This window comes from Lolium rigidum, chromosome 5, assembly GCF_022539505.1.
Source record: "Lolium rigidum isolate FL_2022 chromosome 5, APGP_CSIRO_Lrig_0.1, whole genome shotgun sequence".
NCBI lineage: Eukaryota > Viridiplantae > Streptophyta > Magnoliopsida > Poales > Poaceae > Lolium > Lolium rigidum.
The window spans coordinates 168,943,517-169,015,433 of NC_061512.1; the positions used below are offsets into that span (position 1 = coordinate 168,943,517).

The following is a 71,917-nucleotide window of genomic DNA, read 5'->3' on the forward strand; positions in this document are numbered from 1 at the left end:
GAAGGCCCTCTTGCGGAGGTTGATCATGAGTTGCCTGCAGATTTTGCTGATTTTCTCGCCATGCACGCAGAGATCCGTGACAACAATGTGCATGAGCAACTTTAAGCTGATCTCGTATAGCATTTGTGGAGGATCAAAGGAAATACCGTGGCACCTTGATGTAGCATCTACCCCTATTTATTATATTTGTTTACTTGTTTTATTGTTTGTTGTAATTTAATTTGAAAACAATCCTCGCAAACATTTTTATTCATATGCTATATTTGATAAATGGTTCTGTGTTAAAAAGAAGTATTTTAAATGTTTGGGGGCGGCGTTTGGGGGACGCGGCTGGGGAGCGACGTCCCCCAAAGGCGGCACGACAAAACACGTCCCCCAAACGCTCAATCCGGCGCGGTTTGGGAATGCTTTGGGGGACGCGTCTAGAGATGCTCTAATCCCTCCGCGCGGTGCCGAATTCAGCCTTGCGCATTTCCACCTATCCATTGTTCGACATGAGCTGTCCACGATGAGAAGCTGAGGTCCAGGCTCCTTTTTTTAAATAGAACAAAGGGTACTCAGGGATGAGAAGGTCTACTTAAGATTGACTTGAACAAAAAATTAGCTGAGTGTGAGTATGGGTGCCCTATATTGCTCGAGTGGAAAACTACAGTATTTTTTTTTTTTTGAGAGCGTGGATTTAGCTCGATAGCTTGGAAAAACATAATTATGCTATATCTTAAAAAAATAGAATATTTTTAAATTTATATGTTTTTATGAGGTTTATTCCTTCTATATTATGCATGTGATTTAATTACGAAAAATATTGAAGGTTTTAGTTTATTCCATTGCTGTGCCGTAGATGGGATTTTTCTTCCTTTTACATGCAAAAAATATTTATTTTTTTGTATATATCTTAGCTCAAAATTTGCTCGAAATGGTTTCGAGCTGAGCATGAACTATATTTTTACAGCTCAACCTTTAACTCGACTTGGTGTAAGTTTACTCGAATTTGAGTATGAGTTGAGCTAAGACTAGTCTAACTTGCTTGAACTCGGCTCGTTTGCAAGACATCCCCGATTTATTAATAAAATCACATGCTACAAAGTTCAACCAACCCCGCAAAAAAAAGTTGAACCAAGACACCGCATCCACCACAGGCATAAAAAAATAGTATTGCATTTCAAGCAGGCAATAGCAACCAAAATCAAACAAAATAAAGAAACATAAGTGCAGAAACCGCAACGTTTCGACCTAGGGCTCTGGCGACAGGGAGACTAGGGTTTCCGACTCAGCCGCCGTACTTCCCCAGAGGGAAGGCCTGAAACCAATCAAAGACATCGCGTCTGCTCGGGTATCCTGATCCGGTAAAGGGCGAGGGTTCTCTGGTTCCTCTTGCGTTTGCGCCATGGCGAGCCCTGCGAACTCATCGAACCAGGCCAGTGGGTCTGGATGCAAAAAAATATGAGACGATCGGAGAGATGATGCATCGCCTGGGAATTGAAGAAGATGAACTTGATGATTTAGTGTTTGAGGAAGAGCAATCAGCTCCAACACAAGGATTGAAGTGGATGGCTTTGGTCAAGGTACATACAACAAATCATTTTAGCCCTCTTACTTTTGAGAAACATATGAGGAAACACTTGGTCTCCAGCACAGCAAATTGAGTTTCGCCATCTAGAGGGAAATCTTTTTACAGTACAATGATTTTGCTTGGGAGATTGGCTCAAAATTAAGGATGGGGGACCTTGGTTATTTCGACAGAACTTGTTTGTATTGAGGAGTATGATGGAGTAATGCTCCTGACTTGATTGATCTGAACTACTTCAGTACCTGGGTTCAAATCCACAAACTGTCAGTTGGTTACCGTAATGAAGCCCTAATCAAGAACCTTACGGAGAAAAAGTTGGAAATGCTCTCAAAGTTGAGATTAATGTGAATGGCATGGGAAATTTTGTTCGTGCTCTTATAAAGTTGGATGTCAGGAAGGTTTTGGCCCGGTTTGTAATCATCTCTAGAGGCGGCCAACGTGAATTTTATCAAGTACACTATGAAAAAATTTCTAGGTTCTGTGGGGCTTGCGAATTCCATAATAAATAAATTGCAGCAAACAATATCATCTTCAAGTGGGCTTATAAATAAAACTATGCTCCACGGCAACAGCGCCAGAAAATAGTATTGATGACCCACAAGTATAGGGGATCGCAATAGTCTTCGAGGGAAGTAAAACCCAAATTTATTGATTCGACACAAGGGCAGCCAAATAATATTTATAAGCTTTAACAGATAAGTTGTCAATTTAACTGCACCTAGAAATAGACTTGCTTGCAACAGTTTGTCAGTACTAACCGTTTTATAGTAGTGGTATTAGTGAAGTAACAACAATAATAAAATAAAAACAGCACTAGCGATGATTGCAATAGACATCAAGATTAAAATACTGTAGGCACATGGATAGATGAACGGGCGCTGCATGGATAAGATAGTTCATATAATAAGAAGGACATGGGCATTGCAAGTAATTATGATAAAAGCATTCTAGTATAAAGTAACCATAGTCATGTGTTCCTATTTAGTCGTGCATGCTCGCAAGGAGAAACTTGCACGACTTCTTTTGTCCTACCAGCCCGTTTGCAGCGAGACCTCAAGGAAATCTACTGGTAATTAAGGTACTCCTTTTAATAGAGTACCGGAGAAAAGCATTAACACTCCGTGAACACACGTGATTCTCACATCATAGTCATCCTCTCTGGTTATCCCAATTATTGTCACTTTGAGGCCTGGGGTTCCGGACAACGATAAGTGTATACAACTTGCAGCTATGATCAAAAACAATAATTATCCTCGTGAATCAATAACATGTTCAGATCTGAGATCATGACACTCGGGCCCAAAGTGACAAGCATTAAGCACAACAACTTGCAACAATGTCAAAAATACTAACAATGGATACTAGGAACTATGCCCCTAACAATCTTATTGCTATTACATGAACAATTTCATCCAATCCCTACCATCCCCTAAAGCCTACAGCGGAGAATTACTCACACATGGATGGGAATCATGGATGGTTGATGGAGAGGCGTCGGTGGTGGCGGTGACGATGATCTCCTCCAATTCCCCGTCCCGGCAAGGTGCCAAAACGGAGTTTCTGGTTCCCGGATTGGGGTTTCTGGTGGCGACGGAGCATCGGAACTCTTTCTGGAAAAACGTCGAACCCCCCTCTGTTTTTAGGGTCAGAGGCTTAATATAGTACGGAGGAGAGGTCGAGGGGGTGGCCGAGGCGGCCACACCACCCCTAGGCACGGCCAGGGCTGGCCCGCGCCCAGGCCAGGTGTGGGCCCCTCGTGGCCCTTCTCCGTATCGTCTTCTGGCTCCCTGAGTCTTCGGGTGAAATAGGGACTTTGCGATATTTTCCGGTAATTTTCCTGAAAGTTGGATTTCTGCACAAAAACAAGACACCAGAGCAATTCTGCTGAAAACTGCGTTAGTTCGTGTTAGTTGTATTCAAAACACATAAATTAGAGGGCAAACAACAACAAAAGTGTTCGGGAAAGTACATACGTTAAGGACGTATCACCCCTCCCCTTCTTTGCAGACCTAGGGAAAAGTCGGCATAACACTGCCGCTACGCCACACCGCTGTAGTAGCACAAGTCTATTCATGCCACGCCTCGCTGGAGTACAGGCTCGAAGCTGAGGTAGTGGAGAGGACTTGCCCACATCACTAGCGTCCTTGTTGGTCGCGCATCTGCTGGGAGCGCCTACCGGCCTCGATGCCCAGGATCTGTTCGGTCAATTGCGCGGTACGATCTCGACGAACTTTTCGGATGCCATTTCCGGCCATTTTGCGCAAATTTTATTTGCCATTGATCCACTGTTGGTTCCCTGCAGATGGACATCGGGTCGTCGCTCGAGAGGCTCCAGCGAATGCATTGACACCTCTTCCGACATGGAGTCCGATGTGACGTCGCAGCTCATGGTTGTTGCGGCATCCATCCTCCACGAGCACCATGCCAAGCCGATGCCGATGTATCGGGGCTCGACTAAGGGTCGCAAGCCGCTCGGCCAACGTACCGTGCAACCGAGTCGGTGGGCATGCCCGACTCTACGAAGACTACTTCCACCTCACCGATCCGGTGTACAAGGAGCACATGTTCTGGTGGCGCTACTGGATGTCAAGAGGCATGTTCATGGTCATTCTACGGGGAATAAGAGACTATGACCCCTACTTCCAATGCAGGCTTTGCATGATAGTATTTAGTGTTTCCATCTCCATCAATGAGTTCCAATTCTCTTTCTCTTTTCAACCACTTAGTTTCTTCCTCTTTGATAATTTTACCTAGTTGGTTTTAAAATAGATCATGAGCAGTTCTGTGACTTCTATCCTCTGCATCAAGTGCAAATTATTCCCCTTCCTTTTCTAGATTATCAAGTTGTTGTGCAATCTCGTTCCTTTTATCTTGTATTCTCCTTCTACATTTATGTTCTAACCTTTAAGTGTGCTCCTCAGGCACTTGGACCTTCTTTTACATTGATCTATTTTTTTGTGTAACCCTCTGAAGGTTTCGCTCCATTATTTTTAAAATTAGATCGGGTAAACCATCTCTTTGAAACTAGCAGCTTTCAAATCTAAAGACTGTTTGCAAAAGAGTTTTTTCTCCCGATTTAATTAAAAGTGAGCATGATTTCAGGCCTCACTTCGCTGTGTTGTCACACAAACATGAGGGGAATGTTCCTCGGAGGAGGGTGATACCAGCACCCTATCTAGTACTCCGTAACTAAAAGGTAGGTTCTGCATGGTTGTTGCATGGTTGTCATCACTATTTCTTGGATCCCACAAAATCAAGTTTATATTCAGATATGCTATCTTTGATGAATCTACGATTCCAAAACAAGTAGGCATGCACCAGAAAAAGCGGGTGTGCATGCTTAGGGCATCTCCAACCGCGCGACCCAAACCGCGCCCGCGCGTCCGTTTGGGTCGAGCCGGACAAAAACGCGGCCCAGCGCGGGGACGCACCGCAAAAGCGGACGGCCGCGGCGTCCGGAACGACGCAAACCCGGCCCAAATCTGGGCTAGGTTTGCGTGGCCGCGGATGGCACGCGCCGTCCGCTCGCGTCCGCGCGTTGGTCGCCTCGTCTCCCTTGGGCCCACCTGTCGGTGACCAGGGAGACTATTAAATGGGGACTGGAGGGGATCTGGCCCTCCACTCCAGTCCCCACTCCACTCCCCGAGCAAAAACCGCCGCCATGGCCCCGAAGCGACGGTTCGGTCCCGGAGCGAACGACGACGAGGCGAGCAGCAGCCACCGTCGTCCGCCGGCGTTGCGGCCATCGGGAGGATACCAGCGCGGCCTCCACATCGGAGAGGCCGCCCGCGGCGGTGCGGCATTGCCGCAACCGCCGCCTCTCCTCCTCGAGCCGAAGCCGGAGTCCTCGGAGGAGGACCCGGACCTCCGCGTCGCCCTCATGATCTCGGCGGCGGAGGAGGAGGCGCAATGGCCGCACCTCCATGCGGCCATTCGCACCTCCGAGATGGAGGAGGCGGCGCGGCGGGAGGTTGAGGAGGCGGAGGGCTGGGCGCTCTACGCCCGGCGGTACGGGAGGAGGAGGAGGCGGCGCGGCGGGAGGAGGCCAGGCGCCGCGCCGACGAGGACCGCCGCCGGAGCAGCGGCGGCGGGAGGACGCAGCGGCGGCGCCGAGAGGCCGGCGCCGCGCCCGGCAGGAGAGACGGCAGCGCCTCGGGGAGGAGGCGCCGCTCCGTGCGCCGGCGCGGCCGCCGGGTGGCTCCGGACCCCACTCGCCGTGGGAGGAGGCCCCGTGGTCTCCGTGGCCGGAGTCCCCGGCGCGCTCCAGCCACAACAGTCGCGTCGCCGCCCGGGGTGGACGACGACGACGCCCACAGGGGCTAGGCGGCGCACCGGCGGCCACCGCGCCGCCGACCAAACCCTAATAGAGGGTTTTTACTTAGTTTAAATTTAAAAGCCCATATAGGGGCTTATTTTGTTAGTTATTTGCCCAAAATAGGGCTATGTATAAATTTGCCCAAAATAGGGCATATGTTTTAATCAAATTTCGTTTAAATTTGCTTTTTTTTTTCTTTTTTTTTTCGTGTTTCCGGATTATGCGATGCGTCCGCGCGTTGGGCGCAGCGCGCGACCCAAACGGACACGCGGACGCGGGCCGCTGTCCGCGTGTCCGGCCGGCGACCCAAACGGCCCAAAACGGACGGCCCAGCGCGTCCGTTTGGGTCGCGCGGTTGGAGATGCCCTTACGCCGCAGGCTACCACAACGGCTTCCTTGGCCGCCGAGTTGCCGCATATCCGGTGTTGCTTGTTCGCTCGACAGATGGTGCTTAGATACATCTCTCATCCAGAGACTGTGGATGAAATCATTACTTTCTCATTTCTCCAATTCAACTTTTAAAAAAGGGCATAAGAGTTAGTTATTGTGAAAACCTAAAGATACCCACATATTATTTTGTAAAATACTCCATTCGATCATTATTATAAGACTTATTTTTGGAAGTACATATATCTAGACACGATTGAGTATGTAGGTTTATTCATTTTGATCTATATCCAGTTTACACTGAAATATCTAAAATATCTTATTATAGTGAACGGAAGAAGTAACATTCTGTGTCTAAACTTTCTTACTTGTATTTTTAACGTTCCTTTAACTTTTCATATTTGTAACGTTTGTTAGATCTCAAATTGAATTGGATCGGGGCAGCCGCAGCTAGTTCTCCATGATACCACGCCCCACAGCTCCCAGGCGTAGTAATTTTTTTGAATCATCCAACAAAGGACGGAGCTGCTTGAGAGGCGTTTTGGTCAGCTCTAAACCTTCATTACTTAACACTAGTAAACCATTATTTACAGAAGATGACACCAGTCAAATAGAGTGAGTGTGTGCATGACACCGGACATATTTTTTCCTAGCTTCGTCCCTGCATCCGACCCTTTTTATTATTTCAAATTAGTGGAATGCAGATGCCCTCAGGCGGATCGATGGACCAAACATGTTATCTTACATGGAGTGATAATACTAAACGTGTCAGGTCATGTGCTTCCATGTTGGACGGTCTGTCTTTCATTCACAAATGTGGCCTTCAAAATCCCTGCCACACTCGCCTTTATTTCCTAGACGATATGGCTACATTTCCCCAGGTTTTCCTCATGCATTGTCCCGATAGCCAAAATCAAGCTTTCCCGGACTATTAGTGCTCTAATGTCCCCAGATCAGCTATAACAGCATATTGCACATTAACAACCAATGCACACCCATGAAGTCACCAGTATCAGAACCCGCCAGCATCAACGTTGAGCTTCGCCACTCTCGGCAGGTTCGACATGCATTACCTGTCCACAAGAAAGATTGAGCGGTGTTGATGGTGGCGGGTGTAATCAGCCAACATATCACGGAGATCTGGCCATGGCTAGTAGAGGAAAACCGAACTTTCAAGCCGGCTTTTGTTTTCCTTATTTTGGTTAAATGGTTCAGGGGAAAAACCTTTTGCCCCAGCTCGACATGTCAAAAGATATGAGTGACATAGTTAGAAAAATGGGAATGTGAGACGACCTTAACAAAAGAAAAGAAAAAAACGTGCGTTAGTACTGTACGAAAAAACAAAACAAAAAAGATTATGTCTGATCCCAGGTTCGAACTGGGGACCTTTAGTGTGTGAGACTAACGTGATAACCAACTACACCAACCAGACGTTTTGTTATGTTATGTTAAATAGCAGGTAATTATAGAATGGAACATAGCACAAACTAATCCCAATTTGACATGGGCTCTCCACGATGAGAAGCTGAGGACCAGGCTCTACGGTTCCAGAATAAAAACTTGGGCTGCAACCAAAGCTACGAGGGCTTTTCGTGCGGGCCGATTAAGCGGCGAAGGCGGTCAAAAGAAGGCCCGTGAGCCGGTGACCAGGGTTGCCGGTGCCAAATGGGGGTTCGCACTCGCAGCAGCCGCCGCCGCAAGATTGCCCGGAGGGACACCGCGCCGGCGGCCACGCACCGCCTGCCCGACGAGCTTCTCGAGTTAGTATTCCTGCGTCTCCCCTCGTCTCTCCAACTCATCCGTGCCGCCTGCACCTGCAAGCGCTGGCGCCGCGTCGTCGCCGACGGCGGCTTCCTCCGCCGCTTCCGCTCTCTGCACCCGCACGCCTCCGTGGTCGGCCACTACCGCGTCCAAGAATTCTCCCGCTTGTTTCCGCGTCCACCTGGCCGCAGACCCGTCTTCTTCCCCTCCTCGGCCTCGCCCTCATCGGACACCGTGGACGCGCGGCACTTCTCGCTCGACTTCCTCCCGGCCCGCGGCGGTGCCTACTGGGAGCTCGCCGACAGTCTTGGCGGCGTCCTCCTCTTCCTCAAAGAGCGCACAGACGCGCCGTCGTCCTTCTTCGCCTATCCCCCGACCTCGTTGTCTGCGATCCCCTGACGCGGCGCCACAGTGCGCTAGCTATACCGGCGAAATTTCACGGCTGCTACTGCCTCGGCGCCTTTTTGCTCGACGGCGACGCCGACGAGACGGGCTGCCGCATCGGCATGTCCAACTTCAGGGTTCTATATGCCATCTTCTGCGAAGGCCTTGCCGGTACCTTGGTGTTCTCCTCCCGCAGTAGCCTCAATGGCGACGGCTGGACCCTCGTGCAGAGCACGGGGCACAGCGGCATGCCGGAACTCCCATTGTTGACCAGCATCCACTATGCGGGGCATGACAGAGAGTCGGTCTACTGGATGACGGCACAAGACACTGTCATTGTTCTCGACAAGGCCACCGCACAGTTCTCGTTTTCCTCTCTCCTGAATGACATGCACCATGTGTCAGACAAGGCCACCAGGATCCGGGTCGTCGGCGGCGAGGATAGTCCAGTGCACATTGCCGTCCTGACCAGACACTTCCTCGAGATATTCGTGCAAGCAGAAGGCAACAGCCAATGGGTGATGAAGACAAGGATTGTATTGTGGCGGGCGATCCGTGAACTGTTTGGGGACAAGAAACCGCAACTGCACATCACCATCGAGAAGCTGAAGGATATTGTCTGGGTGGCAGAGAGGTCCATCGTACTGGGTACAGAGGAAGGTGAAGGGATCATTTCCATGGACCTTGCCACCATGGAGTTGAAGCGCGTGTCCGAGGGGATCAAGTACCATGGTCCGGCATACGAGTACCACTTACCTTGGCCTCTGACAATCAGAGCTTGCTTACCTTTGTAGATGGCCTTTATGTTTCAGGTGCTTATTCTCCCGAGTACTTTCATTTTGTTGTTACTTCAGATTTCGGAACACCTTGTGTGAAAGGTATAAAGTGTAACACCATTAGCTTACTTAATGATTTACTGCCGATAGTTATAGGAATTTGGTAAGCAAGTTTTACTATTTCAGTTCACTTCGATTGGTAACACATTATCTGAATTGTGAGGAGGTGAGCATATTTCGTACAGTAGCTAGCAAACTCCCTGCTCCTTGTCAGTCACACTCCATTTTCGTATTTCAAATGCACTAAACTTGCCAAGCTTCTTCCCCGTCATGTAACCAGACATGAGCCGCATGAAACAAGATTTTTCTTGTCATGGGTTCTTCAGTTGTGTGGATGTCTCAGGGTTCTTATATATTCCCATTTTTCTTTTAAGACTATTCTGCTTTCAGCAACAATTTATGGCTTAGATGCACTTTTTCTACAAAACTTTCAGCGTTCTGCTGTTTGTACTCTTGTCTACCAATTGGGGTTTAATAGTGCATATACCTCCTACTGATTCTCGAGAAAAAAATTGGCCTGACTGTTGGCGTGCACCATTTTGAATTGCATCTTTTTTCTTCTCAGTTACACAACCCTACATCTTAAACTATGTTTTTGCTATTTGCCATTTGCTACTTCATTTTTTTCTGTTACTTTTTGACTAGCAATGATGATTCAGTAATGATAGTATTGCACCAGCGCTCACACCTCACTGGCTGCCGAGGAGACCAAATGTGCTGCAGCTTGTAGATGCGCCTTTTGTCCTCTGTGATTCGTGGAAGGCATGAAGTTCTACAAATTTCATCATGGGTGTCATCTCAATGTGTCTATGCATTAAGATTCCTAATGTTCAGGGTACATGTTTCTCCTTCATAAAGTTTACAGTTCATATTACTTGCTGCCGAAAAAGATGAAAATTGGAGAGCATTACTATGTTTTTTCACTGTTACTTTCATATTACTTTGCACCTGCCCCATTTGTGTGAAGAAAAAGAAACCAGGTCCATCGGCATGCTCCATTTGCAAGAATTATTTGTATGATCTGGAAGTATCTACTTGGTTCACGACACAACATTTGCATGGTGTTTTATTTCCTTCTTTTTGTATACACTCGTACAAGATAGCTTTGGATCATAAAGGGTAAAAGGCACATCCATGATCGTAAAGCCTGAGCAGCACAAAAAACCCAGAGAAAGCAACACAAAACAGGAAAGGCTAAACACTGAGCACGGATTTAGTAGGGCATAGACCTGCCACGGATTTTGACCGTCATGGCTTCTACCCTTTTTTTTTCTACAAACCTTTCAGGGTTTTGCTGTTTGTAGTCTTGTTTAACAACTGTGGTTTTCGTAGTGCACAGACTTGCAACGGATCTTTGAGAAAAACATTGTGTCCTGACTGTAGGTAGGGATGCAAGAGGTGTGCCAGCAGCAGTCCGCTTAGATGTTCTCACAGTGCAAATTGTACTAATCATATCAAATAGAAAAATACACTTTATTTGGCCAGCGGAACAATAAAGCTGACTGATGAGGAAGTAAAAGCCATCGCATCCTTTTCTTCTCAATTACACAATCCTACACCTCAAACCATATTGCTGCTGTTTGCCTTTTGTTATTTCATTTTGTGTTGTGTTGCTTTTGACCATCATGATTCAGCTATGACAGTGTTGTGCCGGCACTCACATCTCATTGGCTGCCGAGTAGACTAAAATGTGCAGCAGCTTCGGCTCAGAAGAACCCAAATGGTTTGCCTTTTGTCGAGAGGAGATTCGTGGAGCCCAGAGACACTACAGGTTTCATCATGGATGTCATCTGTAGGGGTCCATGCATTAAGATTCCTAATGTTCAGGATACATATTTATTCTTCATGACATTTAGACTTCCCTAGGCTTGTGCACCTCAAAGAGATGAGAATTGAAGAGCTGAGTTATGTATTTTCACTGTTATTTTCTACTTTTGTACAAAGAATGAAAAGAAGTTCACTACCATACGCCTGCTCCATTTGTGTGAAGAAATAGAAATTCACTAACATTTCATTTCATCCTGCTCCATTTGTGTGAAGAAATAGAAATTGACTGTCATTTCATTTCATCATGGTGTCATCTTAATGGGTCCATGCATTAAAATTCCTATTGTTACACGGTACTGGTATCTCCTTCAGAGATGAAAAATAAAGAGCAGGGCAAAAAAATCACTTGGATCCGCCTGCGCCATTTGTGTGAAAAAACAAAAGAAAACATGTGCGTACTCCATTTTTAAGAATACGGTCTGATCTGAAAGTATATTACACTTGGTTGACAACACATCATTTGCATGATGTTCTTTTCCTCCTTTGGATACATGCTCGTGCAAGATAACTTTGGATCAGTAATGATCAAATGCACATCCATGATCGGAAAACCTGAGCAGTACAAAACCAAGAAATAATACTGAAGACACACACTCGACTTCATATCAGCTCATACAATGAGAAGTTGCAAGTTAGATTCACAGATCTAGGTACAACGGTGATACCAAAGATAGATGAACTACTGAACATGGGCTTCAGGACTGCATTCCAGCAAAGTTGTTGTCCTTGATAAATTTATGTACAGGTTACTTGTCCTGGCCTGATAAAAAACAGCATGTTGCAAAGCTGGAAGAAGATAAAAGACTAGAGTCAGGTCAAATTTCTGATCGACGTAGAGACATGCCAGGACTAGAAAAGGGTGCAGCCAATGCGTGTCCAGCCTCTGTTTACCAGGAGAAAAGTGCACAAGCAAAAGGCAGCTAACAAAAAGAACAAATGGGGAAAACAGAGCCACTGAAATTCAATCGCTGCCACTACTACTGTCTGTTACTTAACATGGTTGCATCGAGAAAACATTTCATATATGCACTAAGCACTGATGTTGATGCTGATGAGAAATCAATCATCATCATTGGTACTGAGCTATCATAGCATACTTTAGATAGGACTTCCAGACCTCTACTCCCACTCATATTCACGAGTGCGTCAGCTCACTAAGCGTGGGAGCATCTCCAGTTCTCCACAAGATGTTCCAAAGTATATTGAGATCTTGACGCTGAAAGGTGAATAGCAACATAACAAATGCACCTTTTCAGGATCGGTAATGGAAAGCAAAGAGAAGTTGCAACCAGCCACGACAAAAGCATCAAGCATGCAAGGAACAGAGCTTTGTCACAGACAATACGTTCACAGCAACTGCACATTTCATTCATTTCAGAGCGAAAGGTTAGACTCCAAGTTTCTAAGTTTACCAGGTACTAAAGGTTCAGACCTAGCTAGCTGCTATAACTGCTAATGGTATGAAGTACATGATCCAAGTAAAGCACATATTAGCATTTATTCCTATCAATGGTTCTTCAGAGGATTCTGTTTTTGGCCCCAGATCAGAAGGCAGGGGCCTCCTCCTTCTTTGCCTTGGGCTTGTTCTGTCCCTGCACCTCCAGCAGCAACTTCACCACAGACCTCATCGGTGGCCGGTTGTTCGGGGACTTGTTGACACACAGTAGGCCGATGTTCAGAACCCTGCGCATCTCGTTCTTGAACTGGTCGACGATCTTCTGATCAAGAACAGACTCAGCGCCATTTTGATCAATGTTGTCGCACACCCACGCCACCAGGTCCTTCTCGCCGATCTCTGGTGCCATAGGGCTCTTGCCGGTGACAAGCTCCAGAATGACCACGCCGAAGCTGAACACATCGCTCTTCTCAGTTACATGAAGGGTGTAGGCATACTCTGCAATGCACAAAGGAACAATCACGCACACGATTCAATATATGTATTCTGAAGACAAGCTTTTAGCTGTAGCATCAGTGCACAACTAAGTTAAAAGATTATGCAGAACATGTCATGTAAATGTATCTTTCAGCAAGTACTAAAAGAGAACAAGCTGAAGGTAGGAGCTGTTGTAAATATTGTCTAAAGTGCATATCAGTAACAACATTTTGCAGAGCATAGCAGTTAAATGTACTGAAACATTTTGAGGAGACCTGAAACATGGTAGAAACAAATCAGGCATCAGGAACTCACCAGGAGCGATGTAACCGCAAGAGCCAGCGATGACGGACATGGTGGCTGGGTCATCTCCAAGAGTCTTGGCCACACCGAAATCCGCAACCTTGGCGCCAAACTCGGCATCGAGCAGGATGTTGTTGGACTTGATATCACGGTGGACAATGGAGGGCACGCAGTCATGGTGCAGGTAGCAGAGGCCCTCGGCGGCATGGACAGCGATCTTGAGCCTCGCCGGCCAGTCCAGGACGCCGGCCTTGGCGCCGTGGAGCAGGTCCCCGAGGCTGCCGTTGGGCATGTACTCGTAGACGAGCAGCCGGCAGGCCCTGCTGGTGACGGAGCAGAAGAGCTTGACGATGTTCTTGTGCCTGATCCTGCTCAGCGTGGCCACCTCGGCCTCGAAGGTGTCGTCGTCCTTGCTGTTGTCCACGGCGGCACCGTCGGCGGTTGTGGTCGCCCAGAGCTTCTTGACGGCGACGGTCTCGCTCCTCGGCCCGACGACGGAGCGGTACACCTTCCCCGCGGCGCCTTGGCCGATCACGTTGCTCTCGTCGAGGCTGTTGACGATGTCCCTCTCGTCGAAGTCCACCCTGTGGAAGGACGTGAGCACCCAGGTCGCCTTCTCGCAAGCGATCTCGGCGGCGCGTTTCTTGTAGATTCTGTACTTGTAGGTGAACCATGCGAGAGCGATGAGCAGGATGATGGCCGCCGTGGAGAGGATGGTGGCGGCGAGGTTGATCCGGGCGCGCTGGATGGCGTCTGGATCGGCATTGCGTGTGCATAGCCCGTAGCAGAGGCCAGGGTTGCCCAGGAAGCTCTCTCGGTACCTGGAGGCGGTGAAGAAACGAGGCAGAGGTCCACCGAGGTTGTTGTAGGAGAGGTTGAAAGCACTCGGGTGAAGGTTCTGCAGTTGCGCGGGCACCCCACCGGAAAGCTCATTGTTGGACAAATCCAGCATATCCATACCGCTGGTTTCACCGATCTCTGGAGGGATGATTCCAGTGAGGTGGTTATGCGAAAGGTTCAGTCTTGTCAGCCTCTTGAACCGTCCAAAGTTCCCTGGGATCTCCCCAGAGAGTGAATTGCTGCTCAGATCAAGCAGGAAAAGCTGGGAAAGCTGAACAAGCGAGGGAGGCACCCGACCGGAGAAGCTGTTATCTGAAGCCACAAGCTCTTGCAGGTTGCTCAGGCTGCCCAGCTCCGCAGGCAGAACACCAGTGAACCGGTTGCCCTGTATCTGCAGGTTGGACAGGCTCTTGGCACCAGCAATGGCAGGATCAACCGTGCCCGACAGAGCATTGGACCGGAGCGGGCGTCATTTGCTTTGTTTTTTCTCGCGCAGGCCGGCCGGGTACATCGCGCAGGACACGGCACGGCCAGGTGGCGTCCCGGGCGGGGACACAAAAGAACGCGAGGAGGAGGAGGGATTCTCTTCAGCGAGGCAGCTGGCGTCCCGGGCGCGCGGGGAGGGCGTGGGCATGCTTTGCCGCTTGCACGACACATAATTAAGAATTAATGACCGCGATTAAATTAGCTTCCCGCTGCCAGCCTGGCGCCAGCGCGTTGGTCCTTCCCTCGCCTTCTCACGTACATACGCGCGCTTCACCTGCATCATTGAATGCTCACCTGCGAAACCAAATAGATTTACAACTTCCCCTATTTTTTTACTTCCACACAAAATTCGGTTACCGCAAACCCTCTCAGAAATCTCAAGATTTTTTTCAAACTAAATTCGAAATATTCAACCACAAAACAAAGAAATTTCTAGCTAAAAAAAACTGTACCTTATGCATCAGTCCAAGACCAGCAGGTCACGACCTCCAGTCATAGTCCTTACTTCTTTCTCATTTCTTTTACGCAAAACACATATAAAATAGACAGAAAAAAAAAAACAATATTTTGCTCTTGCGTGTAGTTCAACTACCGCCACCGTTTGGAAACTCCTGCGCACCAATCTTTCTCTATAATACATCATACTTACTCCATTTGAGCAAAAAATAGAGTAAAATTCAAATATAGCCTATATTTTTAATCGGTAACAATAATTCTCGGCGGGTAACGGATAAAAGAAACCTGAATATAATTTCTCATCTGGAGCCGCATTTGTACAGCAACAACAAATATGTTACAATCCTTTGGGCTACTACTCAACATAATACAAGCCAGCATCACCATGTCAAGCGAGGAAGATGTCACTTGCAAAACCACACACGGCGAGTCTACTGAAACGAAAATTAACACAAGCAGCGTTTGGTCGTCTGCGACCACAAACCACTTGAACAAAACAACATACTACTACTACTCACCCAGCGAGTTAGCAGCCTCGTGCCCCGCTCCGTCGCCGCCGAGGGCCACCCGCCTCCATCGCAGAACCATCTACATATGTCAGCCTGCCAAGAATCACAGCTCAGTATGTTGTTTCACAACACCAGCTACTTCAAAATATGTGTACACCAGACACTCCAAGTTATTATGACGTAACCCATTCAAGAAATCTGTCTCAATCCCTCTTTACAAAACAACATCATCATGTCCATGTACAAAGAGCAATCAATAGGGGAACAAGGCAAAATACTTATCAGATGACATATGCCAGCACTCAACTATAGAAGAAATCACACAACTCTACCAGTAAATCCTCCAACAAATTCGACCAATGCCCAGTTCTGAAATTTCATGACATTGCCAAAAGTGAAGCTAACACTCAAGCCAATCGGAAGCTACCAGGATCCAATGGTAATCAATATATGCTGCGTATGATAGGAACTTTATTTTAGACTAGGGAAGAACCTTAACACCCAGGTTCAAAGTATCCGGAGACCATAACAGTATAAACAGAATGGCAGGTATAAAAACATCATCCACTCTTCAACTAGGAACAAATTAACAAGCTGTGTAACTTCTATTCAATTGTCCTACTCATTTTTTAATGTTTGGGGGGCATGAAAATTCTAATGCAAATTGTATTGCATAACCACAAGTTGAAGACAACGACAATCTTGTCGTGGGGATGAATAACACTAGCAGTACCAGCATAATTGATAGACTCAAACAATACCAAATCATGTCCAGAATCATATGTAACACCGCAGCAATTGTGGCTCATGTACTACTATTTACAAACAGGTGAAATCAACAAAATGACACCCAGGTTGCATCAGATTTTAATTAGCTACTCCAAACAAACATAGATCCATCACCTATGCATCATCACAAGCTTGACAGGGAAAATCATCTAACAATGCCAAGTTCCAAAATTTCATGACCTTGACAAAAAAAAAATAGGAGGCCATTTCAACTCCAACACTCAAGCCAATATGACCAATCGGAACATACCAGGTTCTGATGGTAATCAGTACAGCTGCGCAAGATATTGACTTTTTTAGACTACTAGGGCAGAATCCTGGTTCGGTCAACGGCCTGGGCCTGGGGGGGAATGAGAAGTCTCACCAGGCGTCGAGGACGTCGGACAAGACCGCGAGGATGGAACCGAGGCGTTACACCGGACACGAGGAAGGAAAGGCTGCCGGATCTCATGGCCCCAGGCGCCATGAACCTGATGCAATTAAGAGAAACAAGAATGCTTACTGTCAAGCAAATATATAACAATAGCACTATCAAAAGCTAATTATAAGTTGCAGCTACTACATAAGGAACAAGATTATTGTCAAATGGACTTTACTGGAAAAAAAATCATGCTTAATAAAGCAAGTTGTGACTATAGAGAACTAGCGTCCCACGACCTGATGCTTTCGATGTGTTGATTAATAAAATAAAGCATTACAGCAAAAGATTCAGACCAAGGAGCATGGAAAATAGGGAGCATTTCTAGAACGCAACATCATCATGTCCATGTACAAATAGGGAGCATGGAAAAAACTATTTATCAGATGCCAGCACTCAACTACATAAGATATCAAAGATTTCTATCAGTAAATCCTCCAACGAATCGACACCAAATCCTCCTCCAATGGTAATCAGTATATGAACTCAATCACTCAAGTCAATCGGAAGCTCACAGGATCCAATGGTAAACAGTATGTTGTTTGACAAGAGCAGCTCCTTCAATATGTGCACAAGAGACACTAGAGTTATTATGACATAAATCATTTAAAAAGTCTGCCTCAATCTTCACAACAAAACATCATCATGTACATGTACTAATAGCAACACCGTAACAGAGAACGCTAGTACTACTCACCCAGCAAGACAGCGACCACGTGCCCCGCTCCATCACCGTTGAGGGCACCCGCCTCCATCGCAGCACCAGCTACATATGTCAGCCTGCCGAGAATCGCAGATCAGTATGTTGTTTCACAACAGCAGCTACCTCAAAATATGTGTACACGAGACACTCAAGTTACTATTACGTAAATCACTCAACAAAACTTTCTCAATCTTTACAGCACACATACTGATGTTCATGTACAATAGCAACAACTAGGGGAACATGGCAAAATACTTATCAGATGACATATGCCAGCAATCAACTAGATAAGAAATCACAGAACTCTACCAGTAAATGCTCCAACACATCAACCAAAGTGTATCTAGGAAGCTATTTCAACTCAAACGCTCAAGCCAATCTGAAGCTACCAGGATCCAATGGTAATCAATATATGCTGCGTATGATAGGAACTTTTTTTTAATACTAGGGAAGAGCCTTAACACCCAGGTTTAAAGTATTCGGAGACCATGGCGATATAAAAAGAATGACAGGTATAAAAACATCATCTACTGCTCATTCTTAAATGTTTGGGGACCATGAAAATTGTAATGCAAACTTCACAGATGCATAAGTTGAATCAACTAAATGACACCCAGGTTGCATCAGGTTTTAATTAGCTACAGAAAACAAACGTAGATCCATCACCTATGCATCATCACAAGCTTGGCAGGAAAAAATCATCTCAACAACAGAACAAGGCCAAGTTCCGAAATTTCATGACCTTGACAAAAATAAATTAGGAGGCTATTTCAACTCAAACGCTCAAGCCAATATGACCAATCGAAAGATACCAGGTTTCGATGGTAATCACTACGGCTGCACCAGGTCTCGACTTTTTTAGATTACTAGGGCAGAGTCCTGGTTCGGTCAAAGGCCTAGGGCCTGGGGCGAATGAGAAGTCTCACCAGGCGCCGAGGACATCAGACGAGACCGCGGGGACGGAACCGAGGCGTTACGCCAGACGCTACGAAGGAAGGGCTGCCAGATCTCATGGCCACAGACGCCATGAACCTGATGGAATTAAGAGAAATAAGAATGCTTACTATCAAGCAAATATATAACAAGACTATTTATCAAATGCACTCTCCTGGAAAAAAAACACATGCTTAATAAAGCAAGTTGTGACTATAGCGAACTAGCGTCCAACGACCTGATGCTTTCTATGTGTTGATCAATTATATAAAGCATTACAGTAAAAAGCTTCAGACCAAGCATCAAAGTCGAGCAATTGAATTGGCTAGCTGAAGCTAAAATTGATAGAATCGCAAGTCCAAAAGAAACAGGGAAACAAATAGCTAGCTATCTAAACCATGTCATAGATAATTCACACATTATGATCAGAAGAGTGCATGCAGATCAAATTCAGCAGAGATAGCATCTAACGTGGGAACTTATTAGTGTTTCCAAGCAGACAAGAAGGCTTCTTTTTAGAACTGATGCATACAGTTTCAGGCTTCCAGCTATCAGTTTGTTCTCACGAGTTCATGAATCCTAATAGAGCTGAATAGCATAACATAATGCAGTCACTGAATCGCTTGTGAAGAAACAGTTCATGTCAAGGCAGGGCAGGGCAGTTTGCCATCACATGGCCATATATACATCAACTAACATCCCCACCACAAGAGCAATTCTACTAGCAGCCTGCTGGTACAAACATCACAAGAAAAGTACTAAAAACATCCTACTACTTATACCAGTGCCAGTATATCTGTCATTAACCAAGACACCACACAATCTAGGAATAACCAGTTGACGCAAGAAATCAATGGGACAAGTGTCCATGCACAGAGCTCACATATATGTAGTAGCCAACAGAAATGATAGTAAGCAACAACTTCAAGATGATCAACTCGCTACAGAGATGGCAAATCAATGACTACCTTTTGTCCTTCTAAACAAAGTATTGAACATTTTACATGGAACTACCAGAAACATATACCAGATATGCCACCTCAAACCTCAAAACATCTACCAACCAATTTTAATTGAGAATTTTGTTATTTACTCGATGTGACTGGTGTACTACAACCAGATTTAGACATGTTAAATCAATTAAACAACACCCAGATTGATAAGGTCCAGATTCTTAGCTTTGTAGCATGCAACAAGATACCAAATCTCAGCTTCGTGCCAGATTCTTAGAAAAGATGCAATTTTTAGCAAGATTAGATGGAGGAAAAGGAGAGAGACCGCACGAGGCAGTAGCAGCTCAGAGTGCTGGCAGGCAGTAGAAGATGGCGTGGTCACCGGAAGACGCCAGCGGCAGCAGCTCCGGCCGTACTGCAGGGAGAAGCAGCCAGGGCAGGGGAACACAGATTCATCATCCGTGCCTCCCCGCCGCCATCCCGGCAACACAGCGAGCCCCTCCCGCAGCCCATCGTCACACGACACAGCTGTTTGATCTGTTGCCATCAGTGATCTTGTAAGTGCAGAACTCTAAATATTAATGTAACAGGAAGCAAATAATCTACAAGAGATGGAGAACCAATGACTGTATTCTTCCACAATGTGGTAATAAATAGGTACAGGAGATAAGGGAAAATACACTCATACTACTACAGATTAGCAACAAACTCATACTACTAGAGTACCTAGTCTATCTGCTGCATATACATGCTGAGAACATGTTACACTAGATAGGCTTTGCAAGCAAGGCATGGATAACAAATGAGCATGGTCATACTAGGATAATTTATGTACGTGCACATGCAGACTGTAGATTGTTGACTCACACACAAACAGATGCAACCTAGAGCTACTAGTAATTAGTTTGCTATTTTGGTTAATTTTAAAGAGATAAAAGAGCTGCCGAACCGCTCGCTTGTAGGTGCATCCACACACACCCGGCAGCACAAGGAACCGCAGACAAAACCAATGAACATAGACATTCAAATTTGGATTATTATTAAAAAACTTGGTGACATTATATTGTCCTGTCAGATCGAAAATTTATCCCATGCATACAAGGGCTGATATATACATGGAAGGCTGGAACACATTTAAAATCCTATACATCCCTTCCTGCAAAATGGGCATACATGCGCCAATTGTTTAACAGGTAGGTTAGGCGTGACCTGAAGAATAGCTCAGCTGAACCAACACTATCTAACAGACTGAACAATATTCAGATGCATGTGGCTTCCTTTATTGGCTAAACGTTCAACGGGAGAAAAGCTACAAAATTTAGCAAGAACAGATGCAGTAGGAGGAGGACAGAGGCTTCACCGGGATGCAGGGGCTTCGAGTGGTGGCCGACATCAGTAGGTCGCGGGCGAGGTTGCCAGAAGAAGAAGACGCCGGCAGCAGCACCTCCGGCCGGAATGCCCCGCCGCCATCCCGGCGCCGCAGCGAGCCCTCCGGCCGGCCGTGGTCACACGCGCTCACCGGAAGCAGCGACTCGGTCTTTGGCTGTGAGTTGCGGTGGAGCGGCCTGGAGATGCGGTAGAGGAGGAGGGACGGCCGGAGCTCGACGGAGCCAAGCGGCGGCACCGCTTTGGCGGATTCCTGTGGGTCTATGGATCGCCGTGGGGGATAAGGAACGGTGGTTCCATGCCATGGAGACGGTGCAGGAGCAGGAGTTGGTGCCGGTGCGGTGGTCGGCGGCGCGAGGGCTCGCCGGAACCAGGCGGGATTTGCCGGCGATGGAAGGGGAACGGGAGGCGGAGCAGAGTTAGAGAAGGGTAAAAGACGTGAAAGAAAGAGAGTGGTCAACTCCCCTAGCTAGAGAAGGGTAAAACACTTGCACTACATGTGCATATGGAGAAACTCTCTCCACATTTGCCGTGTTCGACAACTTCGACAACTAAAGGTCGCATCCTTCATCACCGATAGACTCAACTCCCCTAGCTAAACAACTACCTACAACTAGCGTCTGTGATGAGATAACAACATCAATATCATATAGGGACATGTCGACAACGCCCCAACCTCGATGTGTAATACTCCACCGAGAAGCGATTGTACGTACTAGGGCATGAGCGAGAAGGCAAAATCAAAGGGAGAGTCCCAATGGTCCAACTTTTCAACCCCGGCCACAACGTTCAACAAGTATAGTCGAATCACCCTTATATACCTATAAGGGCCGGCTCTAGGATTTGGAGGGCCCCAGGGCGAACTCTTTAAATGGGCCCAATTTAGCCTGCGTGCATGGCTAGATGGGCCTAATTGTTTTCTTCTACCTTTTCCTATATACACTGTGCCAGAAAAAATGGGCCTTAGTTTTGGTTGGACCCCGGGCCGTCGCACTTCTTGCCCTGGCCCAGAGTCGGCCCTGCCTATAATAGTACCTCATGAAATAGGAGGAGGGTTTCCAACCCTTCCTTGTGCAATATCAAGTTGGCTCCTATTTTTGTGGTTCCTGCTATGTCAACTCTAGCTTTCATTCAAAAGTGGTGATTCCATGTGACTTTCTCTTTGTTTGTGCACATGTCATATGAACATGAAAACCTCCAAAAGAGGTCAAGTCTTATAAGAGTTGGGTGGGTGCCCCGAAGTAGGAATTTTCCCTATTAGTTCATAATCCACCATCATGATAGTCCTTTTTGTGAAGCGAGTAGCCACTTAAGAAGTCGAATGTTGTGTATTTGGATTTCGCTCTTTACACCACACTTATATACCTATATAGGACCCTTCATTGCGTGGTTTCAAGCAAAACCCTATGTAGTGGGCCCCGTGATGTCTACCCGTAACATTAATCCTGGAGTGGTGATTCCATGCTAATTTTTCTTCATTTGTGTTAGAATATGTCATATGGACATGGGAAACAAAAAATGAAGCAGGGTTCTTACTAGAGTTGGGCCAGGGCCCCTAAGTAGGACTACATGCAAGAGTTAAAGAGTTTGTCACCCTTCCTCGAGGCGATTTTAGGTGAATCCATGCCCGTTAGGCTCCACCAAGTCCGCCCCTAGCTTTTCATTCAAAACTAGTAATTCCGTATGACTTTCTTATTTGTTTGTGTTATAATCATTATTGTTCAAAACATCTGCCGAATCAACGATTGATAGTCAAATTAATCGCTACTCGGGACCTGACTGTGTCAAACACCTCAAATCGGCTGTGTTAATCTTTTGGCCCGACCTGTCGCTATGATAGTTCGATTACTAGGTATGCTCCCAATCAACTGCTATATTTGGGCAAAAAATAGTCGCAAATTTTTCAACGCCAATCGCTTGTTCAGCCGTTACACCGCCCAAATTGAGTAGTTTTGTGAAGCTCTTCCTCACTAGTACCTTGTCATCACCGACGAGCTCCTTGTCGTCACTGATCAATTCCTCGCCTTTGCCGAGTAGACTTCAAATACATGATCTTGTCCGCCTTGAGGAGTTCGTCGAGAACCTCAAGGCCACCTTCATTAGTGTAGGTGGTTGAGTTGCAAGAGGAATCATACCTTGGCTAGGTAGTTGGAGAATATAAAGTTCAAAGGTTGGAGGAGGAGAAGCGAAAGGAAGGAACGTGGTGCCAGCTAGTGGCTCCTTAGTCGCTCGTGACCTTGAAGATTAGAATTCATAGAGGAGAAGCTACTTGGTTTAATAAGATTTTGGGCTCTAGAGAAGTAGGGCTAGAAATATGGAGGACCGTATAATATTTATTTATTATATACACATGTTTTAAGTGCTAATTTTATGTAGATTGCACCGATTAATATCCGACCAATTAAAATCAGTTAATCCTCTTAATTCTAATTAGTTTGGAGTACTTTCAAGCCGACCGAGCAGCTAACGATAAACAATTTCCTTACCATTGGTTATAATAGGTTATGGGAACATGAAAAACGAAAGAATATACACAAAGATAATCTACAGTTGTCAAGTGTGATGCCATGAGTAATGTACGTGTATATACATGCACAAAGACGGTGTAATAAATGCAAAGAATTTAAAGACATGTAAGAAATATCTCAAATTATTGAGAAACTATTTTGGGGACGCAAAAAACAGACCCTGCAACTCGATAAGGAAGCTCTGCCTGTCGCGCGCTCAGACGAGGGCTACCAAATATAGTTTGGAGGAGGTACCTCTATACTTGGTGGGATCAGCAGCGGGATGGACGGGCGAGATGCATGATCGGTGATGCGAACTGGCTAAATTGATCAAAACACGAGAGACGAGGTGAGATGAATGTCACAAATATACTGCAACTAAAATGGTGTACTCCATCCGTTCATAAAACGATATCAAAAATTTATCTAAATCCAGCATATATATATTTAGACAAAATTTCAACGTTATTTTATGAATAGAGGTAGTAATTAAGGAAACCGAGCGGGAAAAGTAATTTGCGCCGCAGTCGAATGACCATCCAACATCTGAAAAAAAAAGGAAAAAAGAAAAAGAAAACACACGCATTACTCATGTCGTTCTCGATTCCCCATATCCCTCTTTTCTCTCACAATACAAATCCCCCGCCGGGAACCGTACCCAATCCCAATCCCCCGCCGTCTACTCCGGCCACCATGCCGCCCCCGGTCACTTCCCCCGCCGATGGAGCCCTCCTGTGCCAATCGCGCCGCCGCGCAAACACTAGCCGCTCCCATGCCGGCGCCGGCGCGACCGCGGCTGTTCAAGACGGCGGCCGGCGCAGGAGGACGGGGCCGACCGCAGTACGGACTTCTGGTCGCATCCCGAGCCGTCGATTCGCCATCCGTCGGAGCCGCTGCTCGTCCACGGGAACCACCAAGGTCGCCGCCGCTGCGCGAGCTCCGGCACCCCTATCTCGCCGGCGTTTTGAAGGGGTCAACCTGGGCCATGGACGCGGCCGTGTGCGCCGGATGGGGCCCTTCCGCGACCTGCAAGTCCCAAGCCCCGCCTCCACGCTGCCGTCCAGGAGCCACCCAAAGGTCGAAATCTTCGCCTCTCGCGCTAGAGTCGACACAATAATTTTGTATGAGCGCGTATTTGCTGAACTCCTACTTCAGGCCACATTGCACTAGATCACTCTAGGTTTTCGTACTAGTACAGTAGTACTAGTACTGCCTGGTTCAAAATTGCATTGTATGCATCCATACAAATTTTCGCACCTACAGGAAATTGAACTGGTTTTGCATGTATCTTCGTTGTAGGTGTGGCTGGCAAGAATGCAAACCAGCCTGTGCGTTTACCGCGGCGGCGTGCGATGGCAGCGGGTGGCCTACTTCTTTGACTCCGTGGCCTTTGGTAAATTTCTGGTTCCTCTTCTTTGCCCTCTAGGTTTTTCTGTGATAGCACGGCCATCTAGCTATACCTATGTGTGTTTCATATGTTGTGGATTCGATATGAAAACTCAGGAAGCATATTGACGGTTTGATGGTAGTGGGTTTTGTTGGAATGGTTGCAGGTTCATCTTTTTGTTGAAGAACACTAATTAAGGCTGAATGAATGCTTCAGCTAGTCTCTACTTGCATTGCGTGTCATCTGTGGTAGTTCAGGATCACATCAATTCAGCAGCCTATCTTTTCTGCCCTTGAATTGATTTTTGTCCTGTGTTGCTTTGCATAGTAAAAGCCTAGCTCAAGTATCCCTCTTTCTCTCACAACCCGAGCCATCCCGTCGGGAACCCAAATTCCCCTTCCCCGCCCTCTACTCCGGCCACCATGCCGCCCCCGCTCACTGCCCCCGCCAACGGAGCCCTCCCGTGCCCTCAATCGCGCCGCCCCGCAAACACTGGCCGCTCCCCTGCCGGCGCCGGCGCGACCGCGGCTGTTCAAGACGGCGGCGGCGCAGGAGGACGGGGCCGACCGCAGTACGGACTTCTGGTCGCATCCCGAGCTGTTCCAAACCCTAGCTCCGGAACACGACCACGGCCAACCTCGCGCTGTGCATCGATTCACCATCCGTCGGAGCCGCTGCTCGTCAACGGGAACCACCAAGGTTGCCTCCGCCGCGCGAGCTCCCGCACCCCTGCCTCGCCGGCGTATTGGAGGGGTCACCCGGGGCCATGGACGCGGCCGTGTGCTCCGGATGGAGCCCTTCCGCGACCTGCAAGACCCAAGCCCCTCCTCCACGCTGCCGTCCAGGAGCCACCCAAAGGTCGAAATCTTCGCCTCTCGCGCTAGAGTCGACACAATAATTTTGTATGACTGCGTATTTGCTGAATTCCTACTGCAGGCTACATTGCACTAGATCACTCTAGGTTTCCGTACTAGTACTGTCTGGATCAAAATTGCATTAGAAATTGAACTGGTTTTGCATGTATGTTCGTTGTAGGTGTGGCTGACCGCTGACAAGAGTGCAAACCAGCCTGTGCGTTTACCGCTGTGGCATGCGATGGCAGCGGGTGCCCTTCTTCTTCTTCGACTCCGTGGGCTTTGGTAAATTTCTGGTTCCTCTTCTTTGTCCTCTAGGTTCTCCGTGATAGCACGGCCATCTAGCTATACCTATGTGTGGTTCGGATGTTGTGGATTTGATATGACAATTTGGGAAGAATATGATGGGTTGATGGTAGTGGGTTTTGTTGGAATGGTTGCAGTACCCTGTTCATCTTTTTGTTGAAGAACACTAATTAAGACTGAATGAATGCTTCAGCTAGTCTCTACTTGCATTGCATGATGTATGTTATTCATCTGTGGTAGTTCAGGATCACATCAATTTAGCAGCCTATCTTTTCTGCCCTTGAATTGATTTTTGTCCCGTGTTGCTTTGCATAGTAAAAGCCTAGCTCAAGTGTTGCTGATACTTTGTGAAAATGAAAACAAAGTCCCTAGATCAAGTGTTGTGTTGATTACAAGCTTCTGTGATTACCCCCTGCCCAAGTGAAGTGCTTGTCCGATCTTAACATGCTACTCCCTCCAATCCATAATAAGCATCGGTGATTCAGTATAACTTCAGTACAAAGTTGTACTAACTCACCGGCACTTATTATGGATCGGAGGGAGTAAAAGAAATTGCCAACCTGTGTCACTTGAATTCTATTTTAAGCGGCGTTTTAATGGTTCAAGCCCTGCCTGATTCTGTATACATTGCTACTAAGGGGTGCTTATTTTGCAATATTAAGCTGATGCATATGTTGGTTCAGTTTGAACTCTACATGACATGGTTCTTATTATTCTGTTTGCAGCGGGCCTCGTGAGGATGTCACCCATATTGATTCTTCTGGTGTTCTGAGGACGCATGCTGTGTATATCTTCCCCCTGAGGAGGTTGAACCAGGCCATCTACCTGCTCCACACTTAATAATCTACTAATGTAAGTCAAGGAAAATGATTGTTCAATGATTATAGTGTCCAGAAATCTACCATGATGGTCTTGTGTAATCATGTGCATCATGGCCTCTCTCAGTGCTGAGATATATTTGTGTAATTTATTCTGGTGTAATAGCTAATATGACAAGAAATGGTGTATCAATTTGTTAGCTCATATGGTTTGGGTCTTCGTCAGGTTTGCTTTCTGCAAGCCGTATGAGTTTTCAGCTGCCACTTTGGTAATGAAGTTGTTCTGTTGCTAATATGCAGGTATATACTTTATTTCGCCTGGAGAACGAGCACCTACCCGGGCTGCTCCTGTGATGGTGGGCTTGTGGTCCTACGAGTACAGGATCTACCTGGACGAATTGAAGAACGCCGGCAGGTTGGGCTGAGTGAACCTGCCGTGCTCCCACGCTGTTGATGTCTGCAGCGGTGCACTGTTGATGTCGCTGGAGAGGACACCACAGTCTTCGCCCCCCCGCTACTCGGCGTCCAGGATGCATCAACATCAAGTAACGGTAATATCTCTCTCCCAATCTTGGTCAATCGGTATGTATTGTTGCTGCACATGGTGATATGATGTGCGCTTTATTATGCTCTTGCCAATTGCGAGGTGTAGATATGCAGCTTGCATGTTGTGTTGTATTTTACTGTCCCAGCCTGGGCTGAGAAGGGATTGTGGAAACTTTGATGATGTGCATTAGCTTTGCCTTGGTGGTTGTGTGCTGTCTGGTGTTGCGGAAATTCTGGTTGATTGTATGTCACAATGTCACATGTGTTGTGACGGTTGTCTTAATCGAATATGTATTGTTAGTTGTGCAGGTTTGGATGCCAAAAGATAGGCAAGGTCGTGCAAAATTTTTGAGCACTCCCTGGCTTTTTCATTAGTTGTTCTTTTTGGTTTTTTCTTTAGTTGCTTAATTCCCCCATGACGAAGAAAAATATAACAAATTCCAAGTCATAATTGGTCTATAAAAATTATATATGGTTCTTTATATTATCATTCATGGCTGGTGCTTATTTTGGCTTTAATAGGGTAGGCATTATTTAGCTCATAATTTGCAGAGAAAACAAGTGTACTAGCCCAGGATTATTAAGAAGAGTAGGAGGAAGACTAGATGGCAGCTAGCAGGGTAGAAGCTGTAGCGGCCTGGTTATGACGATTCATTGTGCCAGCCTATACCCTAAAGGACTTCTTCGTAACACACCGTCATTCATTCATGTGTTGTCTGTTATTTGGTGTCTCATTATTTTGCTATTTGGTCAGTTAGTTAATGCTCATGCTTATTCTGCTACATGCTTCTTAGAAAGTTGGAACATACAAAGTTCATTGCATGGATTACGAGTCTAACGACTAGTCTAGAATAGTCGTGCGACTAGTCTATGAGTCCTAACTTGACTGTCGACTAGCTTGTTCGACTCGACTAATTCGAAGAGTGGAGCGGCAAGCGGCTAGTTGTGGACTAGGCTAGACTAGTCGTGGTATTCGAGCCGATCGACTCAATTCGGGGTAGACTACTGGCCAGAGGTGTCGGTGGAAATTAAGAATGAAATCCACAACTTCTTAAATAGAAGGAAGTTTAGAGCTATGGAGCAATATTTAGATGTGGAGGATGAAGCTGAAGTTCAAAGACATTATTTCATCATCTAGACAAGATAATTTGAGGCCTATGCCATGAACTTATAGGTTCTAGCATTATTATGTTACGTAACTTGTGTTGAACTTATGTCGATTTAGTTACTAAATCTCCTATCTGGTTGAGTATTTTGTACTAGCTACTGCTACTGTACATGTCGACTAGTCGATCAGTAGTCTAGACTAGTCACGACTACTCTATGAGTCGGTACCCCAACGACTTGGCTCGACTCCTCGACTTGTAATCCTTGGTTCATTGATAGATGGCCTATACTGCAGTTTCTTGTGGAGTCTCAGAGTTGTGTGTTATATCGCCTTATATGGTGTCAAAAATAAGTATTTCATAATGCAACAAAAAATATATAACAGTGTGTTACAATGTCACCGTGCTTCCCCCAGAATCCAATGGGAACACGGTAGTGTATTCATTCTAATTACTTAATAATTAATGCCTTGAGTTAGCATTCATGGGCTCATTTGGCGGTAATATGATAGACATGATTTAGCTAATAATTTGTAGAGAATACAAGTGTACTAGCCTGTATAAGTTGCATGGGTGTCATGTTGGCTTACAAATTTCATTAGCTGTTGCCAATAAATAAATATGCTCTAGAGCTATCAATGATTTTTTGATTCTTTTTGTTCCATGATTTTTACATGGACTAGATGGCAGGCAAAGCAAAAGCCTGTAGTAGCTGTTGTAGCAGGCTTCTGCATCATGTGTTTGAAGGAAGCTGTGAAATAGAGGGGTGGCAAGCAAGGAGATGACATCTCTGTATATGCAGCCTCAGCCTTGCAATTATGTACTGAGTGCTTCTAGGGCGAATTTGTGTTCACTAAATTGGAATTAGATGGTAGTGCGTTGATGGTCTAGTGTAGCACTCCCTTGTCACTTCAGTTTTGTTGTTTATTACAAATTATAGATTGTAAGGTCAATTACTGTGTTGTTTGACCAACTTCTTAATTGCAGGGGGATGACAATTCAGTTGTTTATTCAGAAAAGTTCAAGGCTTAGAGCTGTGGCACTTCTAAGCATGCTAATGTAAGTTCTCTTTTCGCTTTCAGATGTGAGAGGGTAGTAGTTTTATTTGACTATGCATATGGTGTCTATGCATAGTACAGATTTTTATTTAATGCGCGCTAAACCTGTAGCTTGAGTCCTTATTATTTAAGAGGGTTTTGTCTATGATGTCACTGGTTGCATTTGCTGGAAGTGATCTGGACTAAGAATAAAGTGGCTATCCTCTTTTGCGATTCAACACTATTTGTCCTGAGACTTTTGCCATATTGATGCCTGTCCTGCTATTTATCTCGAAAATATGAGTTCTGGCCCTAAACTGTCGCCTAATTGTTACCTTACTTGGAACCTTAAACCCGATATTTTATTAGTGTGTTTTGGACCTGGATCTTGAGTTCTTGTTATTTAAAAAGCATTTGTCAGTAGTGCTGCTTGTTGCCCTTGTTGTAGCTGATGGACTTGAATGATCCAAGTGGCCAAGGTCTATTGTGATTAGACACAATGTTTACCCTGGTGAATTAATTTTGTTGCCTTATTGATGCCCGTCCTGTTGCTTATCTCGAAAGATGGATTTCTGCCACTAAAATGTTTCTGAATTGTTGTCTGAATTAGAAACTTTATCGAGCTTATTGATGCTTGTTTGGTTTGAGTTGCTTGCTTGCTGGGTTATGAATGAATGAATAGAGTGACAGTTATATAAGTAATCTTTGTCTCGGAAATAAGCAAGGACTGACTGACTGACTGACAGTGTTTAGCGACCTGTACTCTCTGATGTTTGCTGCATGCATATCATAGGGATGCTGTTACTTATCAAGTTATCATTGCCAAGAACGTTTCTCTCGATATACTTCCTATTTTTATTATTCACTATTTGCAGCCATACACTTTCTGATCATCTGTTTATGCCAATTTCAAATTGTATTCATAAATGCTCAATCTGCTATAGACCTGACCATCTATTGTTCAAAGGAAATGAGGACTAGGTGGGATCATGAGAGGCCGGGGTAGCAGCTGGAACCTGTAGCTGCTGCCCACAGCCTGATGCATCGCTTGGAAGGAAACTGGAAGACCCCGGGGACAAGCTCGGACGAATTTCCGTTCAAGCACGTTGCTGAGTTCGGCATATATTTGGGTATGCTGCATGTTGTGTTGTATGTATTTTGCGTTTTGCTGTGCAACAGCTTTGCCTTGTCTTCTGTGTTGTGGAAATTATCGTCGATTGAATCTTGCATGTCACATGGTTTTGTTACTATTGCCTTAGTTGAAGTATATAGTTTGCTGTGCAGGTTTGAATGTCCAAAAAACAGTCAAGTTCATGCCAAAATTTTGCACACCCTTTGGTAGGAGCTCGGGTCCTGCCGTGTCTAGGGCGTAGATTGTAGGGGAAGGAGGGAGGCTGTCGCGGCCGAGGAAGAGGGCGGCGGCGGCAGGGAGCCGTGGCGGCGTCCAAGGGCGGCGCGGCGGCTAGGGTTTGGAGAGACCGACTCCTTTGGGAGTCGGCAGTAATATTCTGATTATTGCTTGATCCTTCTCGTACGATTACAACCAGTATTTATGAGCTGAAAACTAAATAAACTAAATGGGCTAAGCCCCTAATTGGGCCCAGGGTGGGCCCCCTCCTGGAATATGTCAGGCCGGTCATAACACCCTTGCTAATTGATTTTGATTAACTAACTAGCTTAGTTACTGGTTTTATTTGTTAAAGAACTTCTGCTGATCATTGTAAATAATTGGAAGAATAATTATAGTGTAATGTTTGTCTGGTATTGACATGCTAAAAGAACTTGCTAACTGTAGCTTCATTTCATTAATTATCATTGCTTCATATAACAGTAGCCATACACTTCTGGTTATCTAATTCTGGTTGTGAGGCTATTTCTTACTTTTACATCTGTCTGTGTTAGAGATCTTGACCACGGCGACGACTTGCTCCACTTGGAACGACGCTGAGAACAAGGACAGCTACGATTCGTAGAAAGGTATATCTCACTGCTTTTTCTGACAAGTTTGTGATTTTTGGTGCTGCCCATACTTTCAGATCTTAGGATTTTGCTGCATTCATAGGGCTGCTGTTATCATTGTTCACCTTTTCCTTTTAAATGTAAAAGATGTTGTATGCATAGTCTGGATGTATGCAACTTGTTGAAACTTGTATGCTTACCCTGTGCCATGGATGTGTCGTATTGCGCTTGAATGTATGATTTCCTTGTCCTTTTTTGCTCAAGCTCTGCCTGCCATGGATGTATGCTCTGTCCTTGCCTGCTGCATCTAACTGTTGCGAATTTAGCTTGCTGGTTGGAGTGTTTGGTTCTGGTAACCTGAAGTTCTAGTTCTCATTGATCTCTTTTTAATTGGTGATTGTTAGTGTTATCTTGCGGTATAATAGCTCAATATTATGGTCTTCTTAATTAGTGGGTTTATATTTACTCTGTAGCTTATGAAAGCTCAAATATCATGCATAGATCTGACAATCATGTGTTTGTTCTTGTTTTTGGCGGATACTGCGGAGGTTATATGCTGCTGGAGACCTGATGCATCACCTAGGAAGCTGGAAGACATGATGCTACCACCTCTTTGTAGCAGCAGCTTTCTAGCACCTTGATGCTAAACATTTGGATGCCATGTAACGCATGAGCACTCCAGGTTTCGGATCCGGAAGTATGTCCTAATGCAGAGATCTTGTGTTGTATGTAACCGTCCTATGATGGGATTGCAGAAACCTGCATGATGTGCATCAACTTTGCGTTGCTGGTTGTTTGTTATTGGCGTTGAGAAAATTCTGGTTGAGTGTATGTTGATATGTCACATGGGTTGGGACTATTGTCTTAGTTGTAGTCATTGCTTTGTGTGCAGGTTTGGATGTTCAAAAAACAGTCAGGGTCATGCCAAAAAAAATCGGCACAACCTGCATCTTTTCTTTAGCTGATCATAATTCCATGGTACCAAAGTAAAATATAGCAGTTTCAAAGTCGAATTGATGTTGCTAGCTAGTCATGCAACACTGATATGCAACAAAGGCATAACCAGAAGACAGAGAAAGACAACATGTGCCCTTGAGAGCAACCTCTTTCACTTGCATTCCTCCTTGGCAACTGTCAAGACGAATCTGCAGCATTTTCAGCGAGAGAAACTCATTGCAGACTTCTGCAAGGTTTTCCTCCGTGGCACCTGCCCACACTGCCACCCTGTTGCTCATGCAGAAGCGCATCATCTGGTCTGCTGCTTAGTGAATAATTTTTCTTTTATTGTTGAAGCTCCTGTAAAAAACACCAGGCAAAGAAGGTATCGATCTGCACATGAACTAGTTTGGTTAGTCCTGATCGACGTGTAAAATAGCTAATGCTAACCTGGTCCAAGACCAAGCAGGTTTTATTCTGAAATGTAAGTTTCTCGATCAGTTGTTGATTCTGCGTTTGCCGGCCAGCATGCAAGGTCAGATCAAGCGAACATGACATTTACACAATATATGAGGATAACCACCTAAGTGTGTATTATCTTTGCACAACAGACGGGTTGAAAAAGCACGGAAATCATGTCCTCGCTATTTTGTTGGAAATTCTGGAAACCACACAAGCAGAGAAGAAGTTTTAGAGAATCAGGTTCCTCCCGCTGTACGTGTGTACATGCTGTTAGTTCTAGTTCCAGTGTGGAGGGGGTGTGTTTTTCTTCAAGGTAATGGATTTCCCCCGATTTCTATTATCAGGAACCATACAATTGTTCAGTATAGAAAGAAAGAAAGAAAGCAGAAAAATAAAAAAGCGAGAGAGCCAAGAGTCTCGAGAAAAAGCAACTATTCAACAACAAGTAACAGGAGCTTTTTCTAATTCTTGATTATGTGTTTGTTTTCCTTCAGTTCATCAGTCTTCTCACCACGGGCCTCCATCCATGATTCGCTCGGAACAGTTTATTTGACAATTGCACGAACAATTTGGCTCCCCAACTAATCACATCGAGGTTTGTCTCCTTTACCTGTAAAACAGACCAAGTGGACACCCAATGTTCCAATCATGTTAGTGATTACAGTTGGACTTTTAGGTAATATAGAGCGAAAGAAAGCATTATTCCTAGTCTTTCATATAGAGCGAAAGCATGCATTATTCGCGGTTCTAGTTCCACTGTGTACTTTCCCAAGAAAAAAAGTTCCAGTGTGTACCATAGAGCGTTGATGTAGAGAATACTAATGACGCTGGAGGTTGGAGTCGATGGAAGACGGTACTAGCTTGTCCGTCTCGTCACCTTCCTCCGGCTTGCCGGACAAAGATGTCCGCTTCCTCTGGTGGGAGGGATAAAGATATTTTTTCAGTGTTCTACTTGTTGGAAGCCCGAGTCGATGAAGATAGTACTAGGGAGGCTGGAGTTTCCAGGTTTGGAACGAGGTACCCAGGGTACGTTGGCCAATAAGCAGACAGACACCTGTAGGCTGAGCGCTGTCCGCGTCGGGGAAGAGGAACAGTCTGTTCTCAGTATGGTGGAGTTGGGAGACAAAAGGGATGTGAACGGACTGAATGCATGTCTAGCACGCTTATGAACTCCATCAAAGAAATTACTTACCCGTGCTAGTGATTTAGCGAGACAGGCCATGCCGCCCATGCTATGGATTGAAGAACAAGGTACGAGCGGAATCTGTGGGATAAGGGAAGGAGCTCGCCGATCGTCGCCACACGACGCCACGAAGAGCGCTCGCTGGCCGGCCTCTCCTCTCCTCGCCAAAGTGTATTAGTGAGCCATGTTTCCAGGTTTGGCACGAGGCAGCCTGGGTAAAGCACTATCGCGCCAATTAGCGCACATGCACGTGTAGGCCGGCCAGCCGTCTGCAAGAGAAACGGTATGGTTCTGGCAATCGTGTGGTGGTGTTGGGAGACGGAAGGGATGTGAACAGGACTGAAAAGTCTAGCAAGCATGTGAACTCCATTAAAGCAATTACTACCGCGTACTAGTGATTTAGCTAGACAGGTCACACCATAGATTGAAGAACAAGGTACAAGAGGAGTCTACTGGATCAGGGAAGGAGCTCGCCGCTTGTCGCCACACCACGCCACGAAGAGCGCTTGCTGGCTAGCTAGCCTCCCCTCCCCTCCCCTCTCCTTTCCTCTCAAATAAGTGGGCAGGCGCGTGTAGGCCGAGCAGCCATCCACGGTTCGAGTAAGTTCGTGTGGTGGTGTTGGGAGACGGAAGGAATGTGAATTGGACTGAAAAGTCGTCTGCAAACTCCATCAAAAAACATTACTTGCACGTACTAGTTACTTAGCGAGACATGCCACACCATGGATTGAGGAACAACGTACCAGAGCAGTCTATGGAATCAGGGAAGGAGCTCGCCGCTCGTCGCCATATCACGCCACGAAGAGCGCTCGCTGTCCGGCATCGGGGAAGGAGCTCTCCTCTCCTCTCCGCGCCGCTCGTCGCCACACCACCAAGAGGGCTCGCTGGCCGTCCTCTTCTGTCCTCTCCTCTCCTCGCCATGGATTGAAGAAAAGGTTCCTGAGGAGTCTATGGAATCTGGGAAGGAGCTCGCCGCTCGTCACGAAGAGCGCTTGCTGGCTGGCTGGGATCGGGGAAGGAGCTCTCCTCTCCTCTCCTCTCCTCGCCGCTCGTCGCCACACCACGCCACGAAGAGCGCTCGCCGGCCGGCCTCTCTTGTCCTCTCCTCTCCTCGTCAAAGTCCAAACTAAGAACAAGGTATGAGCGGAGTCTGAGATGGGATCAGGGAAGGAGCTCGTCGCCACACCAAGCCACGAAGAGCGCTCGCTCGCTGGACAGCATCACCTCCCCTTCCCTCTCCTCTCCTCGCCAAAGTCCAAAGTCACAAGTCACGCACGCGATGCCGCCCGCGGAGGTGACCATGGCCTCGTATTTATAGATAGTGGAAGGTCTCTGGATTTTTTAGAGGGAGAGCAGGAAACAGATTGACCGCGGTTCTCCTTGAAGGATTAGCAGCTGGATGGATGGCTCAGATGCTTCACGCCACGGATTGGTGATGTGGACTCGCCAAATTATCCAAAAGCGTTGTAAACGAGGGGATAGATTGGATGTCGTGCAATGGTTAATTAAGCGTTGAGTTAACTAGCATGTATAAGTAGCATGTATAAGGTTCACGTACGGCCCACGGTTGTCATGGGTGACAGAGAGGTCTGACTGTAGGTATGCACCAATGATTTACTACCGATAGTTATAGAAATTTGGTAAGCATGTTTTACAAGCTGAAGGAGATTGTCTGGGTGGCAGAGAGGTCCATCGTATTGGGTACAGAGGAAGGTGAAGGGATCATCTCCATGGACCTTGCCACCATGGAGTTGAAGCGCGTGTCCGAGGGGATCAAGTACCATGGTCCGGCATACGAGTACCAGTTACCTTGGCCTCTGACAATCAGAGCTTCTCGAGTTAGTATTCCTGCGTCTCCCCTCGTCTCTCCAACTCATCCGTGCCGCCTGCACCTGCAAGCGCTGGCGCCGCGTCGTCGCCGACGGCGGCTTCCTCCGCCGCTTCCGCTCTCTGCACCCGCACGCCTCCGTGGTCGGCCACTACCGCGTCCAAGAATTCTCCCGCTTGTTTCCGCGTCCACCTGGCCGCAAACCCGTCTTCTTCCCCTCCTCGGCCTCGCCCTCATCGGACACCGTGGACGCGCGGCACTTCTCGCTCGACTTCCTCCCGGCCCGCGGCGGTGCCTACTGGGAGCTCGCCGACAGTCTTGGCGGCGTCCTCCTCTTCCTCAAAGAGCGCACGAGACGCGCCGTCGTCCTTCTTCGCCTATCCCCCCGACCTCGTTGTCTGCGATCCCCTGACGCGGCGCCACAGTGCGCTAGCTATACCGGCGAAATTTCACGGCTGCTACTGCATCGGCGCCTTTTTGCTCGACGGCGACGCCGACGAGACGGGCTGCCGCATCGGCTTGTCCAACTTCAGGGTTCTGTATGCGATCTTCTGCGAAGGCCTTGCCGGTACCTTGGTGTTCTCCTCCCGCAGTAGCCTCAAAGGCGACGGCTGGACCCTCGTGCAGAGCACGGGGCACAGCGGCATGCCGGAACTCCCATTGTTGACCAGCATCCACTATGCGGGGCATGCCAGAGAGTCGGTCTACTGGATGACGGCAGAAGACACTGTCATTGTTCTCGACAAGGCCACCGCAGAGTTCTCGTTTTCCTCTCTCGCGAATGACATGCCCTATGTGTCAGACAAGGCCACCAGGATCCGGGTCGTCGGTGGCGAGGATGGTCCTGTGCACATTGCCGTCCTGACCAGGAACTTCCTCAAGATCTTCGTGCAAGCGGAAGGAAACAGCCAATGGATGATGAAGACAAGGATTGTATTGTGGCGGGCGATTCGTGACCTGTTTGGGGACAAGAAACCGCAACCGCACATCACCATGGACAAGCTGAAGGAGACTGTCCGGGTGGCGAGAGGTCTGTTGTGTTGGGTACAGAGGAAGGTGAAGGGATCATCTCCATGGACCTTGCCACCATGGAGTTGAAGCGCGTGTCCGAGGGGATCAAGTACCATGGTCCGGCATACGAGTACCAGTTACCTTGGCCTGTGACAATCAGAGCTTGCTTACCTTTGTAGATGGCCTTTATGTTTCTGGTGCTTATTCTCCCAGGTATTTTCACTTTGCTATTACTTCAGATTTGAGAGCACTTTGTGTGAAAGTTATAAAGTGTAACATCATTAGTTTACTCAGTAATTTACCACCGATGGTTCCATGCTACAACCATGGATGATTTGATAGCACACGCACTGGATTCAGTCCCCAAGTAGCTGAATTAAGATACAGATACAGAGATTGTTTGGAGAAGGGGAAAGGGGGAGAGCAGAGTAGCAGGTACGGAAGAAAGGAGACAGGAAGAAGATAGTTTCTTGGCCACTCAATCGATGCCTTCTCTCATCCTCTCGGGGCTGGTTAAGAGCACCGGCTTCCAGCTCACGCACGCAAGCGGACCAGCCTTGGCCCATTTGGGTTAATCTGCACTTGCCGGCCCATGGATCTCCTGATGTCCCGTAGTCTCCGTCGCCTGCATGCCGGTGTCGTAGCAGTTCCTCTCCCTTCAAAGCCTGCTTGTCCCCAAGCGAGGAGCACCAGGGAAACGTCGACGCAAGGCAGCTTCGGACTCCCGGGTCGGTAATGTTGAGGGAAGACCTGTCCAGGAGATTTGCACCTGATTGACAAAAGTGCGACCTTTGTGTATGGTCCTCTTGGAGATCACAGCGCCGGGCTGCACTCGGTGAGGCATCATCAGCAAGAAAATTGAAATCCAAAGTAGAGGAAACCACCTGGTTTGAAGGGACGGATTTTTTCAGCTGGGACACATGCAACACCGGATGGATTTGACTGCCTGCATGGGAGCTTTAACTTGTAGGCCACTTTACCAATGCGAGCTAGAATTTCATAAGGCCCGAAAAACTTGAAGGAGAGCTTGTGGTTGGAACGTTGTGCAATAGAAGTTTGGGAGTATGGTTGCAATTTCATGTAAACAAACTCGCCAACAAGCAAACTCCCTTTCTCGTCCCGTGTTTATCTTCTTGAGACTTCATGCGTTGTTGGGCGCGCAATAGATGTTGCTGGAGTAGGATCAGCGTTTCTTGGCGTTCCCGAAGCCACCCCGCCAAATCAGTAGGTGTTGAACTCTGAAGATTGCCGACACCCAAGTGACGAGGTTTGTAGCCATATAGGATCTCAAAAGGTGTTTTACCCAAGGCCGAGTGAAAGTTTGTGTTGTACCAATACTCGGCTAGAGGGAGCCATTGTGCCCATTTCCTTGGAGACGCATGAACAGCACAACGCAAGAAAGTCTCCAAACATTGATTAAGCTTCTCCGTTTGACCGTCCGTCTGCGGGTGATTTGCTGAACTCATGTTCATTTTAGTGTCAGACAGTCGAAACAATTCTTGCCAAACTTTGCTTGTAAAAATGGGATCCCGGTCAGAGATGATAATACTGGGGAAGACCATGAAGCTTGTAAATGTTGTCCACAAATTTCTGGGCAATAGTAAGGGCAGTATATGGATGTGAGAGTGGGAGAAAAATGAGCATACTTGCTGAACTTATCAATAACTACCAATATGCAATTGAATGATCCAGACTTAGGTAGGCCCTCCACAAAGTCAAGACTAATAATGCTCCAAGCTTCAGAAGGTATAGGCAAAGGATTGAGTAAACCTGGTAGCTTGACATGCTCCGACTTTGCTTGTTGACAAACAGAACACTGCTGGACATACTTCCGAATATATTGTTTCATGCCTGGCCAGGAGAAAAGGTTTTTAATGCGGTGATATGTAGCTAAAAACCCGGAGTGACCGCCTACCCCACTTGTCATGTAGAGAAAGGAGGATGGCCTTGTGTGCCTCCGTGTTGTTTCCCAACCAAATCCGGTCTTTATATCGAATTAGGCCCTGATGCAGAGAGTACCCTTGATAATTGGGACTATGTATACTGAGTTCTTGCAATAAAGAACGAGCCTTCTCATCATGCTGATAGCCATCAGTGATGGACTCCAGCCAGCGTGGTCTGCAAAATGATATGGCAAACAATTCATTGTTGGAGGTCTGACGTGACAGGGCATCTGCGGCTGTGTTGTCTCTACCCTTCCGGTAGACAAGCTTGTACTGGAGACCCATGAGCTTAACAAAAGCCTTTTGTTGCATTTCATTGCTAAGCTTCTGATCAGCGAGGTGCACAAGGCTCTTGTGATCAGTGACGATAGTGAATGGTGCATGTTGGAGGTACGCACGCCATTTGTCTACAGCAAGAAGAATAGCAAGGCATTCCTTTTCATATGACGATAGTAACTTTTTTGAATCATCCAACCAGGGACGGTGCTGCTTGAGAGGCGTTTTGGTCAGCTGACCCCAATGAAAACAACCTAAACCTTCATTACTTAACACTAGCAAACCATTATTTACAGAAGATGACACCAGTCAAATAGAGTGAGTGTGTGCATGACACCGGACATATTTTTTCCTAGCTTCCTCCCTGCATCCGACCCTTTTTATTATTTCAAATTAGTGGAATGCAGATGCCCTCAGGCGGATCGATGGACCAAACATGTCATCTTACATGCAGTGATAATACTAAACGTGTCAGGTCATGTGCTTCCATGTTGGACAGTCTGTCTTTCATTCACAAATATGGGCCATGTGGCCTTCAAAATCCCTGCCACACTCGCCTTTATTTCCTAGACGATATGGCTATATTTCCCCAGGTTTTCCTCATGCATTGTCCCGATAGCCAAAATCAAGCTTTCCCGGACTATTAGTGCTCTAATGTCCCCAGATCAGCTATAACAGCATATTGCACATTAACAACCAAAGCACACCCATGAAGTGACCAGTATCAGAACCCGCCAGCATCAACGTTGAGCTTCGCCACTCCCGGCAGGTTCGACATGCATTACCTGTCCACAAGAAAGATTGAGCGGTGTTGATGGTGGCGGGTGTAATCAGCCAACATATCACGGAGATCTGGCCATGGCTAGTAGAGGAAAACCGAACTTTCAAGCTGGCTTTTGTTTTCCTTATTTTGGTTAAATGGTTCAGGGGAAAAACCTTTTGCCCCAGCTCGACATGTCAAAAGATATGAGTGACATAGTTAGAAAAATGGTAATGTGAGACGACCTTAACAAAAGAAAAGAAAAAAACGTGCGTTAGTACTGTACGAAAAAACAAAACAAAAAAGGTTATGTCTGATCCCAGGTTCGAACTGGGGACCTTTAGTGTGTGAGACTAACGTGATAACCAACTACACCAACCAGACGTTTTGTTATGTTCTGTTAAATAGCTGGTAATTATAGAATACAACACATCACAAACTAATCCCAATTTAACATGGGCTCTCCACGATGAGAAGCTGAGGACCAGGCTCTACGGTTCCAGGATAAACAAACACTTGGCCTGCAACCAAAGCTACGAGGGCTTTTCGTGCGGGCCGATTAAGCGGCGAAGGCGGTCAAAAGAAGGCCCGTGGGCCCGTGACCAGGGTTGCCGGTGGCAAATGGGGGTTCGCACTCGCAGCAGCCGCCGCCGCAAGATTGCCCGGAGGGACACCGCGCCGGCGGCCACGCACCGCCTGCCCGACGAGCTTCTCGAGTTAGTATTCCTGCGTCTCCCCTCGTCTCTCCAACTCATCCGTGCCGCCTGCACCTGCAAGCGCTGGCGCCGCGTCGTCGCCGACGGCGGCTTCCTCCGCCGCTTCCGCTCTCTGCACCCGCACGCCTCCGTGGTCGGCCACTACCGCGTCCAAGAATTCTCCCGCTTGTTTCCGCGTCCACCTGGCCGCAAACCCGTCTTCTTCCCCTCCTCGGCCTCGCCCTCATCGGACACCGTGGACGCGCGGCACTTCTCGCTCGACTTCCTCCCGGCCCGCGGCGGTGCCTACTGGGAGCTCGCCGACAGTCTTGGCGGCGTCCTCCTCTTCCTCAAAGAGCGCACAGACGCGCCGTCGTCCTTCTTCGCCTATCCCCCGACCTCGTTGTCTGCGATCCCCTGACGCGGCGCCACAGTGCGCTAGCTATACCGGCGAAATTTCACGGCTGCTACTGCATCGGCGCCTTTTTGCTCGACGGCGACGCCGACGAGACGGGCTGCCGCATCGGCATGTCCAACTTCAGGGTTCTATATGCCATCTTCTGCGAAGGCCTTGCCGGTACCTTGGTGTTCTCCTCCCGCAGAGCACGGGGCACAGCGGCATGCCGGAACTCCCATTGTTGACCAGCATCCACTATGCGGGGCATGACAGAGAGTCGGTCTACTGGATGACGGCACAAGACACTGTCATTGTTCTCGACAAGGCCACCGCACAGTTCTCGTTTTCCTCTCTCCTGAATGACATGCACCATGTGTCAGACAAGGCCACCAGGATCCGGGTCGTCGGCGGCGAGGATAGTCCAGTGCACATTGCCGTCCTGACCAGACACTTCCTCGAGATATTCGTGCAAGCAGAAGGCAACAGCCAATGGGTGATGAAGACAAGGATTGTATTGTGGCGGGCGATCCGTGAACTGTTTGGGGACAAGAAACCGCAACTGCACATCACCATCGAGAAGCTGAAGGATATTGTCTGGGTGGCAGAGAGGTCCATCGTACTGGGTACAGAGGAAGGTGAAGGGATCATTTCCATGGACCTTGCCACCATGGAGTTGAAGCGCGTGTCCGAGGGGATCAAGTACCATGGTCCGGCATACGAGTACCACTTACCTTGGCCTCTGACAATCAGAGCTTGCTTACCTTTGTAGATGGCCTTTATGTTTCAGGTGCTTATTCTCCCGAGTACTTTCATTTTGTTGTTACTTCAGATTTCGGAACACCTTGTGTGAAAGGTATAAAGTGTAACACCATTAGTTTACTTAATGATTTACTGCCGATAGTTATAGGAATTTGGTAAGCAAGTTTTACTATTTCAGTTCACTTCGATTGGTAACACATTATCTGAATTGTGAGGAGGTGAGCATATTTCGTACAGTAGCTAGCAAACTCCCCTGCTCCTTGTCAGTCACACTCCATTTTCGTATTTCAAATGCACTAAACTTGCCAAGCTTCTTCCCCGTCATGTAACCAGACATGAGCCGCATGAAACAAGATTTTTCTTGTCATGGGTTCTTCAGTTGTGTGGATGTCTCAGGGTTCTTATATATTCCCATTTTTCTTTTAAGACTATTCTGCTTTCAGCAACAATTTATGGCTTAGATGCACTTTTTCTACAAAACTTTCAGCGTTCTGCTGTTTGTACTCTTGTCTACCAATTGGGGTTTAATAGTGCATATACCTCCTACTGATTCTCGAGAAAAAAATTGGCCTGACTGTTGGCGTGCACCATTTTTGAATTGCATCTTTTTTCTTCTCAGTTACACAACCCTACATCTTAAACTATGTTTTTGCTATTTGCCATTTGCTACTTCATTTTTTTCTGTTACTTTTTGACTAGCAATGATGATTCAGTAATGATAGTATTGCACGAGCGCTCACACCTCACTGGCTGCCGAGGAGACCAAATGTGCCGCAGCTTGTAGATGCGCCTTTTGTCCTCTGTGATTCGTGGAAGGCATGAAGTTCTACAAATTTCATCATGGGTGTCATCTCAATGTGTCTATGCATTAAGATTCCTAATGTTCAGGGTACATGTTTCTCCTTCATAAAGTTTACAGTTCATATTACTTGCTGCCGAAAAAGATGAAAATTGGAGAGCATTACTATGTTTTTTCACTGTTACTTTCATACAGTATTACTTTGCACCTGCCCCATTTGTGTGAAGAAAAAGAAACCAGGTCCATCGGCATGCTCCATTTGCAAGAATTATTTGTATGATCTGGAAGTATCTACTTGGTTCACGACACAACATTTGCATGGTGTTTTATTTCCTTCTTTTTGTATACACTCGTACAAGATAGCTTTGGATCATAAAGGGTAAAAGGCACATCCATGATCGTAAAGCCTGAGCAGCACAAAAAACCCAGAGAAAGCAACACAAAACAGGGAAGGCTAAACACTGAGCACGGATTTAGTAGGGCACAGACCTGCCACGGATTTTGACCGTCATGGCTTCTACCCTTTTTTTTTCTACAAACCTTTCAGGGTTTTGCTGTTTGTAGTCTTGTTTAACAACTGTGGTTTTCGTAGTGCACAGACTTGCAACGGATCTTTGAGAAAAACATTGTGTCCTGACTGTAGGTAGGGATGCAAGAGGTGTGCCAGCAGCAGTCCGCTTAGATGTTCTCACAGTGCAAATTGTACTAATCATATCAAATAGAAAAATACACTTTATTTGGCCAGCGGAACAATAAAGCTGACTGATGAGGAAGTAAAAGCCATCGCATCCTTTTCTTCTCAATTACACAATCCTACACCTCAAACCATATTGCTGCTGTTTGCCTTTTGTTATTTCATTTTGTGTTGTGTTGCTTTTGACCATCATGATTCAGCTATGACAGTGTTGTGCCGGCACTCACATCTCATTGGCTGCCGAGTAGACTAAAATGTGCAGCAGCTTCGGCTCAGAAGAACCCAAATGGTTTGCCTTTTGTCGAGAGGAGATTCGTGGAGCCCAGAGACACTACAGGTTTCATCATGGATGTCATCTGTAGGGGTCCATGCATTAAGATTCCTAATGTTCAGGATACATATTTATTCTTCATGACATTTAGACTTCCCTAGGCTTGTGCACCTCAAAGAGATGAGAATTGAAGAGCTGAGTTATGTATTTTCACTGCTATTTTCTACTTTTGTACAAAGAATGAAAAGAAGTTCACTACCATACGCCTGCTCCATTTGTGTGAAGAAATAGAAATTCACTAACATTTCATTTCATCCTGCTCCATTTGTGTGAAGAAATAGAAATTGACTGTCATTTCATTTCATCATGGTGTCATCTTAATGGGTCCATGCATTAAAATTCCTATTGTTACACGGTACTGGTATCTCCTTCAGAGATGAAAAATAAAGAGCAGGGCAAAAAAATCACTTGGATCCGCCTGCGCCATTTGTGTGAAAAAACAAAAGAAAACATGTGCGTACTCCATTTTTAAGAATACGGTCTGATCTGAAAGTATATTACACTTGGTTGACAACACATCATTTGCATGATGTTCTTTTCCTCCTTTGGATACATGCTCGTGCAAGATAACTTTGGATCAGTAATGATCAAATGCACATCCATGATCGGAAAACCTGAGCAGTACAAAACCAAGAAATAATACTGAAGACACACACTCGACTTCATATCAGCTCATACAATGAGAAGTTGCAAGTTAGATTCACAGATCTAGGTACAACGGTGATACCAAAGATAGATGAACTACTGAACATGGGCTTCAGGACTGCATTCCAGCAAAGTTGTTGTCCTTGATACATTTATGTACAGGTTACTTGTCCTGGCCTGATAAAAAACAGCATGTTGCAAAGCTGGAAGAAGATAAAAGACTAGAGTCAGGTCAAATTTCTGATCGACGTAGAGACATACCAGGACTAGAAAAGGGTGCAGCCAATGCGTGTCCAGCCTCTGTTTACCAGGAGAAAAGTGCACAAGCAAAAGGCAGCTAACAAAAAGAACAAATGGGGAAAACAGAGCCACTGAAATTCAATCGCTGCCACTACTACTGTCTGTTACTTAACATGGTTGCATCGAGAAAACATTTCATATATGCACTAAGCACTGATGTTGATGCTGATGAGAAATCAATCATCATCATTGGTACTGAGCTATCATAGCATACTTTAGATAGGACTTCCAGACCTCTACTCCCACTCATATTCACGAGTGCGTCAGCTCACTAAGCGTGGGAGCATCTCCAGTTCTCCACAAGATGTTCCAAAGTATATTGAGATCTTGACACTGAAAGGTGAATAGCAACATAACAAATGCACTTTTTCAGGATCGGTAATGGAAACCAAAGAGAAGTTGCAACCAGCACGACAAAAGCATCAAGCATGCAAGGAACAGATCTTTGTCACAGATAGTACATGTTCACAGCAACTGCACATTCCATTCATTTCAGAGCGAAAGGTTAGACTCCCAAGTTTCTAAGTTTACCAGGGTTCAGAGCTAGCTAGCTGCTATAACAGCTAATGGTATTAAGTACATGATCCAAGTAAAGCACAGATTAGCATTTATTCCTATCAATGGTTCTTCAGAGGATTCTCTATTTGCCCCCAGATCAGACGGCAGGGGCCGCCTCCTTCTTGGCCTTGGGCTTGTTCTCTCCCTGCACCTCCAGCAGCAACTTCACCACAGACCTCATCGGTGGGCGGTTGTTCGGGGACTTGTTGACACACAGTAGGCCGATGTTCAAAACCCTGCGCATCTCGTTCTTGAACTGGTCGGCGAGCTTCTGATCAAGAACAGACTCCGCACCGTTTTGATCAATGGTGTCGCACACCCACGCCACCAGGTCCTTCTCGCCGATCTCAGGCGCCATAGGGCTCTTGCCAGTGACGAGCTCCAGAATGACCACGCCAAAGCTGAACACGTCGCTCTTCTCGGTTACATGAAGGGTGTAGGCATACTCTGCGATGCACAAAGGAACAATCACACACACGATTCAATATATGTATTCTGAAGACAAGCTTTTAGCTGTAGCATCAGTGCACAACTAAGTTAAAAGATTATGCAGAACATGTCATGTAAATGTATCTTTCAGCTAGTACTAAAAGAGAACAAGCTGAAGCTAGGATCTGTTGTAAATTTTGTCTAAAGTGCATATCAATAACAACATTTTGCAGAGCATAGCAGTTAAATGTACTGAAACATTTTGAGCAGACTTGAAACATGCTAGGAACAAATCAGGCATGAAGAACTCACCAGGAGCGATGTAACCGCAGGAGCCAGCGATGACGGACATGGTGGCCGGCTCATCTCCAAGAGTCTTGGCCACACCGAAATCCGCAACCTTGGCGCCAAACTCGGCATCGAGGAGGATGTTGTTGGACTTGACGTCACGGTGCACAATGGAGGGCACGCAGTCATGGTGCAGGTAGCAGAGGCCCTCAGCGGCATGGACGGCGATCTTGAGCCTCGCCGGCCAATCCAGGACGCCGGCCTTGGCGCCATGGAGCAGGTCCCCGAGGCTGCCGTTGGGCATGTACTCGTAGACGAGCAGCCGGCAGGCCCTGCTGGTGACGGAGCAGAAGAGCTTGACGATGTTCTTGTGCCTGATCCTGCTGAGCGTGGCCACCTCGGCCTCGAAGGTGTCGTCGTCCTTGCTGTTGTCCACGGTGGCACCGTCGGCGGTTGTGGTCGCCCAGAGCTTCTTGACGGCGACGGCCTCGCTCCTCGGCCCGACGACGGACCGGTACACCTTCCCCGCGGCGCCTTCACCGATCACGTTGCTCTCGTCGAGGCTGTTGACGATGTCCATCTCGTCGAAGTCCACCCTGTGGAAGGACGTGAGCACCCAGGTCGCCTTCTCGCAGTCGATCTCGGCGGCGCGTTTCTTGTAGATTCTGTACTTGTAGGTGAACCATGCGAGAGCGATGAGCAGGATGATGGCCGCCGTGGAGAGGATGGTGGCGGCCATGTTGATCCGGGCGCGCTGGATGGCGTCTGGATCGGCATTGCTTGTGCATAGCCCGTAGCACAGGCCAGGGTTGCCCAGGAAGCTCTCTCGGTACCTGGAGGCGGTGAAGAAACGAGGCAGAGGTCCACGGAGCTTGTTGTAGGAGAGGTTGAAAGCACTGGGGTGAAGGTTCTGCAGTTGCGCGGGCACCCCACCGGAAAGCTCATTGTTGGACAAATCCAGCATATCCATACCGCTGGTTTCGCCTATCTCTGGAGGGATGATTCCAGTGAGGTGGTTATGCGAAAGGTTCAGTCTTGTCAGCCTCTTGAACCGTCCAAAGACCCCTGGGATCTCCCCAGAGAGTGAATTGTTACTCAAATCCAGCAGGAAAAGCTGGGAAAGCTGAACAAGCGATGGAGGCACCCGACCGGAGAAGCTGTTATCTGAAGCCACAAGCTCTTGCAGGTTGCTCAGGCTGCCCAGCTCCGCAGGCAGAGCACCAGTGAACCGGTTGCCCTGTATCTGCAGGTTGGCCAGGCTCCTGGCACCACCAATGGCAGGATCGACCGTGCCCGACAGAGCATTGGAACGGAGCTCGAGCATGCCGACATTGGGCAATCCCCAGAACTCCGGCGGCACGGGTCCAGCGAGGCTGTTGTTGAAGAGCCTGATCCTCAGCAGCGTCCGGCACTGGCCGAGCTCGGCCGGAATGGCGCCCTCGAACCGGTTGCCGAGCAGCAGCAGGTGCGTCAGGTTCCCGGAGGCGCAGAGCGTGGGCGGAATCGGACCCGACATCCGGTTGGCCGACATGTCCAGGAACTCCAGCGGGCAGTTCTTCCCGAACTCCGGCGGGAACGGCCCTTCGATCTGGTTGCCGAACATCCTCAGATCGGTCAGGCGCCGCGCCGTCCCGAGCGACGCCGGAAGGCGCCCGGTGAGCTGGTTCTGGTAGATGTGCACGCTCTCCAGGCTTGGCCCGGCGAACATGTCCGCCGGTAGCTCGCCGGTGAACAGGTTCATGGAGATGTCAATGTTACGGAGCATCTTGAGGCTCCCCAGCCCCTCCGGTATCTTCCCGGATAGGTGGTTGCTGTAGGCCTCCATCTGGAACAGAGAGCTCAAATTCCCAACGCTTGCGGGTATCTCGCCGGAGAGGCGGTTAAAAGAGAGGTCCAGATTGCCCAGATTCCCAAGGTTTCCGATGGAAGAGGGGATTTTACCGGTGAGGTTGCAACTGGCGAGATATAGCTGACGGAGGTTGGCGAGGTCGCCGAGATTGTCCGGCAATGTCGACGGCGTGAAGGGGTTGTAGGCGAGCTGGAGCACCTTGAGGGTGGTGAGGTTGGTGAGGAACGCCGGGAAGTTGCCGGAGAGGGAGTTCTGGACCATCTTGAACTCGACGAGCGACCGAAAGCCGGCGCCGTAGGCCGCCGGGACCCCGCCGGAGAAGTAGTTGCCGGAGAGGTCGAGGTCCGAGAGCGCCGGGAGGTCGGCGAGGCAGGCGGGCAGGGGGCCGGCGATGTCGTTCCCGGCGAGGTTGAGGCGCCGCAGGGACCTCAGGGAGCAGAGCGATGACGGGAAAACGCCGGCGATGGAGAGGTTGTAGATGTACAGCTCGGCGACGGCGGTGGTGGATTTCTTGGCGCAGGTCACGTGCGGCCATGCGCAGAGGTGGTGCCGGGCATCCCAGCCGGAGAGGGCGCCGGCGGGGTCGGAGAGCTCGTGCTTGGCGGCGAGGAGGTGGCCGGCGTCGGAGGAGGTGACGGTGCGGAGTGGGTGTAGGACTAGGAGAGCGAGGATGGGGAGGAGAAGGCGGCGGAGGGCGGCCATGGTTGTGGGCTTGGTGGGTGGAGAGAGTGGGGAGTGTGGGCAGAGGCCAAAGGGGGTTTTAAGGAGGGAGTTGCCTTGCGGTGGCAGGATTGGAAGGCTCCATGGTTTTGTCCCTTGGCTAGAGAGGGGAGTGAGATCAGTGGAGAAGGAGAGTGAACATATTGGCTAGGGGGCCCAAAGTAAGGTACCCGGAATGAGGTGGCAGTCGAGGATAGGTCAGGTATCGGGCGTCGACGTTGACGACGAGGGCGGGGCATCTTGGCTGAATTTGAATTTCAAATCTAGTAACGGAAAACATGCGTGGCTACGCTATGGTTAGCCTCCACGTATCGCGTACTTTTGTCGTTCCCGAGTGACGAGTAACGGGCGCGGTAGCGCTATGGTTGGCTTCCACGCGTCCCCGGTCAACTTACATTGTCGTTTTAGCTAGCGACGGTAGCTGCAGTGCGTCATCGGGTAGCAGTTATTGCGAATTTATTTTTGTTGACGAGGTGGTAGTGTGGTCTTGGTTTTTAAAAAAAGGAAAGTGTAGTTATCGACAAAACTACGGTCGTCGAAACAAACAATATTGCGGACATTATTCAAAATGGCAACAATTAACCTGCTTCATCAAATGCTTTTCTTGCATTAGCACTGTCGTTTATATTGAAAGCTGTGTTGTAAGAAAATCTTGCACCAGGACGGGTCGTATGATGGCTACATTCACGGAGAAACATGTGTTCGTTAGCCCATAATGTATCGTACCATTTCTCCGATTTTTTCTTTGAGCGCAATTAAAAAAACATTTCCCTCCTGTGTGACATTGTCCTTGGACACCTAATGCCTAAATATCTATCATTGGCGTTTTAGATAGCGACAAAGTGAGTTTTTGGATAATAAGATCCCAAAGCTGCATTCGTAGGAACGTAAATCTTGGTGGCTGGGTTGTTTATTTGCTTTCGTAAACAAGTGAGTTAGACTCACTTCTTCGCATACCTCTAAATAACCAAAAGAGAGCGACGCTTGTGAAATGGTATAGTAGCTTGTGCTGGTGCTACCATTTCATTTCCACTACTAATTAAAGCCATCAATTTTGTTCGGAGTACGGTAGCTTGTGTGCGTGTAGCAGTTGGCGTTGCGGAACCCCGTTTTTAGAGTGGTGGGAAATGCGGGAAGCGCCTGGTTTTGCCCTTTTGCCACCCTGCGGCTGCGGTTGCTAGTCGCTCCGTCGCTCCGTCTCCGTTGCAGCCTGCCGCGCACGCGGAATCACGAGGGCCCTCTCCTCCCGGCGCCCAGGTGAGGTGCCAGGTGCATGCCAACAGGTCCCCACTAGGATTACACGTGGATTTTTCTCAGAAAAAAATGACTGACCGACCGACCGACGGGGCCGGGCCGCTCTATCTCGCCCTCGTCGGTTTGCGCGCGCGCCTCCAAAACCTTCCGAGGAGCGGCGTGGCACTGTCCACTGTGCGTAGCTACAGTACAACCGGTTTCTTGTTCTTTTCCCGCTGGGTTTTCTTTGCGGTGCAGACGGGCGGCGGAGACGGGACCGCGCGTGGACGGCCGTCCGTTCCCCCTCTGTTCCTGCGATTTTCGCTACCAACCGCTGGCCTTTTTCCGGGTAATAATGCTAGGAACAGTGGCCAAGGGCGGAAATAATAAACTCTTAGAAAATGTTGTAAAAATCAAAAAAGTATCACGAGATATTAATGCTATATATGGTTATAACACAATCACTTAAAGCAATGAAAATATAAATATATTTAATTATAAGTAGAACCTACCAATATACCAAATTGTCTTCTCGATGGCTTTTAAAAAATCCTCTATTATCCTATCGATCAAGGTGAATTTAGTGTCTCATTACTACACTCACCGCTCTCTCCAGGGAACTACCTCTTCTTTTGAGAGGAGGAACTAATTCTTCTACAGTGTTTGCTAATATCAAGGGTCCGTTCCATCGCGGGCGACATTTAACGTGATTCATCTCTGAGGACTTGATGCCCTCTTCTAAAAGAATTCTACTTTGTGAACGCATCCTGTTGGATATATTTATATAAAATTTCACACTGTAGTGAATTCCCCTACGGTAAAATTGTCAAAAAAAAAATCTACTAATGACAATTTGAAAACGGGGAGACATTCAAATTTAACTACAAGAATTGAAAACGTTTCGCGCCATAAACACAGTTTTGCGACTTCCAACCAAATCCCGTATGATTATTTTTCCAATCCCAACTTTCAACTCATCTAATATTCGATCCAGAAATGCCCATTGACCTTATAAATTTTCCACTTAATTTTACCAAAGGATCTACGAATTCGGCATACAACACCGTATATCTTATATGCATCGCATAAAATGCGCAAGGTTCAGATCCATATATGTACAGGATGGATTTTAGATGGGTATCCTTATCGCCCTCACTAGGGCACCACCTCTTATTTAGGGTTCTATAATATATGGGGTCCATGATGGGAGATACATAAAAGGATATCAAAATATTGTGAAATTTTCCTAATGTCCCCTTCTACAAAATCATAATTTTAATTTGAAACCGAGGAGATTCGAAAGTTTCAGCGTCCATAGCTGTAGCTATAAAACTCAGCAATGAAAACCTTCAAAATAATATAGAACAACTTAATAACATATTCAAAAAAAGCCTGCAAAAAATGATACGATTTTTGTCACACCCAAATTTCAAATCATATGAATTTTAGACCCAAAAATACACACTTAGCTTACCAAATATGACAACTTCTTGCCTCTAGCTCATCATTTAGCTCAAATTTCCAGAAATGAGTCTTTGGATTTCAGATCTTGCACGTTGATAGTACACTTCATTAAATTTTACTAAATGGGGGTTTGAAGGAGGGAGTTGCCTTGCGCTGGCAGAATTGGAAGGCTCCATGGTTTCATCCCTTTGGTTAGAGACACGAGTGCACCGAAGTGAGAGCACTGGAGAAGGAAAGTGAGCATATTGGCTAGGGGACCCAAAGTGAGGTACCCAGCAGACGGTGGCCATCGAGGATAGGTCGGTTATCCTGTGTCAACCGTTGGCTAGACGGGCCGAGTATATAAGAAGATTTGAATATCGAATCTACTGACGTGTAACGCGTGCTGTCTACGGTTGGCCTCCACACCTCACCTAATTTTGTAGTTTTTCGAGTGACGTGTAACGGGTGCGGTCGGGATATGGTTGGCTTGCACCCCTCGCATGTCAGCTTACATTGTCGTTTTAAAAGTGTCGTGTAATGGGCGCGGTCGGGCTATGGTTGTCTTCCACTGTCTCCCAGTCTTAGGTCAACGCACATTGTCGTTTTAGAATGATGTGTAACAGAAGTTGTCGTGGTATGGTTGGTTTCCATGCCTCGTAGCTTAATGAGGTAATTGCACTCACGGTACAACAATTTGTCCATCATGTACAATTTTCATATAACATCTTGTAAAGTGTGGCCACATAGTACAAAATATTTGCCTTTGTGTGAATTTTCACACAGTTTGAATATGGATACGACACATGTACGTGTCCACGTGGGAACAAGTGATTTCCAACAAACCCTTAGCGAAAAGAATAATAGCAAATAAGTTCTATCGTTGCTCAGCCACACGAACTTCACAAATCAGTCCCTATTATGTATGTTTTCCCTATTAGGTATATGGACGTACAAATCACGCAGGGAGGACGTACGCAGTGCAATCTTGCCCGGGTGAGGAGGAGGAGGCGACGGAACTTGGGCTCGACATAGGCGATGATGGTCGATAATCCCCGCTGGCGAAACCAGGATGAATATCCCTGCAGTACGATAAGTTCTTTCTCCTATACTTTCATCTTTCTCTTCATTGAGCTCGTGCCGCTGCCATTGATGATGGCAACGAAGGTCGGGCTCACGTGCACATGATCTGATATCCGCAAATAGACAAAGTCGACAGTGTAGTGCTCAGTGGAGCCTTTGCCCATGGATATCAATGATTTGTTGACTGTCCTTTTTCGACGTTTCTTTGTTACTATTTGTAAAGCATGGATTTTTTTTGGATGATCGATTTATTGTAAATAGTGTTCAATGATGTTGTTACATTGCTGGTAATTTTTTTGCAACATCGGTTCAGTAATTGAGCATATCCCTGACACTTTAGCACATAATTGAAGACATGCAATAAGTTAACTGTGTTTTACCTATCAAGTGTTAACTGAAGATTGACACTTGTGGTGTTAACTGAATTTGGCACATGCAATTGAATTGATTTTAGTACATGCTCGGAATAATTGTATCATGTATTTGAGTTGGCAATGCAATGTGTTGTATGAATTTACATAGTTTCATGCATACGCCAAGATCGCAGCATAGTTTGAATAATTTTGGATTTGCACTTCACTAATGATCCCCACAAGTTCACATTGAAGTTGGACCATAGTGGAATTTTTTTGGGCTGAAGGATAATCCACAGTATGTGAGTGAGACAATAAGTTTTGATCATTTTCAGTCTTCTCAATGTTGTATTCGCTCATAGTGAATTTTATCCTACGTCTTAATCTTTTACCGACTATGTTGCATACATGTTGCAGGCCAGTACACATTTCCCTCCGCAAACAGTTCAAGAACCTTTGCGATAGGAGAGTACATTTTTGGTGGCCGCAAGGGAAGCACTACCAGTTACAAGTTTGACAAGTGCACAAACCAGGGAGGCTTAACTTCAAGAGGCAGTGAAAGTATAGTAGGAGAAAGCAGGAGAGGGAGAGGAATTTGAAGAGCCAGGTTCAAATGCAAATAGATGCAGAGGAGGCAACTACATCAAAAATCTGCAAAAGGCAGTGGGAAGGATCTAAAAGAACCGCTCAACAATAAACATAGGTAGAGGGAACTACATTATAACCCGCAAAAGGCAGAGGGTAAGGATTTAAAAGAACCGCTCAACAACAAACAAACAAATGTAGAAGAGGCTATGATAACGCGTGAAGCACACGTCCGTTGGGAACCCCAAGAGGAAGGTGTGATGCGTACAGCAGCAAGTTTTTCCTCAGTAAGAAACCAAGGTTATCGAACCAGTAGGAGATGAAGGTCACGTGAAGGTTGTTGGTGGAGGAGTGTGGTGCGGCGCAACACCAGAGATTCCGGCGCCAACGTGGAACCTGCACAACACAATCAAAATACTTTGCCCCAACTTAACAGTGAGGTTGTCAATCTCACCGGCTTGCTGTAAACAAAGGATTAAACGTATGGTGTGGAGAATGATGTTTGCTTGTGAAGAACAACAAAGAACAGAGATTGCAGTTGATTGTATTTCAGATGTAAAAGAATGGACCGGGGTCCACAGTTCACTAGTGGTGTCTCTCCAATAAGATAAATAGCATGTTGGGTGAACAAATTACAGTTGGGCAATTGATAGATAGAGAGGGCATAACAATGCACATACATATCATGATGACTACTATGAGATTTAATCAGGCATTATGACAAAGTACATATGATAAGGGGTGGCCCGATCTTCTCAGTAAGCAACGGTGGTGATGATGATCACGGGATGATAACAGCGGAGAAACACGACGATGTAGTGGATGATAACTTGTATGACGCAACGAGATCTCTCGATTGGTCCCTGTCGCCAATGCAACGACTCTCAACCCCGCAAGATATTCGCAACTCCACACACTTGCGCACGTAGCCGCCGACCACGAAGCGGTAAGTTGCAACCGTCTAATTCCCAATGGAACAAACAGATCACACAAGACTTAAACAGGATCTACACAATATCCAAGCAATATGGTGTAGGGAATTCAATAGTTTTGCAGAGCAAACAACTAAGAACTAGGGTTTATCTTAAACGTGGTCTAAAGCAGCTAGGGGGGCGTCCTGGGCACTTATATAGGTGTCCGGGACGAGTTCTGGTCGAAAAACACAAGTAAAACCGACCCAGAATAGATCTGGTCGAGACGGACTCCGGACCGGTCCGGTCCGGGATCCGGTCGACCGGGCCGTGGACCGGGCGGTCCGGTCTGCGGTCCGGTCAACCGGACTGTGGACCGGGCGGTCCGGTCGGGGTCCGGTCAACCGGTCGAAACCGGAAAACTGCGAAGTTTCCGGTCTCGCCCCGTACGATAATTTCCCTCCGGTTGGCGGCCGGTTTACGACCGGTCGACCGGGCCGAGGACCGGACGGTCCGGTCCGGGGGCCGGTCCGACCGGGTTCCGGACCGGCCTCGGACTTCTTCTTCTCCTCTCGCGCATTCCTCCCGCTCCTCCCTCGCGCGTCCATGAGATATCTTCATGTCCAGCTCCATGTCCAGCTTCACGGCCTTCTTGACGTCCATCTTCATGTCCAGCTGCTCCTCTCCTCGTGCGATGCTTGTCTCCTCTTGATACCTGATGATACATAAGTAATAGGACTTAGGCAGTATAAAGTTCTCATCAATCAAAATATCGTTTAGGAACAAGTTCACCTGTTGATTAAGTAGCTTCGCACGAGCTCTGGTAATTGGTCCAATCCGAACTTCATTGGACTTGAGCTTCACAGCAGGTTCATCTTCATTTGTTAATGACGGAGGTAGTAGTGAGGTAGGGATGTCCTCATCATCTCCCCCCCTTCAAAAGGCGTCGACCCCGACGCTCCAAGGTCTTCTCCGTCATATGGTGTCAAATCAGCAACATTAAAAGAATTACTGACACCAAACTCATCCTTTGGAAGATCTATCGAGTATGCATTATCATTGATCTTGGCAAGCACTTTGTAAGGACCAGCACCGCGAGGCTTCAACTTAGACTTCCGCAGCTTCGGGAACCTATCCTTGCGAAAATGTACCCAGACCATATCACCAGGCTTGAACAACATCTCTTTGCGCTTCTTATTCATCCTTGCAGCATTGCTCTTGCCTTTCTTCTCGATCAACTCTTTAGTCTTCACATGGATCTTACGCACAAAATCTGCCCTCTTGGATGCCTCCATATTAACTCTCTCATGTATGGGCAAAGGCAACAAGTCAAGTGGAGTAATGGGTTTGAAACCATACACCACCTCAAAAGGACACAGCCTCCGTGGTAGAATGTACCGCCACTGTTGTAAGCAAACTCCACATGCGGCAAACACTCTTCCCACTCCTTCGAGTTCTTCTTGATCATGGATCTCAACGGTTGTGACAAGGTTCGATTCACCACCTCTGTTTGACCATCGGCTTGGGGATGACAAGTAGTACTAAACGAGTAGCTTTGTCCCCAGCTTTCCCCAAAGTGTCTTCCGTAAGTAGCTCATGAACTTCACATCACGATCGAAACAATAGTCTTCGGGACTCCATGTAGTCGAACAATCTCCCGAAAAACAGAGTTAGCAATATGCGACGCATCGTCGCTTTTGTAGCAGCAATAAAGTGTGACATCTTAGAAAATCTGTCCACTACCACAAATATAGAATCATGGCCTCTCTTAGTACGCGGCAAACCCAACACAAAATCCATACTAATATCTTCCCAAGGTGTAGTAGGTGCCGTAGAACGGAGTATACAAACCGTGAGGCTTCAGCTTGGACTTGGACTTGTTGCAAGTAATGCACCGCTTCACATACCTATCCACGTCCCGCCTCATCTTTGGCCAATAAAAGTGATCAGCGAGCATGAGTAGCGTCTTCTCACGCCCAAAGTGACCCATCAAACCTCCAGCATGTGATTCCGCGCAATAAGAGCAAACGCACGTGACGATTCCGGAACACATAATTTGTTAGCTCTAAACAAGAACCCATCATGTATGTGATATTTTTCCCATGCTTTACCAAGAGCACATAAGCGATATGGTTCAGCAAAATCATGATCGATAGCATACAAATCACATAGTATCTCTAAACCAGGAATTTTAACATCAAGTTGAGTTAATAGCATATTCTTCCTAGATAGAGCATCAGCAACAATGTTATCTTTTCCCTTCTTATGCTTAATAATGTACGGAAAAGACTCAATGAACTCAATCCACTTAGCAAGACGCCTATGCAAAGTAGATTGTGCTTTCAGATATTTCAAAGCTTCATGATCAGAATGTATGATAAATGCAAGTAAACTAATTTTTTTTGTGTTTTCGATATAGCAAACAAGATAGCAAATAAAGTAAAACTAGCAACTAATTTTTTTTGTATTTTGATTTAGTGCAGCAAACAAAGTAGTAAATAAAACTAAGCAAGACAAAAACAAAGTAAAGAGATTGAGAAGTGGAGACTCCCTTGCAGCCGTGTCTTGATCTCCCCGGCAACGCGCGCCGTAAAATGTGCTTGATGGCGTGTCTTTCACACGTTCGTTGGGCAACCCCAAGAGGAAGGTATGATGAGCACAGCAGCAAGTTTTCCCTCGAAAAGAAACCAAGGTTTATCGAACCAGGAGGAGCCAAGAAGCACGTTGAAGGTTGATGGCGGCGAGATGTAGTGCGGCGCAACACCGGGGATTCCGGCGCCAATGTGGAAACTCGCACAACACAACCAAAGTACTTTGCCCCAACGAAACAAAGTGAGGTTGTCAATCTCACCGGCTTGCCGTAACAAAGGATTAACCGTATTGTGTGGAAGATGATTGTTTGCGAGAGAAAACAAGAAAAACAAGTATTGCAGTAGATTGTATTTCAAGAAAGAGAATTGGACCGGGGTCCACAGCTCACTAGAGGTGTCTCTCCCATAAGACGAACAAAGCATGTTGGGTGAACAAATTACAGCTTGGGCAATTGACAAATAAAGAGAGCATGACAATGCACATACATATCATGATGAGTATAGTGAGATTTAATTGGGCATTACGACAAAGTACATAGACCGCCATCCAACCGCATCTATGCCTAAAAAGTCCACCTTCAGGTTATCATCCGAACCCCTCCAAGTATTAAGTTGCAAGCAACAGACAATTGCATTAAGTATGGTGCGTAATGTAATCAACAACTACATCCTTAGACATAGCATCAATGTTTTATCCCTAGTGGCAACAACGACAACACAACCTTAGAACTTTCTGTCACCGTCCCGGTGTCAATGCGGGCATGAACCCACTATCGAGCATAAGTACTCCCTCTTGGAGTTAAAAGCATCTACTTGGCCGGAGCATCTACTAGTAACGGAGAGCATGCAAGATCATAAACAACACATAAGCATAACTTTGATAATCAACATAACAAGTATTCTCTATTCATCGGATCCCAACAAACGCAACATATAGAATTACATATAGATGATCTTGATCATGATAGGCAGCTCACAAGATCCGACAATGATAGCACAATGGGGAGAAGACAACCATCTAGCTACCGCTATGGACCCATAGTCCAGGGGTAGACTACTCACTCATCACTCCGGAGGCGACCATGGCGGTGTAGAGTCCTCCGGGAGATGATTCCCCTCTCCGGCAGGGTGCCGGAGGCGATCTCCGGGATCCCCCGAGATGGGATCGGCGGCGGCGGCGTCTCGGCAAGGTTTTCCGTATCGTGGTTCTCGGATCGGGGGTTTCGTCACGGAGGCTTTAAGTAGGCGGAAGGGCAAGTCAAGAGGCGGCACGGGGGCCCACACCATAGGCCGGCGCGGCCGGGGTGGGGCCGCGCCGCCCTAGGGTTTGGCCACCCCGTGGCCCCTCTTCGTCTCGTCTTCGGTCTTCCGGAAGCTTCGTGTAAAAATAGGCCTCCGGGCTTTTATTTCGTCCAATTCCGAGAATATTTCTTTACTAGGATTTCGAAACCAAAAACAGCAGAAAACGAACAATCGGCACTTCGGCATCTTGTTAATAGGTTAGTTCCAGAAAATGCACGAATATGACATAAAGTGTGCATAAAACATGTAGAGAACATCAATAATGTGGCATGGAACACAAGAAATTATCGATACGTCGGAGACGTATCAGCATCCCTAAGCTTAGTTCTGCTCGTCCCGAGCAGGTAAAACGATAACAAAGATAATTTCTGGAGTGACATGCCATCATAATCTTGATCATACTATTTGTAAAGCATATGTAAAGAATGCAGCGATCAAAACAATGTGTATGCAATGAGTAAACAAGTGAATCATAAAGCAAAGACTTTTCATGAATAGCACTTCAAGACAAGCATCAATAAGTCTTGCATAAGAATTAACTCATAAAGCAACAATTCAAAGTAAAGGTATTGAAGCAACACAAAAGAAGATTAAGTTTCAGCGGTTGCTTTCAACTTGTAACATGTATATCTCATGGATATTGTCAACATAGAGTAATATAATAAGTGCAATAAGCAAGTATGTAGGAATCAATGCACAGTTCACACAAGTGTTTGCTTCTTGAGGTGGATAGAAATAGGTGAACCGACTCAACATTGAAAGTAAAAGAATGGTCCTCATAGAGGAAAAGCATCGATTGCTATATTTGTGCTAGAGCTTTGATTTTGAAAACATGAAACAATTTTGTCAACGGTAGTAATAAAGCATATGCATCATGTAAATTATATCTTATAAGTTGCAAGCCTCATGCATAGTGTACTAATAGTGCCCGCACCTTGTCCTAATTAGCTTGGACTACCCGGATTATCACCGCAATACATATGCTTTAACCAAGTTTCACAAAGGGGTACCTCTATGCCGCCTGTACAAAGGTCTAAGGAGAAAGCTCGCATTTGGATTTCTCGCTTTTGATTATTCTCAACTTAGACATCCATACCGGGACAACATAGACAACAGATAATGGACTCCTCTTTTAATGCTTTAAGCATTTGACAACAATTAATTCTTTTCTCATTAGAGATTTGAGGATGTTTGTCCAAAACTGAAACTTCCACCATGGATCATGGCTTTAGTTAGCGGCCCAATGTTCTTCTCTCACAATATGCATGCTCAAACCATTCAACTCAGTGTAGATCGCCCTTACTTCCGACAAGACGAACATGCATAGCAACTCACATGAAATTCAACAATGAGTTGATGGCGTTCCCCGAGAAACATGGTTATCGCACAACAAGCAACTTAATAAGAGATAAAGTGCATAATTACATATTCAATACCACAATAGTTTTTAAGCTATTTGTCCCATGAGCTATATATTGCAAAGGTGAATGATGGAATTTTAAAGGTAGCACTCAAGCAATTTACTTTGGAATGGCGGGAAAATACCATGTAGTATAGGTAGGTATGGTGGACACAAATGGCATAGTGGTTGGCTTAAGTATTTTGGATGCATGAGAAGTATTCCCTCTCGATACAAGGTTGATAAAGGCTTATTTGAAACACCGAAAATGTGGAGGATGGTCATATTATTTTCCGTGAAGATGCTTCTAATATTGTTTCACATCCTAATAAACCCAAACAAGTTAGTGTTCCTATGCTATCTCGTTAGAATTGGTGATCATTGCTATTATGGTTTATGTGATATTGGTGCAAGTGTTAGTGCTATTCCTTATGAGCTTTACACGGAGATATTGCACGAAATTGGTTCTTGTGAACTTGAAGATATTGATGTTGTTATTCAGCTGGCTAATAGAGAAACTATTTCTCCAATTGGTATTGTTCGAGATGTGGAAGTTCTATGTGGTAAGATTAAATATCCCGCTGACTTTTTGGTACTTGGTTCTCACTTGCTAGTGATTATTGTCCTATCATTTTTGGTAGACCTTTTCTAAATACTTGTGGAGCTATTATAGATTGCAAGAAAGAGAAAATTTTGACTAAATTTGCTGGTGAATCTTATGAGTTTAACTTCTCTAAATTTACCAAAACTCCTTATAAAGCTGATTTTCCTAGTAATGATTTTAAAATGGAGCAGTGTGCATCTATTGTTCTTGTTCCTAATAATCCTTTGCAGCAACATTTGGAGAATAGCGAGAGTGAAGTTTTTAGGAAAGAAAGAGATGAGCTTGAGGAGATTTTTCTTCGCCAACCTATTCTCAAGCATGATTTACCGGTGGAAGATTTGGGTACAACACCGCCACCAAAGGAAGATCCTGTTTTTGATTTAAAGCCTTTGCCCGATAATCTTAAATATGCTCATATTGATGATAAGAAAATATATCCTGTTATTATTAGTTCTAAGCTTACAGAGTTTGAAGAAGAAAGGTTATTGGAAATACTGAAGAAACACCGAGGAGCTATTGGCTACACTCTTGATGATTTGAAGGGGATTTCTCCTCTATTTGCCAACACGCTATTAATATGGAAGATGATGCGAAGCCTGTTGTTGAACCTCAACGTCGTCTAATTCCTAAGATGAATGATGTGGTAAGAAATGAGGTATTACGACTTCTTGAAGCTGGTATTATATATCCTATTGCTGATAGTAGATGGGTTAGTCCTGTGCATTGTGTTCCTAAGAAAGGAGGAATGATTGTTGTGCCTAATGATAATGATGAGCTCATCCCTCAAAGAGTAGTTGTAGGGTATAGAATGTGCATTGATTTTCGAAAAGTTAATAAAGTTACTAAGAAAGATCATTACCCTTTACCATTTATTGATCAAATGCTAGAAAGGTTATCTAAAAATACTCATTTTTGTTTTCTTGATGGTTATTCTGGGTTTTCACAAATTGCTGTTAAAGCTAAAGATCAAGCGAAAACCACTTTTACTTGTCCCTATGGAACTTATGCTTATAGACGTATGCCTTTTGGTTTATGTAATGCTCCTGCTACTTTTCAAAGATGCATGTCTGCTATTTTTCATGGCTTTTGCGAGAGTATTGTAGAGGTATTCATGGATGATTTTTCCATCTATGGGAATTCTTTTGATAGTTGCTTGCGGAACCTTGATAAAGTTTTGCAGAGATGTGAAGAAACTAACCTTGTTCTTAATTGGGAGAAATGCCACTTTATGGTTAATGAAGGAATTGTATTGGTACATAAAATTTCCGAAAGAGGTATTGAAGTTGATAGAGCTAAAGTTGAAGCAATTGAGAAGATGCCCTATCCGAGGGATGTTAAAGGTATTCGTAGTGTTCTTGGTCATGCTGGGTTTTATAGGAGATTTATTAAAGATTTCTCCAAGATTTCAAAGCCTCTTACTAATCTTCTTCAAAAAGATGTACCTTTTGTTTTTGATGATGATTGTAAGGAAGCTTTTGAAACTCTAAAGAAAGCCTTAACAACTGCTCCTATAGTTGAACCTCCTGATTGGAACTTACCATTTGAAATTATGTGTGATGCTAGTGATTTTATCTGTAGGTGCTGTTCTTGGACAACGAGTAGATAAAAAATTAAATGTTATTCATTATGCTAGCAAGACTCTTGATGCTGCTCAAAGAAATTATGCTACAACTGAAAAAGAATTATTAGTCATAGTCTTTGCTTGTGATAAGTTTAGATCTTATATTGTTGATTCAAAAGTTACGATTCATACTGATCATGCTCGCAATTAGATACCTTATGACAAAGAAAGATGCTAAGCCAAGGCTTATTAGATGGGTACTTCTTTTGCAAGAATTTGATTTACATATTGTAGATAGGAAAGGTGCTGATAATCCTGTTGCTGATAATTTGTCTAGATTGGAAAATATTGCTTATGATCATGTTCCCGTTAATGATAGTTTTCCAAATGAACAATTGGCTGTAATAAAGGTGAGCTCGCGAGACAGTCCTTGGTATGCTGATTATGCTAACTTTATTGTTTCCAAGTACTTGCCTCCAACCTTTTCAGCTCAGCAAAGGAGGAAATTCTTTTATGACTTGAGGCATTATTTTTGGGATGACCCACATCTATATAAAGAAGGAGTAGATGGTGTTATGCGAAGATGTGTTCCTGAATATGAACAACAGGAGATATTGAGTAAATGTCATGGTAGTGCTTATGGAGGACATCACGCCGGAGATAGAACCGCACAAAAGGTTCTACAATCAGGTTTTTATTGGCCAACTCTCTTCAAGGATGCGAGAAAGTTTATTTTATCTTGTGACGAATGCCAAAGGGTTGGTAATATCTCCAGACGTAATGAAATGCCTATGAATTATACTCTTGTTATTGAACCGTTCGATTGTTGGGGATTTGACTTTATGGGACCTTTTCCCTCTTCAGAAGGTAACACTCATATACTTGTCGTTGTTGATTATGTTACTAAATGGGTAGAAGCTATACCCACAAAAAGTGCTGATGGTGAGACCTCCTTAAGAATGCTTTTACATATTATTTTTCCTAGATTTGGAGTTCCTAGATATATTATGACAGATGGAGGTTCTCATTTTATTCATGGTGGTTTTAGAAAAACTCTTGCTAAGTATGGTATTAATCATAGAATTGCTTCCGCTTATCACCCTCAAACTAGTGGTCAAGTAGAATTATCAAATAGAGAGATTAAATCTATTTTGGGAAAGACCGTTAATAAATCTAGAAAGAATTGGGCTAGTAAATTGAAAGAAGCACTATGGGCTTATAGAACTGCTTATAAAAACCCCATGGGAATGTCACCTTATAAAATGGTTTACGGAAAAGCTTGTCATTTACCTTTAGAACTAGAGCACAAAGCTTATTGGGCTATTAGAGAACTAAATAAAGATCCTAAACTAGCCGGTAATAAGAGGTTGCTGCAATTAAGTTCACTAGATGAATGGAGAAGTGAAGCTTATGAAAATGCTAAACTCTTTAAAGAGAAAGTTAAGAAATGGCATGATAGAAGGATTATCAAAAGAGAGTTTAATATTGGGGATAAAGTCCTATTGTATCGGTCTCGTCTCAGATTCTTTGCGGGAAATTACTCTCGAAATGGGAAGGACCATATGTTGTTGAGGAGGTGTATCGTTCAGGAGCAATTAAAATTAGCTCTCTCCAAGGCAATGCTACGCAAGTGGTGAATGGACAAAGACTCAAGCATTATATCTCGGGTGATTCTTATAATGTTGATGTTGATATTATTCAAGTGGAAACACCGGAGGCTTTCATCAAAAGACAAATTGACAGTCCTCCAGAACTCGACTTTGAATAGGTAACAGTACTGGTAATGAAAAGTTCGCAATTTACTTTCCGAACCATATTTTTGCTGTTTTTGGAAAATATGAAAAATTACGAGATCGAAACGGAGTGGAGGAGACGCACGAGGGCGTGCCCCCATAGGCCGGCGCGGGGCCCCGACCGGCCGCGCCGACCTATGAGGACACCGCCTCGTCGCCCCTTTCCGACTCTGGTTCGACCTGGTACTTTCCGTTTGTTCTGGAAATTTCTATTATATAATCCCCCGGACCCCTGGAGGTCCGTATATCATTTTCTCGACGTGTTTTGTTTCGAGCTGTTTCTGCCAGGATCTATTTTCAATCTAGGAGCACCATGGCCTCTGACAACAAGGGCAAAGGGCCTTCGAAAGAAGAAGTAAAAAGGGTGTCGTCAAAACAAGAGCAACAAGCTGTTGGGAGTAAGCAAGTCTTGGTGGGATCTGTTGATACTCGACGTTCTTTCTCTCATAACTTGCAGGGACCCTTACCACCTGCTCTTGGCCTCGACTCTTTCCCTGTGCTGGAAGAAGCTCTATGGACTACCGATGAGTTTTGTGGTCAATACCGGGCTCTAAGAAGAGAAGTGGAGATACTCAGGGAGGAGAATTACCGACTCCGTAGAATGCTGGGATATTACTTGATGCCCGTCACAGGTCGCCATCGCCGACTTCGGATAACAATGAATCTCTTCGAGACTTAGTGCAGATTTGCCAAGCCGAGAAGTCGAAGCTCGAAGGAGATCCGTAAGAAGCGCATCGGGAATTCATCACCACCATCGCCAAAGGATTGATTCATCATCGGTATTGGCATCCCTTGGTTTGTTCCAAGCTTGGGGGAGTGCCGCGGTATCACATCATCACTACCTTTTACTTTTTACTATCAAGTAGTGTCATATCATGAGTAGGGAAGTTATCGTATAAGATGGGTTGCGATGTGGAAGTATCTCTCCTTTAGTTTGTCTATGTATCCCTTGGTGTGAGTTATCGTTATGGAATATTAATGAGAAGTCTTATCATTTACATATTGCACACCTTATTTTAGTTTGCAATTTCTACTATATGATTGATCTTGATTTTAGCATTGGTACCACTTTGGGAGCATTGAGTAAATCTATTTGGTTTTGGCAAACTTAGCAATGGTCAATAGCAACAACACTTTGAATTTAAGAAGAGTAGAGGAAATACATGTAGAAGGTGTTATTATCTTTCTTATCAGTTCTTAGCTTAGTATTCTGAAGTTAAAACTATTTGTGCTTACAAGTAAGATGCATGATTGTTTCTATCACATGTATATTTGTTTGTTTCCCTCAACTCTTATGCTTGCTATTTAACCTTGCTAGCCAAAGACCTGTACTGAGAGGGAATACTTCTCGTGCATCCAAACCTTAGCCCAAACCTATGCCATTTGTGTCCACCATATCTACCTACTGCATGGTATTTTCTGCCATTCCAAGTAAATACTTCATGTGCTACCTTTAAGCAATTCAAAACTTATTACTCCTTATTTGTGTCAATGTTTTATAGCTCATGAGGAAGTATGTGGTGTTTTATCTTTCAGTCTTGTTAGGCAGCCTCCACTAATGGACTAGTGGCTTCATCCACTTATCCTATAATTTCGCAATAAGAGCTGGCAACGGGGTTCCCAGCCCCAATTAATCAACTTTCATTAATAATTCTCTTCACATGTTTTGCCCTGATTCATCCGTAAGCAACTTAATTTTGCAATAGACACTCCTCCATGGTATGAGATTGTTGGAAGGCACCCGAGGATTCGGTTAGCCATGGCTTGTGTAAGCAAAGGTTGGGGGGAGTGTCATCCTTAAATAAACTAAAATACATGTGTAAACAAAAGAGAAGAGGGATGATCTACCTTGGCCGGTAGAGATAACGTCCTTCATGGGAGCCGCTCTTTGGAGGTCTCGTTTGGCAAGGGGGTTAGAGTACCCGCTACCGAGTCGTTGACAACGACAAACACCTCCCAAAACTTTAATTTTATTCTCTTTATATGATTTCAAAACTGAAAAAGCTCTAGCACATGATTTAATCCCTGCTTCCTCTCGCGAAGGGCCTGTCTTTTACTTTATGTTGAGTCGATAAACCTATTTCCCTCCATCTCAAGCAAGCATTTGAGTTGTTGTGATCAAACTAGTATATTGTGATTTGCTTCATCATGTCTTTTATTCTTCCTTGTTTAGTACAAGTTTTATCTGATGAATATAACTTTGAAAATTATCAATGATTATGAGGAGATTAGTATGATTGAGTATGCAAGTTGTGCTATATAAGCTTTAAATATGAGAGCGCTGCTCAATAGATAAGTATAATCTGTTAACTCGTTCTCTGACCAAGAACAAAGTTTGCCATCACCAATTATGATTTCTTATGCACCTTTATTTGTGATTACCTTATACTCGTTTCAAGTTGAGTTATATGAGGAAGTTGTTTACTATAATGTCTTGTGTGAATGAATATGATGCTTTTTGTCCGTATTTTATTTATCGACTCTTCACTCCATAAACATGTGGTCCCGTTTACCGAGTTCGGTTTCGCTTGGGGACAAGCGAAGTCTAAGCTTGGGGGAGTTGATACGTCCAATTTGCATCACTATTTTATATCATAATTTGCTGTTATTCATTGATATATTTCATATTGGGACACAATACTTATGTTATTTCATCTATTTTGCATGTTTCATGATTATTTCGAGATCGCGCACCGGAGCCAGGATTCTGCTGGAAAAAGCACCGTCAGGATGCAATATTTCGGAAGATCAACTGTGGAAGGAAATTACACCAAAAATCCTATTTTTCCAGATGACGGAGAAGGCCAGAAGGGGGAGCCGAGAAGACCCAAGGTGGGGCCAGACCACAGGCCGGCGCGGCCCATGGCTTGGCCGCGCCACCTTGTGGTGTGGGGGCCCCACAACCCCTTTCGCCTCCTTTTCTCCGCGAAACCCTTCGTCCCGAAAACCTAAGCTCCAGAGGGTACGTCGCGAAGAGTCACAGCCGCCTCTGCGGGGCGGAGAACACCAGAGAGAAAAGAGCTCTCCGGCGGGCAGGAATCCGCCGGGGAAATTCCCTCCCGGAGGGGGAAATCGACGCCATTAATACGTCCAAAACGTATCTACTTTCCCGAACACTTTTTCTATTGTTTTGCCTCTAATTTGTGTATTTTGGATGCAACTAACACGGACTAACGCTGTTTTCAGCAGAACTGTTCTGGTGTCTCGTTTTTGTGCGAAATCCAACTTTCGGGAAAAACCTCGGGATTTTGACAAAAGGCCCTATTTTCCCGAATATCGACGGAGCCAGAAGGACAAATCAAGTGGAGGCCCGAGGGCCCCACACCATAAGGCGGCGCGGCCTAGGGGGGGCCCGCGCGGCCCTATGGTGTGGCACCCTCGGCCGGCCTCCGACGCCCTCCTTCGAACTACTTATTGGCATCGACCTAAAAACGCACGGGGAGAAGTCGAAGTCACCAGAAACCCTCCAGAATGCCGCACATCGCGAAACTCCGTCTCGGGAGCCAGAAGTCTCCGTTCTGGCACTCCGCCGGTCGGGGAATTGGAGGAGATCATCGCCATCATCACCGCCAACGCCTCTCCATCGACCAGCCATGTTTCCCCCATCCATGTGTGAGTAATTCCCCCGCTGTAGGCCGAAGGGGATGGTAGGGATTGGATGAGATTGGTCATGTAATAGCATAAGATTATTACGGCATAGTGCCTAGTGTCCGTAATTGGTACTTTGATGATATTGTTGCAACTTGTTATGCTTAATGCTTGTCACTAGGGCCCGAGTGCCATGATCTCAGATATGAACATGTTATTATTTCATCATGATATTCATTGTTTATGGTCTTACCTGCAAGTTGTATACACATGTCGCTGTCCGGAACCAATGGCCCCGAAGTGACAGAAATTGGGACAACCGGAGGGGATGGTAGTGACGTGAGGATCACATGTGTTCACGGAGTGTTAATGCTTTGCTCCGGTACTCTATTAAAAGGAGTACCTTAATATCCAGAGAGTTTCCCTAGAGGCCCGACTCGCCACCGGCTGGTAGGACAAAAGATGTTGTGCAAGTTTCTCATTGCGAGCACGTACGACTATAATTGGAACACATGCCTATTGATTGCTTAGTACTTGGATACCGTTTTATTATTATCTCGCAAATGCCCTGCTATGATTGTTACATGAGTTTCTCTCATCCATGCAACGCCCGTCATCCGTCCCCGTGCCTACGATATTTTAATCCTCGCTGTTTACTAAAATCACTACTCGCTGTCTTTGTTACTTTGCTGCTCGTTATTTCACTACTCGCTACTACTATAAAACCGTTACTATCGATAAACTCTTGCGAGCAAGTCCGTTTCCAGGTGCAGCTGAATTGACAACTCCGTCGTTAAGGCTTTCAAGTATTCTTTGTCTCCCCTTGTGTCGAATCAATAAATTGGGTTTTACTTCCCTCGAAGACTGTTGCGATCCCCTATACTTGTGGGTCATCAAGACTATTTTCTGGCGCCGTTGCCGGGGAGCATAGCTTTATTTGGAAGTTCACTTGGATTGATATTTTTCGCTTCAAATTCTCCATCATGGGTAAACCTCGCGATACTAAGGTCGCCATATTACCATCCACTACAAGAAAAGGTACAACTCTGAGTACCTCTGCTGCTCTTGATTCACCATCTGTGATTGATAAACTTGTTTCACCGACACATGTTTCACATGCTGGTACTTCTGCTGAATCTGAAAACTCTCATAATATTGATAATATTTTTGCTGTGCTTGATGATAGTGGTTCATTGGGATCCTTTCTAGATGCTACAATTGCTAGGTCTAGACAAATTGAAAATACTGAAACTCCTAATGCTACTACACTCGTTAATTCACCCGAACTTGAATACTCTAGTGATGATCTTGATGAAGATTATGTGGAACTTGATAATGATTTTATTGAAAAATGCAATGCTACTACCGATGCAAGAAAAATTAAAAAGTTGCTTGCGAACATGCTGTTAGATATAAACCTGTCTCCCGATCCTAAATTTGCCACATCTCCTATAAACATTAAGGATAAAGATTATGATTTTTCTCTTGATCTATCTCATATAGATATTGTTGAGAAAACACCCTTTTGTGGTACCGAAAAAGAAAGTGTCTGTTGAACACATGATTGAGTTATCTACTCCGAGTAGCTTGTTTTCTGATGATGTTAAGAAGCGTACTTACTTTGTTGCTAAAATCTTTCCATTCTCATTAAAGGATGACGCTAAAACTTGGTATAATAATTTGCCACCTAATTCTATTAAAAGTCCAAAAGAATTGCTTAATGTTTTCTTCCGGAAATACTTTCCTGCTAGTGCTCAACATATTGCTTTGCAGAGAATTTATAATTTCGATCAGGAAGATGGAGAGAAATTGCCTGAGGCTTGGGCGAGATTTTGCTCTCTTATTAGAGCTTCGCTCGATCATGATTTGGAAAAACATGATTTACTTGATATATTTTATAGTGGACTAACCATTGAGTCTAGGGCATACCTGGATAGTTGTGCTGGTTGTGTTTTCAGGAAAAGAACTCCAGACGACGCTGAAGAATTATTGGCTAAAATAGGCCGGAATCATGATGATTGGACTACGCCTGAACCAACTCCAACGCCAACGCCAATATTGAAGAAGAGGGGTTTAATTAAATTGAATGATGAAGATATGAGGGAAGCCAAGAAGTCTCTCAAGGAGAAAGGTATTAAATCTGAAGATGTGAAGAATCTACCTCCGATAGAAGATATATGTGAGATAATTCCCCCTTCATCCATGATTGAGGTAAATTCTCTTCAGCGCTTTACTAGGGAAGATATTCCGTATTCAAAACCTCTTGCGCAATGCTTAGATGAGTTTGATAATTATATTGTTAAGCAAGAAAATTTTAATATGAGAGTAGAGAATCATCTAATGGAAAATTCTCAAGCTATTATTGAATTGCATGATATTGTGGAGAGAACCTCCAATGATGTTAAGATGCTTGTTAAACATTTTCATATGGTTCAAACTCAAATTGATCAACTCACTAAAGTGCAAAATGACTTGCTAGGAAATAATTCTAAAGAAAAACATGCTTATGAAGTAACAACTAGAGGTGGTGTTTCTACTCAGGATCCTCTATATCCTGAAGGACATCCCAAAAGAATTGAACAAGATTCTCAACGCATTGAACCTAGATCTCCTTCTAAGAAAAAGAAGAAGAAACATAAAAATGTTTTAGAATCCTCTGAACTTGTTAATGATCCTAATAGTATTTCTATTTCTGATGCTGAAACTCAAAGCGGTAATGAACATGATAAAGATAATGATAAGAATGATACTCCTGATAAAGAAGAGGTTGAAGAAGAACCTGAAAAGCATGCTAAAAATAAAAAGTATACTAAAGAAGATTTTATTGCTGAGAAACATGGTAATGAAAGAGAACCTTGGGTGCAAAAGCAAATGCCTTTTCCTGCTAAGAAACTAAAATCAAAGGAAGAAGAACACTATAATAAATTTTGTGATTGGATGAAACCTTTATTCTTGCAAATCCCTTTGATCGATGCTATTAAATTGCCTCCTTATTCAAAGTATATGAAAGATATTGTTACTAACAAAAGGAAAATCCCCAATGAGGAAATTTCCACTATGCTTGCCAATTACTCTTTCAATGGCAAAGTTCCAAAGAAGTTGGGCGACCCGTGTATACCTACTATTCCTTGTTCTATTAAGAATAATTATGTTAAAACCGCTCTATGTGACTTGGGAGCCGGTGTTAGTGTTATGCTTTTTTCTCTTTATAAGAGACTTTACTTAGATAAGTTGATACCTACTGATATATCTTTGCAAATTGCTGATAAATCTACTCGCTATTCCCGTTGGTATATGTGAGGATGTTCCTGTTCAAGTTACTAATAACTCGCTTGATATTAACTGATTTTTTTGTGTTGGAAATGCTCGAAGATGATAATATGTCTATTATTCTTGGGAGACCTTTTCTTAACACCGCAGGGGCTGTTATTGATTGCAATAAAGGAAAGGTTACTTTCAATGTTGATGATAAGGAGCACACCGTCTATTTCCCCAAGAGGATTGAAAAAGCGTGCGGAGTTAATACTATTTCTAATGTGAGAACTATCAAAGTTGGAACTATTGATTGTCCTATATATGAGCCTAAAGAAGAATATCAAACTCTTGTGATTGGATCCATATCAATACAATTCAAGGTAACATGATTGATTTGAGGTTTATTTCTTCATATGCTATGTAAAATTTATTTGGTGGCAAGACTTGATCAACCTTGTTAACAAATACTTTTTATATGCATAGAGGAGGTAAACAACATCTCTTTCTTCCTCCACTTGCTCTAGTTGCTGTAGCACCTTTATTTTTCAAAGTTCCTAGGTTAATTGGAGATTTCAAAAATTTTCCTGGCCAGTAATAATAAACTTAATACCCAGAAATGTGCATTTTTCAAAGTTTTCAAAAATTCGCAAGAATTACACCGTTGGTCCTATTTTTCGACGAGGCACCTGGGAGCACCAGAGGATGACCTGTGGGGCACCACAGGGTGCCACACCACAGGCCGGCGCGGCCAAGGAGGTGGGCGTGCCACCCTGTGGTGTGGGCCCCTCCTTGCCCCACTTCTTCATCTCTTTCTCCCAGCATCTTCTCTCTCCCGAAAAAACTCGAAACAATTTTCTCTCACTCGCGTTTTTGCTCAAGATCTCAGGATTTTTCGATCTCTTTGCTCAGCCCAGATTTCTGTCTGAAATTTGGCACATTTGCTCTCCGGTATGTGACTCCTCCGCTTATCCAAATAGAATTTCGTTTGGTTGAGTATATCTTGAATATTTTGCTGCTGTAGGTAACATGTTTAGTGAGCTTGCATGCTTGTTCTAAGTGGTAGAAACTAGTTTTGATGCATGATTAGTACTCTAGCAAGTTCCTATGGTAGTTTCCCTCAATTATATGTCACCAAATCAAGTTTTATATTGTTTGTTAAAAATTTCAGAAAATGGAAGGGAGTAGGCACCTACTTAACCAACAAGAGTTGGAGGTGCAACAGGTCATGAGAGTTCACCGAGAAGAAGGAGTATATCCCACTTACTATCCGTGTGTGGATTTCATGAGAAGTGCAGGGATCTTGCAGGACGTTCAAAGTTTAATCTCTCGTGCAGGATTGGATGATTTTGTTGATGGGGAACTATGCCAATATGTAAAACTGACTATGTCAGTAGTGCAGGATTTTAAATTCAATCGGTCACAATCTAATCCCATGGTTCAAGTACAAAATTTATAATAAAACTCGTCAACTTGCCATTCGGTGATTTTTGTGCAGCAATCAGAGTGCCGCAATGGGGATCATGCGAGAAGATAAAGGGATCGCCGCAAGAGTTCTTGGACCTCTTCAAGATGATTTGTCATGGAAGAAGTTTCTCAGAGGATGATGGTAAAATCAGTAGCATTCATTTCCCAGCTATTCGTTACTTTGCTTATTTCATTACCAATTGTGTTCTAGCGAGAAAGAATGGAGGTAAAGTAACTATCCCGGATCTAGCCTTTCTAGCTGCTGCATTACAAGGTAATAGGACTTATAACTTGGGAGCTTTGATAGCCAACAGACTTGCCACTAACCGTGAGAGGGGAGGAATTTGTGGGGGTCTCATCGCCTCTCGCTTATTAGCTATGCATAATGTAGGACCTCACCGTCTTGATATTCAGCTCCCCATGGAGAAACTTGACATAGCCTCCATGATTAAGCATGAATTTGTTTCGATTCATCTAATTTGAGAAACCTGTCTTACGTAATAACATTTTACAAGAAATCTTGGACAAGGACTAAGAAAGTTGAAAAATTAGTAGGATTGCCTGCACCTTCTCTGTTTAACTTTGATTCCAGGGAGGATTGGTCAGTCACGGAAAGTGCAGTTAATGCATACATAGAGGG

The 71,917-nt window shown here is 45.5% G+C and overlaps 2 protein-coding genes, 1 long non-coding RNA gene and 2 other non-coding genes across 5 annotated transcripts; 1 reads left to right on the plus strand and 4 right to left on the minus strand.

Moving 5' to 3' along the window:
* Positions 1–7,630: 7,630 nt before the first annotated feature.
* Positions 7,631–7,704, minus strand: TRNAV-CAC. The gene has a single exon. It is a non-coding gene; the product is annotated as a tRNA-Val (tRNA).
* Positions 7,705–12,607: 4,903 nt separating this feature from the next.
* LOC124656678 (receptor-like protein kinase HSL1) lies at positions 12,608–21,388 on the minus strand. Its single transcript, XM_047195382.1, has 7 exons — positions 21,337–21,388; positions 20,704–20,990; positions 20,443–20,499; positions 19,669–19,914; positions 15,557–15,640; positions 13,269–14,487; positions 12,608–12,974 (listed from the first exon to the last, which is right to left on the minus strand). Exons 1-7 carry the CDS (start codon positions 21,386–21,388, stop codon positions 12,625–12,627), a joined length of 2,295 nt encoding a protein of 764 aa, XP_047051338.1. The 3' UTR covers positions 12,608–12,624.
* A 4,269-nt stretch (positions 21,389–25,657) lies between these two features.
* LOC124657811 lies at positions 25,658–32,108 on the plus strand. Its single transcript, XR_006988874.1, has 6 exons — positions 25,658–25,762; positions 26,509–26,635; positions 26,902–27,152; positions 29,241–29,312; positions 30,258–30,420; positions 31,193–32,108. It is a non-coding gene; the product is annotated as an uncharacterized LOC124657811 (long non-coding RNA).
* Positions 32,109–39,958: 7,850 nt separating this feature from the next.
* TRNAV-CAC lies at positions 39,959–40,032 on the minus strand. Its single transcript has one exon. It is a non-coding gene; the product is annotated as a tRNA-Val (tRNA).
* Positions 40,033–44,743: 4,711 nt separating this feature from the next.
* On the minus strand, positions 44,744–48,094 carry LOC124657810 (receptor-like protein kinase HSL1). Its single transcript, XM_047196310.1, has 3 exons — positions 47,140–48,094; positions 45,568–46,722; positions 44,744–45,273 (listed from the first exon to the last, which is right to left on the minus strand). Exons 1-3 carry the CDS (start codon positions 48,092–48,094, stop codon positions 44,924–44,926), a joined length of 2,460 nt encoding a protein of 819 aa, XP_047052266.1. The 3' UTR covers positions 44,744–44,923.
* Between the last annotated feature and the right edge of the window lie 23,823 nt (positions 48,095–71,917).

Excerpts from the sequence above, each read along its gene's own strand:
- LOC124657810 (XM_047196310.1), bottom strand. The coding sequence starts at position 48,094 with ATGGCCGCCCTCCGCCGCCTTCTCCTCCCCATCCTCGCTCTCCTAGTC. Across the intron at positions 46,723-47,139 it reads GACCGATCTGAGGATGTTCG|AGCTTGTGGCTTCAGATAAC; the intron begins GCAACCAGATCG and ends GCAACCTGCAAG. Across the intron at positions 45,274-45,567 it reads CTGCGGTTACATCGCTCCTG|AGTATGCCTACACCCTTCAT; the intron begins GTGAGTTCTTCA and ends TGTGCATCGCAG.
- LOC124656678 (XM_047195382.1), bottom strand. The coding sequence starts at position 21,388 with ATGTCCCTATATGATATTGATGTTGTTATCTCATCACAGACGCTAGTT. Across the intron at positions 20,991-21,336 it reads ATCACAGACGCTAGTTGTAG|ACCCACAGGAATCCGCCAAA; the intron begins GTAGTTGTTTAG and ends GGCGATCCATAG. Across the intron at positions 15,641-19,668 it reads AGCTGCTACTGCCTCGTGCG|GCTGACATATGTAGATGGTT; the intron begins GTCTCTCTCCTT and ends GATTCTTGGCAG.